This window comes from Neopsephotus bourkii, unplaced genomic scaffold, assembly GCF_033783945.1.
Source record: "Neopsephotus bourkii isolate Nb327-2 ecotype Australia unplaced genomic scaffold, CSIRO-AGI_Nbou_v1 NB_804, whole genome shotgun sequence".
NCBI lineage: Eukaryota > Metazoa > Chordata > Aves > Psittaciformes > Psittacidae > Neopsephotus > Neopsephotus bourkii.
In genome coordinates this window covers 770,380-842,052 of record NW_026901300.1, presented here as the reverse complement: position 1 = coordinate 842,052, position 71,673 = coordinate 770,380, and the positions used below count along the sequence as shown (strand labels likewise).

The window sequence follows — 71,673 nt, the reverse complement described above, 5'->3', positions numbered from 1 at the left end:
CTTGATGGGTAGGAAGGTAAAGTAGAAACCAGCATTTTGTGACTGTAGTTCTTCAAGATGGTTTAGTGATGGAGTTGGCAGTGATGGGTTAACAGCTGGACTCAGTGATTTTACAGGTCTTTTCCAATCTAAATGATTCTGTGATTTTAGGGAGCTTCAGTGGGCGGGCTAATAGCATAAATGTAAAACCTTGCTGCAGTCAGGCTAGCTGTGTTAGAAATGTCTTGGAACTTAACTAGAGATTAATGATGTTATGTGCTTGTCTCCAGATGGCTCACGAACAAGCATACTCTGAGAGACAAAATCTGAGATGTGCACTGAAGTTTCAGGGCCTCTGAATCCGGTATTCAGCAGATGCAAAAGATCATTCCCTTTGGGTAGTTGTAGCAGACAGTTGTTCTAGTGATATATTGTGTATTGAAAAGTTAATATAGTTGTGTGGAAATTGCCATAAAACCTCAAGAAGGAAAAGGAATGGGATTCTTCTATTCTTCTGGGGTGGGTGTGGGTTGCTGAGATCAACTCTGACATACTGGAAGACATTGACATGGAATAAATATGTAACATCTGTAAAGCCAGATGTCTTCTGCCAGCCCTTCCTAAGAGAATAGTATTTGAAGAAGAGGTGGTCAGTGGTCAGTTAGAGAGTAATCTCTTGAGGAGGTGAGATATGGTGTGTGTTAAAGTCCCTAACATCAGTGTTAACCCATGTGAGTGCTTACAGGCAAGTAAGAATAACTTACTGTAAGTAATAGCTCAAGTAAGAATAACTTACTGTAATAACTCACAGTGAGTGCTCAGGTGCACTCAGCTGGGACTGACTGAAGCAAATGCTTAACTCTTTTTGTGAGCTAGTGCAGAAGTGCATCAAGGTCTGTGTAAGACTGGGGCCTGAAGCGTTTGGATACTGTGCATGGCCTCCCTTAATCTCTCCAGTCATGTGTGCACATTGTCAGTGGCTTCCATTCAATATTAAGCACACAGAGCCTTTTCCAAGTAAAGAATATTACCCTGCAACCAAACAGAAGTTCTCCCATTAATCTAAGGTTTAGGATTCATGATGACAAATCTTATTAAGGGCCTATGTAAATTTTGACATTAATAATTCTCTAGGACTCTTGACTTAACTCTGGGAGCTCCCTGCAATGCCTGACCTCAGAATTGTGCTACAGTCTCTTTTTCAGTTGCTTTTACCACAGCAATTTGTCTTAACCTGTCAGAGCACATTGTCTCTGAGTAGATAGAAATTGTCACTAACGACAGTTTAGTTAGTTCTTTAGTTCATGACTGTAGAATGACAGCTTTCAATTGCCAGGGTTTTATTGAAAAGTTTGATAATGCTTTAAAATTCATGTTTTCTCTCTGATAGACTCCTTGTGATCTTTAAATATGGAGATGCTTTATTCTGTGTGATAAGATGCTACTGCTTTTCCTCACCAAATAGCTACATGCAGTGCTAGACAGAACAAGTAAGACTTCTTCAGCTTAATATTTGAGACTTTCCCCCCCTACCCCCCTTTTGAAAGTTTATATATATATATTTATTTTAAAGCTGCATGGATTTAATTGTAGGTGTTTGGAATACATAAAGTCTTTTCCAGTACTGCAGGAACTCTTCTGTTCCCAGTTTTCCTCATCTTCCTCTTTCCAAAAAATGACTTTATTGTAACATAGTGAGGAGACATGTCATCTTTTTCTGATGACATCTCAGCAGTGATTAAACAGAACACTGATCATCCTGGTGTGTTCTATCTTGCTGTTCCTTTGTGCTCTACATTGAAAATTCCCATCAAAGGTGTTCAGCATCCCTTAATTTCCCCTGTTTTCAGGATTGCTGATGTTCATGGGCTACTGAAATCTAACTGTGAAGGTCGTTTTATCTGAACATGAATTAATTTTAATTTCTAGGTTTTAATGAGGTGGTTAATTACTTATGACCATGTTGTATCATTGGTGACGTTTCAATTGTTAAGGTAATTACACAAGTATGCAAAGCTAAAGTATTACTCTTTCCAGGCCTGAAAATCTTGCTGTTGTAACACAGCTGTGACATAGAGCCTCATAATTCTGAAGGCTTCAGTTTCTATCAGTTAAATAACTATTAATTGTTTAGTGAAGTTGTGTGGTATTTCTAGATCAACTCTAGGAATGCAGAATGAATTGTGTGTTACATATAACCATATGTCTTTTCAGAGGGCAGACTAAACATTTATTGAATTTTTGTATCCACCCTCTGGACTTCTAATTTAGCTTAATTAAATTGTATTTCATTGGCTAAATGACATTGTGTAGGAAGTGTGACCTGAGATCCTAAATGCTCCCATTCCAGCTGTGGGGCTGCCTTCCCACCTGAAACCTCTTCTTCTGTTGTGCTGTTGATTGTTTTAAGACAATCCCCTGCCTATTTCTGCTAATCGGTGAATTAAAATTCACCTAAAGTAGGTGAATTATTCTGAATTGGCCTCCATCAGGTATTCGCTGGATTGTGTGATTATCAGTCCAGCTCAAGGCCAGGGGTGCTGACCTGGGGCAGTTATTTTCTGTTTTGTCTTTGTTGGGTTTATAGCAATTCCTTCAGAACTGGGACTGGAAATTTTTCCTTTTTGTAGCAAAATATGTTAAGAAACTATTTTGTGTAGGAAGATACGGAAATCTTTGTTTTTACAAGAAATTATTCCTTGGGAAAATTCCCAGCTGGGAGGTTCTCACAGGTTCACAGCTACCTCCTCTGTCTTGCCTGCTGAGACCCTTGGTTCTTGTGGTCAGTCTACACAGCGCTTGGAACAGTGGGGCTTTGAACACAGCTGGATCCTCTGTATATTCTGAAATGGGAGAAGTGATACATAATGCACTTTTCAAGCTCAAATATGAGAGAGTGAACTTGACTTAACAGCTGCCTGAACAAATGGGAATGCAGCTTGGTTGAGGTGAACCCATTCAGTGATGGAGCAGGTACAACATCTCGTAAATGTAACCAAGTGGCAAATGAGTTTGCATATTTTCAGTGACCTATCAGCACAGGGTCTGCAAGTGTGAGTTATTCCTGAGCAGTTTTGGGTAGTGAATACATTGCAGGATTTCACAAAATGTTCAGAGAGATGAAAGGTGAAATGCAGTGAATAAATTATTCATAACAAATTATTCACTAAGCTCTCTTCATCACCGAGATGAGACAGAATTATTGACTGGACATGGAAACAAAATTTCATTTCAGAGAGATGATATTAAAATACCGGTACGTTGGTGTAATTATGCTGTGACTGTAAAGGCTTTACTATTCTGCAGTAAAATATGCCTTGGGTACTGCTGCAAGATTGATATTCTCCAGGGCAAGTACACTGGATTTTTCCTTTAGCTACATAATGGAATTTAGGTACGCTATTGATCTCTTCCCATAGTGAGACAAATTTTTTGCTCTTTTACTTCCCTTATAATCTGCTGAAAGGCAAACACTGTGCTCAGCCTGATGGGATGAAGAGTGGGGAAGCTGGAAGTGGTGTATAGATACGGGGTTTAAGTGTTCCTCCTTGTGGCTGGCTGGCAGTCTGCAGTGTCTTAAATGCTCCTAGGGTGGGAGGAGGGTGCCTTCTCTTACCACTTCATGTTTTGTATGTCAGCAGATACACACACCTGAAGCAGGAGCCAGATGCTCACATATGAATGCTGACATGAATATCGGCTTCCCCAGTCACTGCAACCATGGATCTGAATGGATACTGTGAATGTGCATTTGTGTTTCTTCAGCCCAGGGGAAGCTTCCTTTAGTCAGCCCCTTAGGTTTTGAAAACATTCTCCTCTTTGCTTCTTGAGGTACATTAATATTAGCAGGTCCGCTGCAGCCTCTGTGTGGTTATTTATTACTGACATGACCCTAATTCTTCAAGTACCATATGGAATCGATGTATTATTGTGCTAGGAGCTGCATTGCTACAAATAGACATTGTGTTCCCTGCAGCAGCACTGTGTAGTACTTTCTGTCCATGGGCTCCTAATGTTGCAGTCTTCCTAAGCTACTGGTGAATTGAGGCATAAATTACTCTTCTTCTCTCATTCAGGCATTGTGTTTGTCTCTGTTGTGAACTCTTTGGTGTATGGACCATCTCTGTGTAATCAGACACTTCTACTGTGTAGAAGGTATGTTGTAAACAGTAAGCACATGGGGTCACTGAATGGCAGAACTGTGCTTCCTTTGAACTCATTGCCTGAGGGATGGAACATAAAATAAACGAGTTGCCTGATTTTAGCACAACAAATCTAGTGTTTTGGTCAGTCCAAACATTTCACCATTCCAGAAATCACTGCTCTTTCTACTTGTCCTGGGCTTGTTTTCAAACTCACATAGAAGAAATGCTGCTTATTCACTGCAGATGAGCACATATTGGTTTGTACTGGAAGGCCCAATTTGTTCCACCCCAGTTAAAGATGTTGGCCTAAAACCAGGAAAGGGTCACATGAAGACTGCACAGCAACACGTTTGGTGCTGCTGTAAGAGCTGTAGCTTTGGCTTTGGTTACTGAGTGGCTTTCACTTATTACTGATAGACAGTCTTCCAGCAAAAAGAGGCTTTTCAAAATGCTAATAGAAGCATTAGTGCTCCATCATCATCATCTTGCAGAAAACAATGTCTAGATCAATCTCTCTCGTTCTAAATCTTTAGAGAAACAAAATTTAAACTCATTTTGCCAAGGCCAAATGTCAATCATAAGAAAAAATCTATATGAAATTTTAATTGCAAGATGTTCAGTGCAAATTTAATGAGTGAAATAAGAGATCTGAGAATTCAAGCATGCTCAGCTCATGCATAATGTTGACTTAAATTGGCTCTCTAGAGGTGCAGGGAATTGCGTTTTTAGAATTTACACACTGATAGAGCAAATGTACTGGGCCCTGTAGGTTAAGGTCATAAATCAGAATCATTTAACTGCCTTTGAGTGATTGCTACAGACTATAATGATTGGGAGAACTGGCTTCAGCTACAAGTGATTACTCTGCTTGGATTATTGAAATGCTACTCAATATTCATAAATCAGTGATCATTAATCCCCCAAATAGTTCCTGTCAGCTTTCTAAATAAATTTCCTACTGGCTAATTGAGATTGAAGGAGACTTGCATGCCCTGGTTCAGAATTAGGACAAATGAGCTGGTTTGCCTACCTAGGATCAGAACCACATCTAGGGGGGAAATTGAACCATACTGAGTACATATGTGGCTGCTAAAATTGTCACATTTAAGCTGTTAACTTGAGAAGCCTTTCTTAGCACCTTTTACCCTCCTGAGTTCCAATGATTATAAAAAGACGTTGTGGCTTTTTTTTTGTGATGAAGTTATTCAACTGTCAATCAGTGGCATTCATCACAGTGCAGGGGGGGCAAGCACTGAGAGACAAAGACCTGCAGCCCTGGAACTGCACTGGTGTAAGCTGCTTATCGTGGGCTCCTCAGCCCTTGAAGGAAATTAAAATTCATAGCTTTGGTGTTGGGATATAATTGGAACATTTTAGCTCTGTAGAAGTTTTTATTAGCTGCACATATTAGCTTAGTTTAATTTTACTTACTGCTCTAAATGTTTATACTTGAATGTGAGGAACTTTTACGGATAGCTCTGGTCTATCTTACCTCCTGCTGCAGGAGAAGTGGGTTTATAGACTTCAGATAACCAAGCTTTTCTCAAAGTGGAGTTTTTAACTGTGGAAGATCAGATTTTAAGGTTGTTTCTGTGAATCCTGCAAAAGGACCATGTTTTTTTAACAGCTGAGGGGCACAGCATGCTCCCTGTGAGCACGATCATGTAAATGGCCCAGAGGTATCTGAAAACCGCCATCTAGGTGTCCCTGGCGCATTCCATATGGTTGGCAGTTTGGAATCCGTGGACCAGCTTCCACCAAATGCTGAGCAGCAGGGGGGTTAAACTTGTCAGGTTCTTACCACTGGGCACGGTGGAAAAGCCCCTCCTGCTCATGCACCCTACTAGGGAAGGTGGTAGTGTGAGCTCTGCTCTGTTGGCACTGGGGAAGCTACAAGGACCATACCCCACAGTGCTCACAGAACTCCTTGATTTTCACTTGTCCTGTTGAAGTGTCACTGTTCTGTTGTTAGAGAGCTTGTATGTTTTTTTTTCAAAATCATTAAATGCTGCCCCTTTCTCATCGTTTCTCTCTTTAGGAATAAAAAAAAAAGGCAGTATTTAGTTGAAGGGCAATGGACAAATTACAATGGCATTTATAGGTGCTGCTGCTGGCAGGGTCTACTGCATTGTCATGATGATGTACAATATCAAAAGTCACTGAGGAAAGGAGAGATGCTGGAGCCTTGTAATTATCTCAGAATATCTCTTGTTAATAGGATTTATGAGAAGATGAGCTTGAGTGGAAGGATTTATTTTTTATCTTTTTTTTTAATGCAAAACTTAAGGCAGAACTGATGTGTATCTAGATTCCTTTCCTATCAGGACTACCAGAGCTGTAAGTAATAAGCTAATTGTATCAAAAAGCCATACTGAATTTGACACAGGGGAATTATTTTCAGAACATGTATGGGAAGATTAAAGTGTACTTAAGAGTAAGTGTACTTCTGCTGCAGTGTGTCCTTTTATTGCTGTCAACACTGACTCAGATGTTAACTTAAGTCCTTTATCTCTAATTGCAGCTAGAAATGTCTTTGAAGATGCAGTGAAGCAGTTTGAGGAGAAAACCTCATCTTTTGTCTCTCCCTCATTGCTTGCTCCATCTCCAGCCCAAACCCTACCTAGCTGGCTGCTGTGTTAAATTGTTAATGACCAGTTATGCCTGGGTGGAGCACACACCCTCATCAACTACAGCAGCTACCCCCTGAAACAAGCTCTTCAGCGCAGGCAGTTATGGCTGCAGTTCCTGTGCTGTTAACACTTTTTTCCTGTTGCATGTAGTTCAAGATCCTAGAAACGTTCATCATTTATAGTGTGTTGTTACTTAATTGCTTTGCTCGGTGTTACAGTTTGGTTAGTGATAAATTGTAAATACTCTCTACTCTCTTGGGCTTCCTGAGTCAGGGAATGACAAGCATGTTCACATAGGTGGCTCCTTCAGGCTCATTTGGGAAGTGCTGCTCTGCTGGTAGGATTAGTGGCACAGCCTTGGAGTGGGGAAGCATCCCCTAGTGTACCTTGTGCTGGCAATGGATTTAACTTACTGCTGTTATGTAGCCCCTCCAGACATCAGCTCAGTTTTCCACTAGACACTGTCCGCATTTAGATGAAAAGGTTGCTCTTAACTTCAGTTTACAATTTAAATGCAAAGCATTTTTCGTGCTGCTTTGCCAGCACTTCCTTCTTGTGCTGTGAAAAGTGATTGTGAAATGATTAATAGCCAAACCTTATTATGTCTTGTTAATAGTGTAATCCCATTGTCATGTCACATCCTCTCATCTTGATCCAAATTTTGTCTGCTGATCTAATTAGGTTTTTCATTTGTTCCTGGCAAATTTCTGGCTCTTGGAGTCGTTGGGCTGGCTCTTGAGACTGCTGAGGTGGAATGATCCATATGGTTCCTAGTGGCTTTAAACAGAAACATCTGTCAGAAACAAGCAATTTGGTGGCTGAGTTTAGCATTCAGTAAAGTTGCATCTGACAGCACTGCTCTTGCTTCTGAGTGACTTCAGTCAGCGAGAACAGCTATTAGGGGCTGTGAGCTCAGCAGAGATCACCTGTCGCTAGCAGGGTCTCTAGAAGGCATCATGCTCTCTGGTAACCTGCACTTGAAAATTGAAAGTTCACACAGACAATGCTAACACATTTCCATTCCTCGGTCATGTTTCCCTCCCTTTGTTGGAGAGGAGACTTCAGGAACCATATCTTTATCTTGCTGTCTGAAGATCAGCTTTATCTTATTTTACAGTCATCAGGGACTGATGCTGAAGCGTAAAGCTAAGTGTTTAAATACTATCCTGAACAGTGACAATCTCCTGTAAATTAGAGTCTAATTTAACCTGTCTGGAAGGAGTGTATATGTAGTGTATATATGAAAACTACATTTGTGTGCACACATATATAAATAAAACCAACTGCCTCTTTCCTTTTATCATCATAGGTTGCTTTGTGCCAGACATCCTTAAGCAGTATAGTTTTGAAAGAGAAGTTCAAGCCAGTGACAGCATTCTTAAATCAAAGGGAGTGGCATTGAGGCAGTGAGACAGGGGTGATTGTCAGTGCGTTTCCTTCCTTGGGCCATATGTCCTCAGACAACAGCAGGAGTCACTAGGCAAGAGTCTTTAGCTTGTGGATTTGTCAGATCAAATTGTGGTCACAGGCCTGCTCATGAACCTGCAAGGAAATGCAGACACCGCAATTCCATTGTAATCCTGTTTGCTGCAGATGGGTCACACAACATCACAGTCATCTGCTAGGACAGCAGCTTTCCCGGGCTTGTGGTGGCTCCAGCACTGCTCATGAAGAGCTGTGCAGGCTTCTGCTGTGTGCTGCCATGCAAGGAAGACCAAAATGCTGCTCTCCTGAGGCTGAGACATGAACCAATGTACAGCCTGCTGAGGGCAGAGAAAGTAGCTGCGTGCCCACACATTGCCTTCACAGGGCAATTATCTGCCGGAGGGCATTTGGTGAGGCTGCCGGTGTGAGATTGACAACACTGCTGTCAAAATTCTGAGTTAAGCTTTGCTTATCTAAGTAGTCTGCTGCTGTGTGTTGGGGGAGTACTGTTGTGTTGTATCTCCCACTACATAAAGGCAGGGTAAATTAAAATTGGTTGTATGACAAGTCTAGTGTCTCCATGAAATGCTAGGGGTTCAGGAACCTGTCAGCTGCCATGGGGCTGCCGGCCCCTGTCTGTGCACAACCAGGCAGTGCATCTCCATGTGTGTGGCGGGTCAGGCCTCTACACTGTACCTGCTGCCAGGCTGGAAGTGCTGGTGTGGTTGCGGGGCCTTTCCTTTCCACCAGGGCTGGGAGCCTGAGCTGGGTGACCCATAGGTGGAGGTAGTACTGGTTGCTGCTGGTTTCCTATAGTAGCCCTATGCTGGGGCAGAGCTGTGCCTGTAGGACTCCAGCTGAGGGATTTCTCCACTTTCTGATGCTTCAGCTCGCTATCAGTTGATTCTTGTTGTTTGATTGGCCTGGAACACAAGTCCTCACAATCCTGCACTGATCCTGTATTTAAAACAAATGAAAGTACACAAATCCTTGGCTTGTTTTATCATGAAGTTAAGTCTTTTCTGCCTATGAGTGATGCTGCTTGGAGTGATGTATAAAGCACATCCAGTTTATTCTGATCCTCAATATCTGCTCGAGGTTCATGGGTAGTGGGTTGCTGTACTTAGCAAATATTTCCTGCAGAGCATGTGGATTTTGGAGATAACAGCAATGCGTGAAGCAAAAGCATGCAGTTAGTTGTCTTAGTTTTACTTTGCAGGGAAACTTAGGTGTAGCTTAGCTGTGATCCTTAAACATTCCTGCTCTAACTCACAAAGCTGGAACGTTATCATTGGAAAATGGGAACCACGTTTTGTTTTGGTTGTGTTCTGTCTCATGCAGTACTTGGATTAGTCTCTGCCAGGATAAAATCACTTTGAGTTGAGGTACCTTGAATTACAAAGAAACAATCTTGAGTGAAAATGATAAAATGTTTTAATGGAAGAATTGAATTGATCCAAATGTTTTTTGTGAGGATAAGGTTTTCAGTAAGAAGTTTACATGCTGTGGAGGTCATACAAATGTCCACCTTCCAGTTGTGTATCCAGTCACACAAAGATCCCAGGTTTGACTTAGATGATCTCTAGTTACCAAGAAGCTCAGTTACTCTTTGTCTTGTGTGTTTCAGCCCAGGCAGTGGTTTTTATATTGTTCTTGACTAATTAGGCATACTATGTCTAATCTTTTGTGGCTGTTATGAAAAAGGGGAGGAGAACTGATGGATAACACTTAGAGGTTCAATATCAGCTTCTCTTTAAAAGTTCAATTATTACTCATGGGAGACTGCCCAGGCACAAGAAGCAGATGTTATTTTAATGTGTAAATCGATAAAGCTGCCTTGGTTTTCCTGGTGTTATTCCGGTATTGATGTGATTTGTAAAAGTCCTTTTGAAAACAGCATCCTATCTATCTTGGGTGTTCAGTAGGAAGGATGGATCAATTTCCTTAGGAAGATTCTGAAAGAGTATAAAACAAACAGATATGATTAGTGATTCTGCAACCCAAGATTAATCTGAGTATTGATGGTTTCCAATGGGGGGTTTGTATGCTTGTGGAATCTTTGTAGCCAGCTGTGAGCTGTGCTTTGATTAAACACATCTGGCCCCAGTTGATTGAGAAAGGCCTGGGAAATCCTGAGTTCAGGATGGTCCACCCAGTATTCCTTCTGACTTGAGACTTCCCCGGCCATTGACTTTTTACTCAAACTTTACCTTATTTGGGGAGAGGGAATTAAATAATAGTAATATTAAAGAATCAGGTATTAAGGAATAGGGGAAAAACCCCTTAACCTCTTATAATTAATTTTTATCTTGATTATGCTTGATGGCATATTTGGCTGTGGGGCACCCTCAGAAACAAAAGGAGAAAGAGCATCTGTACAGACGACCTCCTGGGGTGAGTGTGTGGGGAGTAGCTGTTCCAGTACAACGGACTATAATGATTATATTTCTGAAATGATTGAGATAATAAATGTTGATACGTAAAAAGAAATGATTCTTTTTTTATTGGCCCATTGAGGCAGGCTATAATTTTTTTTGATGTTCAAGCTCTGATCAGAAATTGAAGTGACATATGGAATCCGAATAGAAATACAGCTCCATGGAATACTTTGTCAGTGGGAAAAAATTGCATATGATCAAGCTGCTGAATTTTTGGCATCGATTACAACAGCATCTTGTGAGCACTGGTGAGAGACATGCCCAGGTTTCAGCAGTGTTGTGCTCTGAATGAATGGAGAATCTCAGAAACTGCATTTCCCTTTTCTGTTCCAAGTACGTGTAGGGGTATTCTGCAGGGTTTGTATTAAATTGAATTGTAATCAGATACAGTTATTATTTAGCTGCCTGGAAAGGTAATTCCTAAGAATGAGAAATTAGGGTGAAATTAATTCTTCTGGAAACTTAGAGCTCTTCAGCCAACCAGATTCTTTGGGATGTTTCACATCTCAGTTCCAGTGCACATTTGAGAAGTACAGGTATCCAGCCTAGACAGAAGTGCCTAGAGCCAGGCTCCAGGAGATGCTGAGTTCTGATCTCCCCTGGCTGCAGCCTATGTTAAGGGGTGTTATACTTTTTTAGAGAGCACAAAGCCAAACCCCAAAGATCTCACAGCCTGCCTAGGTCTGTGCTTGATAAAATAAACCCCTGGGTAATCACACAGTTCTACCTTGAGTAGCATTTTTGATTGAAATTCTGCTGCATCCTGTGATATGCTCCATGCTGGCACGTTCCACAGCAGAGGATCAGTGTGCTGGATGGTGTTCAATGCCTGTGTGAGCACCTACACCCAGACTGACCTCTCAAGAATGTGCTAATCTAAATGAGCCCTCCAGGCCTTTCCTATTTGTAATACTTGCTGTAACTGCTTTTCTATTCTGGTTTAAACCAGGTTTTAAATTCTAGAGTCCTAGAGTGGTGATAATCCATGAGAGGCTGGGCTCAGGCTGAACACCCTCTGGTCAGGTTAAGGAAGTTTAATCACTGACCTTTGTTGTGCTCCAGCTGCAGCCCTATGGAAGTCTAATCCCGCTGCTTTGGAATACTTATTAACTGGATTAAATCTGTGTAGACACTTTACCTATCTTATTCAGAGTAAAGCTGCTATTCAGCTGACTGTAAGAAGGTTGTTGTTGCACACGTTGATACACAGGCTCAGGACAAGGGGTTGTAAATAGGAAGGAACAGACTGACATGTTACAGAGGAAAGTACAAGTAGTGTAGGGTAGGATGGTTATGTGAAATGGGAGTAGCAGTTGTCTGTATATCAGCATTTTTTTATCCATTTGATTGGAACCTGAAGAGATTCTTGCTGTGTCCCTCATGGTACGATTTCTGGGTGTCTCATCCTCTGTTACTGTGTGAGGTTCTTTTGAAGTAAATTCAGTCAGCATCACATCAATTAGAGCTCCATTTTGTTCCTCTGGTTGATGAGAGCCTCCTGCCCCTGTTTGTTCCTGCATCTATGGCACAGATTGCCATCATGTCAAACCAAGTCTGAGTTCTCACTGTCCTGGGTCAGAAAAAACCCAAACCCCTTATCTTGCAGTTCTTAATCTTGATGTTTTCTCCCCAGAAGCTGTAACATCCTGGTGCCCCTGGAGGGGTTTTATAAACAAGCAAGAGCACCTTATGCAAGAAAATGTTCTGCTGGGACTGGTCAGTTGAGTGTAAATTGAAATCATCTGAGATGGCTGACCATTAGCAAGTGAAAACCTGAGACTGCACCGTGAGTTCTGCATCCTTAGCTGCTATGTAGTTGTACTTCAGGATTCTTCATATGAGTCAGGGCCATGTATGCCACTTGAGCAACCTCAGCGTAGGCAGATGGTCCAGCTCAAAGGAGTTAGCAGAAAGAATCCATCAGATGGAGAAGCAGAGAGAAATGATGAAACGGAATTGGTTGATGTGGTAGTGGCTCCTCTTGGCACATCAGCAATCTCTTTGCCTGGAGTGGGCTCCCCAGGTGCCTGATCGTGCCTGCTAGTGAAGTTAATGCCAGTGAGAAGCAGGAGAACCCCAGAAATCAAGCAGAGCCCCAGAAAAAAAGCAAGCCTGTTGCCCCTTCAGAGCCGTTTCTCGATGTTAAGACCCCTTCTCTTTCAAGGTCACTTCAGTCCAGATGCTGCTGGTGTTTTATGGGGCACTGTTTTTCAAGGGGACTGATACTTTACAAAGCTGCTTTATATTTTTTCCTTCATAGTCTGTAAAGCTCTTGCCAGTCTCTCTCTTCTAAGTTTGAAGTGCCATGTGCTCTGTGCTATTCCAAGCTTTTCTTTTGGCAAGGAGAGAAAGGCAGGCCTGTTATGCTGTAATAATAGTTGCCCTCATTCACTGAGGATGCCATGTGTTGTGGTTTCCAGCCAAACATATTTCTGATTGTGTGATACCTAAATCTACTACCCAATATTTTCCATGCTTTAGGTTTCAATAAAAGCCATTCCAAGTTGTGTGTATTCCAAACAGAGTGTGTAATCTCTTTATTATGCCTGGTCTGGCTTGCTGGGCACATGAATAAACCTGGCTGTGTGTCATGATGACTGTTTGTATTGCCTGACAATAATTGGAACAGAGTTAAATAAAATCAGTGTTTTGTCTTTCCTTAGATTGGACTCATCAGCAGATGGGGAATGCTGCCATTCTTTCTTTATTTCTGGCAAGGACCTCCGTGGCTGACAGACTCCTGCTACGATGGAAAGGGATGGTTCAATGAGGTTTAGGGAAGAACTAATAATATGTAATTTACTTCTGTCACACTTGGAATATGGTTTGATTTGATCATTTTAAATGTATTTTTTTTTTAATCTTAAAGGAACCTGCTTTATTACCTACCTCCTGCTTTGACATCTGTGTAGCAAAATGTGAGCGTTTGGAATATGCAAACTAAAATCAAAGTGTAGAATTCCCTTTGAAGCTTAGTTTCTAGCTCTCCCCCCTCCCCACCTTTTAATATTCTGCCTGCCGTAATTTTATTTCTCTGAAATTTTCAGTGTAATTGAAAGAGTGTTGAAGGAACAAAGCAAATATTTACATTGCACAAATGCCACTTGATGTGATTAGTTAAAAGCAGTCTCTTTAAAATTTAATGTGTGTATTAAACACGTGCATGCACACACAGAGAAGCCAGTGGAATAAATTCTGAGTTTAGAGAACCTAGAAGCTTCCAGGCTCTGGAGCCACAGTATCTGGAAAAATATTTTGGGCAGTCTGATCCTTAGGTTTTAAAGGAGAAAACTCATCTCTAACTCACTTCAGGATAGCAAAGCTAAAAGGCATTTAGAGATCTCTAGCGCTGCCTTCTGACTTGATGTGTGTGGTCCTGTAAGGAACCTCCTCTTTAACCTTGGGCTTCTTTATCTAGTGTATTAGATGCTGCATAAAGCATATGTTGGATAATGGCCAATACATAGGCCTGGATAGGTTTGGGGTATTTTTTGTTGGAGTTAAATGAGAAAAAAACCTATTCTCAGCTCTGTGCTGCCTGTCCCTGCCTGGTGCACAGGGACTGCTGGGACAACCCCCTGCCTCAAAGCAGGAGGAGGGCAGAGCTGAAGCTCTGGCTGCCTTGTGCCTGATGCATGATACCTCAATGCAGTGCAAATGAGGCCAATATTCCTTGCTCAGGACTATGTCTAGAGTAACCACATAGCAATTTTTTCCTGTGCTGCTAATGTAGCAACTTACTGGATCTGTTTGTCTTACATGTTCATGGTCAGTCCAGCTTTCAGGTACTGCAGCTGCTGCCGAGCTTTAGCAGATGGATAGCAGTCACACATTTCCTTTCCTCATTTGCCTGAAGCTTAAGGAAATGTTGCTTTTATCTGTTCTTTTTTATGTCTGAGACAGAGATGAATGAGTAGGAGGGATGGGATAGAATATACAAGCTAACTCAGCCAAGTGATCTGAATTATAGGTCCTGGACACAGCAAAGAGATTGCTATTCAGGGACCAACTGATGTTGGCAGACTGTCTGAAGAGAGGGATGATGATTTTCATAGGAAGCTAAATTACTCTCTTTTATTTATTTATGCATTTTTTAATGAATTTGTTTAATGTTTTATGGCAAATTTAGACAAAGTAAACAAGCTGTTTGATTTTTCATCCTTTTGTTCTTTCCTTGATAACTTTACCAAGGATACTCTGATACGGAAACTCATATTTAACCATTCCCAGAGGAAATGAAATCACAGTAAATTGAACAAAGTCTTTCTAGAGTTGCTAGATCTCATGGTTTGTGCCAGACTTTCTCAGACCTTTGATGGACACAGTGACATGGCTTTTCTAGCTTTGGGCTTCTCAGACAACTTCTCCTTGGTCTCTGTGGTCCAAGAGGTGGTGAAGCTGCAGCACCTCACCCCTGTGCTCCAGGGAGGCTGAATAACACATCAGTGGTTGTTCCTCGCTGTGTTCTTATTTGACCCATAAAAAGCCTTGAATAGAAAAGAAGGGGGAGCAGGACAGCTGGGTAGCATGAGAAGAGAGCTGGATTCCTCCAAGTGTTCTATCCAGGGAGATGCTGAAATGTCAGAGAAAGAATTGGACTTGTGGCTTTAACCCTAGAAGTAATGTTTTAAAGTGTTCAAGGCCAGGTTGGATACAGCTTGGAGTAGCCTGGTCTAGTGGAAGGTGCCCCTGCCCATGGCAGGGGGTTGGAAGTGGATGAGCTTTAAGGTCCCCCCTATTCCATTATTTAGGATTCCTGAAAACCTGCATCCCCCTGCTCCATATGTGCCATAGACGCACATTCTGTTGCAGTTGTGATCCACCATCAAAACAGACATTTTTCATAAGCTTTCGTAACAGTATAATGTGCCTTCTGTGGAACTGAGGTGAGGGTCAAGTTTCACCAAACCTGATCTGTCAATTAGAGGAAATAACATTTAAGCCATATTATAAAGGCTGATTTCATGTTACTGATCCAGCACTGTAAATGCTGGATTAGAAGGATATCTTTACAAAATCATAGAGCACAGAGAAGGAGCCATGTAGTGTTTTTGTAACAGGTGCCTCTTTTTCCTGTGATCGTCTTTTAATGTGGCTTTCAAAATTGCTCAGCAGTACAGTATTATTTAGCTTTGCTTTAAATGTTAAAACACATTTCTCTTTTTTCAGCCTAAAGGAGACATTTATATGGAATTAATCCACAAAATCACAAGTAAAGGACCATTAAGTGAGCATAATTCTGGGGGGAAAGTGTGCTTTGAACATTGTTTCCATTATTCAGAATACATGAAGTTTCAGCCCAAATAGACATGAAAGAATATTGAGGAAACTTTGCAAATACGTGAAATTCTGACTTTTACTTTGCTTTTGCTAGCTGTGTCGTGGTTAAGGAAGAAAGGAAAATTGTTAAGAGGCTTTGCCATTGTAAGTGATATAACCATGACCCTATCTTAACTATAGGCATGTGCAAAAGTTCATCAGTAGCCAGTAAATCCACTGAACTTTTAAAATGATGTTCTTTGATACATCAAACTGAAAGGAAAAATGTGCTCTTGAAAGCAGAAGAAAACTTTGTGTATTTGCCCAGTATTAATGACATGAGGTTGTGTTTCTGCTTCAAGATGAAATGATGTGATTGTGTCTAATGGAAAATAGTTTCTTATCACTGCAGGATTGTTAGATTTTACAAATCCCATGCTGCTTCCCATTGATTTTGAAGGTAAGATAATTATAGAGATGTGGAAGTGTAGCCTTACACCTCATGGAGCCCATCATTCAATAACTGTTTCCAATGGGCTTTCTGGCCAACTTTTGAACGTTTTCCTCTCTGCTGGTGTTGCTGGGATTTGCTTTGTTCTAAACAAACCTGCTTACCCTGAGCACTGGGCAGCAGGCTCATTCCATACCATTTGCTGAAGATAATTATGTTCTTTCCAACCCTAATCATTCTATGATTCTGTGTTTTCCTTTATTAGGTGGGACTGCAGCAGTGCTCTACAATCAGATAAGGGCCTTTAGAAAAGGGCAATGTTTGAACCTTGGACACTTGTTCTTCTTCATGAACATGTAAGTGTGGGTCTGCTTTTGTGAATATTCAACCTTAAATCTTTGCAGACTGGCTGTCCATAAACTACAGCAAATCACCCTTTCCTCTGGGGTACAGTGTTCTAGCACATTTTGCCACTGATTTTATAGAGAGGGGAAGTTAATATTTTCTCTTTCCCTCACCTTTTTATAAAGCAGGTGTTTGTGCTTTCTTGCACAACTGTTGGTTTTTAGTAGCTGTCTATTTTTTTCAACTGTGATAGCTTATGAGAAAAAATGGGGAGGGGAATTATTATTGATTTCAATTCCTGCCACTGTTTTGTATTGACAGAGCAGACAAATACAGTAAAAAAGGTGGAGGTGGTAAATCAGAGATGGCTTTTGTAATTGCCTGCTCATATCAGAAGGATTCTTGGCCTGACCTAATGCATTCTTAATCTTTCTTTACAATATGTGAATGTTGCTTACTTAAATGGATTTCAGTTGAAGTAGAATTCTCTAATTAGACATCAACACTAGAGAAATGGAGCATTATCTCCAGTTATTGAATTTTCAGGCAGCCTGTATTAGCAGTCATGCTTCTACCAGTTGGTCTTTAAACATGGAAATAATGCATCCAGAGATTATTGTTCAGAACTATTTTCAATAGTCTAATAGCTTTTTAATTTTTTTAAACAGCTTATATTCATCAGCTGGAGCACAGGATAATCAGATTGACTCCATCAACTCGCTTATTTTGTCCCTCTTAGCTGATGACGGGCTGTATTCAGATATTAAACCGATGGGGAAGCTGTGATTTTATTATTATTTTGGGGATAATCTTATAAGCAGTACCCCATGCAGTCAGTGAGTCAAGGTTGTGGGATTCTCTGGCAAGTAAGACAAGAGTCTTACAGGCTTTACATAAATGTGCAGAGTGGTTTGAGTGATTCTTGGTTACTTTGCTCTGTTGTGCTCTTGTAGACTCATCTATGTAGAGATGATACTGAGCAGCGTATGAGTTCTTGGTGCTTTACCTACACCTTGGTACGGTCTCTGCAGATGCTTTGGGAACAAGACAAAAGGGAGCTTATTTCTTCAGAGACGTCACTTGTAGTCACCAAACCCAGCTGTGATAGGGACAAAGGAGTAAGCATGGGCTCTCCGGTTATCTAGCACTTCTCCTGTTGTGAGACCAGGAGAATGTGCTTCATGGAGGGGTGAATGGAGGAAGCTAGTAACCTCCCCAGACACCTTTTCTTTGGTGCAGCATCCCACAACTCCCTCTGACCTACGTTCCCTATGTAGACAAGCTCTAAATGTTAGCATCTGTCCACTGCAGACAAAATTTTCCACTAGTATTTATATGTTTCTGCCCTTGTTTGGAAGTGCAACATTTTAAGTAACATAATGCCTGGGTGTTGTTGGGAAAAAAGTGTTTGTGGAGTGGTTTAGGACATGCAGAGGCTATGGGGAGTTGGAGCACTGTGTACAAGGCCTAAGGATTATGCACAGACATGCTCAAAGAAAGAAACAGGGACTTCTCATCAAAGCCAACTGCCTCCTTTCAGTTCAGTGCCTGTTGCTTTATGTAATCTTATTGCCTGTCAGCAGCTAAGAGAACTGTTTGTATTTTAGTTGTCCATGTGCCAGCATGGCATCTTGTTGCATATTTTTCTGAAACAGAGGTTTGGGTCATTCTGTAAGTTATATGATAAAGTTACCTTGATATTTCCTTGGTTACAGCTACAGCAGGTAGTAGTGCTTCAACAGCTCAGGGCTATTTTTTCCTCTGCCAAATCTGAACTTTATGGGACAAAATTTGAACCGGAGGCTCGGGCATCATAAATGCAAGGCTCATAAAGAAGATCTACAAGAAAGGTTTCCACCTCTGTCTTCTGTATTTGTAGTTTCTTCAAACAAACACGGGTGGCAGTTCAAGCTAGGTATCTGTTCACATTTGCAGCATCAAACAGCAAGCTGTCTTACAAGTTTCCCATAGGATCTCACAAACCCAGGCAGATGAGTTGATCATAAGCATTGATTCTTTTTAACTAGTGCCTAGGTAAGATTTTTCAGCTGGCAGATCTGGGCCACAGAACTAGAAAAAAACATTTCAGCAACTTCAGCTATGAGATAAGGTGCCGCAAGTCTGTGCGTGTTCCACTTCTGAATGGTATTCTGAGTCTCAGCACTTCTGGAGTCCTGTTGTTGGTGATATCACAGAGTGAAAGATATTAGCAAATGAGGCAGTGTTCAATAAATATTGATTCTTTGCAAGCCCTAATGTATGAAATTAGAAGAGTTAACACAAGCAAGGATGACTGTGCTGAAAGATAGTCGATGTGCATGTTAGCATTCAAACTTGGATGTCCTTTGCTCTTTGAATACACCTGAGATAAATCCTTCCCCTATGGTCTTGTAGTACTCTGTGTTTAGATGAAGTACACTCAGCTCTGGAGGTATAAAACTTACTCTTTCCTCCTGAGTTTTGGGTTTGTGTCATCCTTTCTGGGTCAGCTTTTACAGTAAAGCATAGTAGAACCATAGGTAGACTAAGGGTAACATGTTTTGTCTCCACCCAGGTGTTCAGTATCAGCATAGGAGTACTGGCGTGAGCCAGGGGTGTTGTATGAAAGGCTCTGTTTGGATCCCTGGAGCAGCACTGGTCCAACGACTGGTGCTGACTGATGCAGGTGAGACTCAGTGTTGTTTCTGTCCTACTACTACGCTGGCTCAGAAGCTGGTTTGTTTTTTGCTGGCTGTGGGATCTCCCCAAGGCTCTGTGCTGTGCAGTGAGAGGCATGTGCTGGCACTGAGCTTGCAGCATTGCTATGCTTGTGTGAAATTGTTGATTATAAGTATCTTCAAGATGCTGACATGACAGGAGACAGATGTATTCCAATCAGCTAATTTTTCCGTGAAATTGATTTTCCATGGAAAAAAAACTCAATTTCATTGAAGTGCAGTGAATAAAGTTAGTAATTTCAGTGCATCTTTTTCTTTTCTAGAAGAGTGGTTGACTAAATATACTTTGTTTTTCATACAGAAATCCCAGATGCCTGAAATGAGTTTGCATGTGAACAAAGTTTGCTTCAGTCCACCTTTTGCATCTGGTTCTGATTTGCTCTTAAGAGATGCTATAATTGCTGGGGATGTTCTCATCCATGGGAATGCATAACTACAGTCTGGGCCAGTTCAAGCTTAGGTACGGTCAAAGGTTTGAGGGAGGACAGTCAGGGAATAAAAGAATAACAAAGAAGCTCTGTTTTTCCAGGTTCTGAAATAAGGATGATAAAACCCTTACCTCCTTTGGTTTTAATTTTGGCTTGAATAGAAGAAGCTTGCAGCTGTCATATAACAGATGCATTTTGCCATCAGTCTTCAAGGCACTGCTGATTGCTCTGACATTGGCATGCCTGTTAACACAGTCCAGAGAACCTGGCACATGCTTTTGTATTTGGATGCACAGTGACCAGCAGACTTGCTACAGAACGGTTAGTTCCTATTCTAGTAAGTGTTCAACCCTTTCAAAATGAGTCAGGACCAACCAGAGCTTTGACTTTCATTTGCACACACAGTTTGCTCCCTTCTGAATCAAGAACTATAGCAGCAAGGACCCCTCTTTCTATTCCAGACAACAGGTACCAATAACTTTTTGAGAAAGATGAATCCTGTTTTCCAGATGTTTAAATTACAAGTTACTTGTTCTAAATGGTGTGAAAACGTGAAGCATTAAAATTTCCAGCAGAATGGGAATGCTGAAGGTTACTTCTGCAAATACATAGATTATTTTAATAAATAACCAGACTTCACCCAATTCCCGGATGCTGAAAACCCATAAGGCTGGGAGTCCTGGAGTCAGGCTTGCCTACTGCCAAAAGGCTTTGAAGGAGCTGGAGACTTGAGAAGCAGTGGGGTCGCTGTAAATTCAAGGCAGTTTGCCTGATGATTTACCAAGTTGACAGGGAGCCTTGCAAACTTGGCTTGTGAACTTGCTAGTCAGTGAGCTTGGGGCTCAGGGTTTCTTTATCCCCAGGTTTCCATCAGCCTGCTGGGATGATTGCAGCACAGCTATGAGGAAATGAAGTAATTTTCCAATGGAAACCTGCCTGGGTTTCATCAGAATTTTAGCCAAATTAATCAACTAAGATGTTTTGATTAACTTGATTTTTTTCTTTTTCCAAGTGGAAAATACTCCACTGGAAAGCTTCTGAACAGCCACAAGGACCTGGGCCTCTTGTTACAGCTCAGTGGTGGTTGCTGGTTCTTTCAGTGTATTTGCTTGAGATGATCTGGATAATGCAGACATCATGACTCTGTCCTCAGTCACAAGAGGAAAACCTTTTACAAAAATCCATCATGTAGTTCATGAAATGAACTGTTACTGCAAATCAGAAGAAACATGCTGTGAACTGCTTTACTGTCTCATAAATGTGAGTGATTTATTTAGCGTGGACTTTTTGTTCTAAATATAAGGAGATTACAAAAATGTGTACAGATTCGTGTGTTCAGTGGAACTTCTGTACAGTGAAGGTTAGTCAACTATTCTTGCCTTAGGATGAGTCCTGGTACCCCATTAATGGACAGGAAAATGATACAAAAAAACATTTGTTCTTCATGTTGTGCTTCTCATATATATCCTTCAATTCCTGCTCACTGGTACAGAAGCACTAACTGATGTACTCCCTGTGCAACTTAAATGCTGGTCACCAGTTGTGCTCCTCTTGAGAAGAGAAAGATTCCTGGGAGAGATCTGGGGAAGAGGGAGCTCCAGATATGAACAGTGGCTACTTGCCTCACAGGGGCTTACCACATCTATGGTGTGCTGGCACAGGAAGAGTAATCGAGGTCCTTGGGCTCATGCTGAGGCAGATTCTTTGGTGGAAGCTGCTGGGAATGGAGTCTGAAATGGCTTTGAGTCAGCAGCAGCAGCTGCAGAAAATGTGGCCTGGGGATAAGATGGAAAGCCAAAGCATGCAGGTGTGCAGAGTTGAAAGAATTCTGCCCTGCAAAACGCAAGTTAACTATTCAAGCAGTGCTGTACAAATGAGACCAGGTTCCAGCTCCGTCTAGACTCTAGAGAGACCTCTCATACAATGAAATGCTGTAAAAGTTTTTGTAATGGAAACAGAGCTGCGTTGCTGAGTATCAACTGTGCTCAGATGTGTTCAGTCAGGAGTGTTTTTCCATGTCTTCAGGGGTAGTTATTCTTCATTCCAATGTAGAAAGCCAGCCCTGCAGAGGCTTAAGTGCAAAAGCTTTGTACCAGGGCAGTAAGACCTGAAATTGGAAGGTTTTCACTAATTTTGGCACATGTTTCAGGAGATTTGATTGTTGTATCACTTGAAGGAATGGTACAATGTGAAAGTGAATGTCCCAGACCAACACTTCACAAAGCTTGCTTTTGAATGATCGTTGAATTTCACATGCAAGGTGTGTGTCAGGTCCTGGTTTAGTCTTCAGGCACCATTTAGTGGTGATGGGTGCATGAGGAGGATAACACATGCACTTCCCATGTCAGTCTAGTCACTGATTAATGATGGCTGTTGAGTGATAATAGCAAACCTCACTGCTACTGCTTGGGTTCAGATCCTCAGTGTTGAGGTGTGTCACTTCACTTGCTTGTGTTTATAAGGCTTTTGTGTCTAGGAATCCATGTGAGTTGGGCTCCAGTGAGTGTATCTTTTGCTCTCTACCCTGTGCCACATGCAAGGAATCATCCTTCAGTGGTTTTGATCTGCTCCTGAGAATATTCCTGGGTAGTGAATAAGCTTGCCAGTAGGCCTCAAAAGAATTGCTGCAGCTGGGGTGAGTTATTACATCTTTGTTGACTTGTAACCTGAAATCTATATCCCACCAAGTCTTGCTGTGGAGCCATCATCTCTTTACCTTGGGATTATTGATTGTGTTAAAATGCTCACTTTGTACTCCACACAGCGAGGGTGCTGATTACTTTTATTCATGTTGCCACTTGGAAAGGTTACTTATGTGGGGTCATTTCCAACATCTGTGCCAATCTGGAAAGCAGGATGTTTTATCTTTATTGGAAATCTTTATACAAAGTAAGTTTCTTACTGCAGTAAAATACTTACGCAAGCAGACATCTTGCCCTCTTTATTTACTTCATTAATTTTGGTGCATCATCTTCAAATTAAGAAAGCATCCAGCCTAAATGGGTTTCATACTTTGTTAGTTATGCAAAGACTTGTGTTCCTAATAAAAGAGATCACCCTTTCTAGGTTTGTGTCAGAATGTTTTTTAGTCATAGTAAATGTGCTTGCAGCATTGTGTTGTCACACAGGAGTAGATACAATTTTATGTATACAAAACACATACACTTCCATGCTTGTTCCTTTAAATTTGCCTTTTCAGTCTTGAAATCATGGAACCAAGTTCCTTTACCATGCTGATTGTTCCCCTTTCTGGACTATTAGTAAAACACAGACTTTACTATACTATTAAATCACCAGGATTTTGATTTCTGCATTGCAGTAACAGACCTAGGAATATCACTTTGCAGAAAGCTTTGGCATTCATACTCAAAGTCATCTTCCTTTCCACCAAGCTGTTTCATCAAACAAAACTTACTAGGATTTCCTTCAGCCACTTTCCATAGGGGCCAGTTTGGCACATGATTCTTGCCCCCTGTCACAATAGCCTGTGGGGCAACCTTGGGTTGGGAAATGCTCATGTAAATCAAGTATTGTAAAGTTAGGCCCTTACAGATCTTGCAGAGGTTTCTACAGACACACACAGTTGCTTTGCCCAGGCATAACTGTCATCTCTTGTCTTCAGTGGCAAGGCCAAGTATGTTTCAAAACCCTGCTTTCAGTTCTGGACACAGAACATTAGGACCAAGGAGCTTGCTCCAGCTTGAAACCATTTGTGCTGTTTGCATCCTTATTTTCCATTGAAAATTAATTTCTTAAACAACTGGATCGTGAGTACCAGACAGTGTTTTCTTTTAAATTCATAATGGTGGAAAGCCAGAAGACAGGGGCATGAACCCGGAGCAGATCAGAGTCTAGAATTTCTACTTCATTTTCATACTATGCATAACAAAATCCATGAAGTGAGTCTCGGGAGTGAGGTTCAAGGGCCTCTTGATTAAGAATTAAATTACAGGTATGATTTACTAAATTTGTGCTTGGGGAAAGAAGGGTTTTGATGATGATGTGATTGGTAAACTATGCATTTCCTCAGCAACATATTAACATTAATGGGAATAACATAACCATCCATGCAAGATACTTCACAAATCTTGGGAAATATGTTCTCTTGAAAACCAAAAATCTCTGTCCATAACTCCTTTACTGAAGCAAACCCAAGGGGGAGTATAAAGCTGGCCCCACTCTGGCTGAAGTTTCTTCTGCTGTTAAAGATGATGCAGTCAGAGGAGCTCCCCCATCAGCTCCTTTATCTGAGTTTTCCACATAGTTTTCAGATGATTGTTTTAAAACATTGAAATGTGGAACCATTTGAAAGCATTTTTCCCCATGATATGTATTTTTTATTAGGCTAATTTAAAACTGTTAATTTTATTTCAAAATTGCGTGAAATTATACTTGTTATATCTTCACCTTTGTTGTGAAGTTTGGCCTAGTAGTATCTTTGCCATGTTTTGGGCTTCAGGATGCTTTCGTGTGCAAGCAACAGGGTTTGGAAAGAGAAATAATACAGTTACTGCTAACTCACATGAATGCAGAGATGCTAGAGCCATGGGTGTGCAAGTCCCTGTGCTACAGAGGCTTGGTTCAAGAGCTTGTTTGCGTGAATCTAGCTTACACTGTTTGGTCAGCATGGGTATGGCAGCATACTGCTCCATGTGATGCAAAGTAGCGTGTGGGACATCAAGCAGTCCCCATCGTGCCAGCTCTGTAAATCTACGGTACATATGACCAACCTGCAGTGCAAAGTCTGTGCTCACCCATTGCTGTTTGGCTGTCTTAAGACAGGCAAGTTAGCCTAAATAATGGGCTAATATCTTTTCCATGGGTGCAGATATTTAGGAATGCAGTATATGTGAGTAGGAGGAAGGAGATAGAAATGGTCAGGGTCAAGTTTTTGGGCAATCTGAGATCACATCAGTTACTCTAATCCAGGAGCAGCTTTTTGCTTGCAGCTCCAAGGGGTGCTGCAGCTGCCAGGATTTGCGAGGGTGGGTAGCAGTTGATCCCACTCCATCCATCTGTTGTATTTCATTGGATTGAAAATTGCCCTATTCTTCTAAAACCTTCCATTGGCAGTCATTGCAAGTTTGGAGCTTTTGACCAAGAGCAGCGGAGCTCTGAAAGCAGAACATTGTTTATAGTGGAAAAAGGGCTTGATTTACCTTCCATTTATGCCCAGCCCACTCACCTTCAGCCCCAAGATTCATTAAGGAGAGAGCTCTCAGTCATACCACAATAGCAGAGAAACGTGAATGTCTGCTTTATTCTAACATTCAGCAAAGCACATAATTGAAATAAACAAACTAGCGTTAACCATAATGTCTTGCTGGTGTCGTTTTCAAAGCCATGAAGGGATTTTGGGGTCTCTAAGATCTAATCTGTTTGGATTTCAGTAAAGCATTTAGCTACAGAGCCATGTGGGAAATTACTAGTTAAGCTGGAAATTGGTACAGGGAACAAGCTAGAAAACAGCCCCATTTTGTGATGTCAAGGGAGATATTAGGCTGGGGGGAGATGAAGCTAAAATGCCCCCCAAACAACATGTGACTAACTGTAATCACAACAGGAATGAGTTAGAGGTTGCTAACGTGACTTACTGATGGTGCCATGTTATGGAGCTTTGTCAAATAGGGGCAGAAAGACAGAACATCACACTGGAAGCCAGGGGGCTGTCTTAGGGACTGAAATAGTAGACTGTGAAATAGATTGTTATAAAATACAAGTGAGTGATTTGGGGCTAGTAGGAAGTATTTCATTTATACAGGTCTCTTGTAATTTGGAAGTGTCTGAAGAGGACACTCAGGGCAGTTTTACACTGTACCCAGCAAATTGATAGTACAACCATGGTGGTGTTTATATGGATGTTGTATGACTGTGAGTGAGACTGTGCTCAGGTCTGGTCACCTGTATTCAAGAAAACTGAATTAGTACAGGCACAGCTACAGGGAGTACTACAAGGAGGCAATGGCAGTGCAGGTGTGTGCTTTTAACATCATTTGCATTGTTCAGGAACTTTCTGTGAGATAAGAATTGTCCATTTCAGTGGTTGACACATCCCTGTGACACACGAGTGCACTCTTCCTCCTGTTGTGTTAATAGATTGCAGTGTGCCTGGCGTTGCGTAGGCTTTCGGAAACGGGGTATGTCTGTGATGGACAACTGCAAGGAGGTCTGTTTTTTTTCCATGTGTAAATATTTTAATTTCATGGCTTAAAGTTAGTTACAAATGTGTTGCTACAGGTACTCATTACATTTCACGTTTAAGCCATGGCTATAAGGAAATTTCTTCTTAAATCTGCTCCACAGCATTTGATACTGAGACACAGCAGCTACAGGGAACAGCAACTAAAGAGTTCTAATTAAGACTCAGAGTGCTTTCAATAAACTCGTGTTGCAATGAACAAATTAACTGACAAGGGTAAAAGACAGTATTGCCCTCGAGGGAATGTGCTGACACAGAGGTAACTCTAAGTAGTTCAGCAGTCTTTTGATTTGGAGGAAACTATGAAATACGAGTTCAGCAACGTTTGTGTCTGATGCGTCAGAAGGAAGAGCACAAAGGTGTCACATTAGGAAACAAAAAGGTTTCCAGCTAAGGAAAGTGCATGCAGAAAAACGAGTAGAAAGCAGTTGTTCTTGTGACTGCCTGCCACAGTGGAGGTACATATGGAGAGTGGTGGCGCATGAGGACAGCGCTGTTTGAAGCCCGTACACAAGACCATGCCTTGCACATTGCTGGGTACAGAATTCATTGAGGGGAAGCTTCAGGCACATTCACTTTTACTACTTGCTTTCAAATACAAACCATTTATTTTCATGTGAAGGTGCCATCATAAAGAGGAGCAGCACTTACTGTTCTGTGCACACCTACTGCAGTACAGGAGATGTTAAACTTGGGCAGAGCAGGAGTTTGAGCTGTGCATATGGTGACAGAAGAAGCAAAAGGCATTGTTTCTTTCTAGTGCTTTGGGTTGGCGGTTTTTTGGTTTATCTGTTGAAAGCGGTAACATTTGCATGGTGTCAGAGGGCACATGCTTGCAGTTTTGATTTCTGACTCAATTTAGTACAGGAATGTCGTTTGAGACCTCAGAAATTCTCATGGATTGGGAGGTGTTTTCCATGGTGTTAGGCAAAGTAGTACATGGATCTTTTGGTGTATCTGGGTGCTAAGAGTGTTGATGTGTCCTCTCAGTAAAACCCTGAAATGAAAGATTTCAGAAGCGTTGAACTTGTTGAGATGAAAACGGTGGGTAGGAAGACAGTGACAAAGGCTTTTGTCAACACAAGTAACAGCTCTTTGCTCCCTTCTGGTGGCTGGCTTGTTTGTGTAACGTGAGTGAAGTCCTTCATTTAGAATGCCCTTTAGCTGCAGCAATAGGTTTGGATCTGTGAGTTCCTGAGTTTCATCTTCACAGTTTACGGTTGGTAACACTGGATTATTAATCATAGAATCCCAGGATGGTTTGAGTTGGAAGGGACCTTAAAGCTCATCCAGTTCCAAACCCCTGCCATGGGCAGGGACACTTTCCACTAGAGCAGCTTGCTCCAAGCCCCTTCCAACCTGGCCTTGAACATTGCCAGGGATGGGGCAGCCACAGCTTCTCTGGACCACCTGTGCCAGCGCCTCAGCACCCTCACAGGGAAGAACTTCTTAATATATTAAGGCTGTTTATGATAGACTTGCCAGGTTTCAAGCTACAGGCCAGCAGCTCTAACAGCAACAGTGCAAGTCTGAGGAACACTGGTGGGGAGTTAACTGCTTGCCCAGCTTGAGGCTCTTCTATCTTTGTGAGTGAGAAGAAACTTGATTTGCAGGGTCCATTCAGCATCATTCATGAATACCAAATCCTAAAACAGGCAAGGAAGGCGGGGAGGGAGAGAGAAAGAAATAAAAGGGCAGGCAGCTCGCATTGTTCCTGTGCCACTTCTGTTTTATTTTCTTTGTTTCCAGAGCCCATAACTGGAGGTCATTTTGGGATTAATTGGAGCTAATATCTTTACTTCAAAGCAGCACAAGATCAAGCCAAACGTACATGCATAGCAATTAAATATTTGGCAAGGTAATACGGATTGGCTTCTACAGCAGCAGCTCTATCCCTGTGCTGTTTCACTTGTTCAGGTCTTTGATGTGCTTCAGAGCACAACTAGCTGGGCCTGTGTTTTAAACAAAGGAGCATTTTAGCACTGTATTCTGCAGAGACTGGCTGTTGGGCTATAGTTAATATATAAACTGTAAAACTGGAAGATTATGAATCGGTAGTATGACTGGCTACTGATAATTCTGTAGGTAATGAAGAAATTGCAGGGGGCAAATGAAAAGATTTCTCTTTTATATTGTATAGTATCAATATTCCTTTAGTGCTAACAAAGATGAGGCCAATTTAGTATAAATCTTCAAAGCAACATGTGTGAATTTATCTGTCCAGTGCTCATTATAGTTAATGGGAATCATGTGGCTGAACTTTGCAAGTGCTTTGAAAGTGCTTCTTTTATGGTTACATTATAGTCCCTGATGTTAGCTGTTTTCTGGTATTTTTATATTGCTCCATTTGTTTTCTTGACATTAAAAAGCCAAACCAGCAAATTAATTAAAAACTGCATCACCCCCTCCAGTGTTAAACAGAAAAGTAATCATTTTCTGAAGTAAATAAAATACTACTTACATGTAAATCCACTTGAAATACACCATACGTCTCTGCTGGTTTAAATCTCTGTAGTATCGGGTATGCTGCTGGTTGCGCACTAAGGTGAGCTTAACTGGGAAATCAGAATGGTGATCCAGGTATGCGTGTTTGAAGTTTGGGCTCACTGTCCCCTCTCACCATGGGTGTACATGAGCTGCCTTGTCCCCCTGTGCCACTGAGGGAAAGAGGTAGAGAAATTTGGAGTGAAGCTGAGCCCTAGAAGGGAGGAATGGAAGAAAGGTAATTTTAAGGTTTGGTTTTGTTTCTCATGATCCTACTCTGATTTGATTGGTAATAAATTAAGCTAATTTCCCCAGCTTGAGTCTGTCTTGCCCCAGTCCTTATCTTGACCCATGAGCCTTTTGTTCTATTTTCTTTCCCCTGTCCAGCTGCGGAGGGGAATGACAGAGCAGCTTTGGGGGATACCTTGTCAACCCACCATGTACTTAAAAACTTCTGATTTTGCAGTTGTTTACTGTGAGTGATGCTGCAGATGAGGGGTTTCTTTTCCATAGCTTGGTTTCTGAACCTTTGGATGCAGGTGGTTTGAGAGAAATGCCGATTTTGTCAGGACTGGCAAACTGAGAAACTTCAGTAAAAGACAGTGTTCAGTCCTCTTTGTTTCAGGCCTCAGAGAAGCCAAAATCCAGCATCAGATGGTGGCTTCAGGCCACTTCAGTTGGTGATGCCTTTTGCAGGCACTCTATCAGTGTTATTCACAGGGACAAGGCATGGGTTTTGGCTACGTTTTGTTCTTCCTCAGTGTGAAGCAAGCTTGCAGGCCATGATTTAGCACTGAGCCTTACAAGGGAGCTGAAATAGGAGAACAGTTTCCCCCTCTGTATGAGAACCTAGAAGATTCATGTAGGTGCTTATCACCCACTGCTGCAGAAGAAACAATGCTATTGAGGTTCTCCAGAGAGGCAGGAAAGGAGCAGAGCTAGTCCCCAGGCTTTTATTTTCATTTCATCCTTACAATTCCTTCTAGGAAACCAGCTTTTGACCAGTGGGAGATGGGAAAGATGCAAATATCCCCCTACTGTGGCAGCAGCAGAAAGCTTTGGGGGGTTTGCTGAGTCTGGTGAGAGGGTGCTTGTTCAGATCTTTCACTGTGGAGGGAAAGAAAACATTCAGAAGCACTGAATGTGAAGACTGTGAGCAGGTATGTGGAGAAAGAACAATGGCTGGCACTGAGCTTTGCTGCAGGAACCCAGCTTTGTTGTATCAGCTTTCCACTTGCCGTTGCTGTTGCCAGAGGGAAGGAGATGAGAGAAATGGGCTAGAACAGCAGAAAATCTGATTTATTAGAAAAAAATACAATCCTGGGGAATTGCCAGTATTAAATGTACTTAGCACTTGTGCTTGAAGGTAAAAATACAGCATATGAGGGAGAAGTAGGGACTTTGCAGGGAAAAGGCAAACTAAATACCAGTGTTGCAGTTGCCAGCTTCTGTGTTTCACGTGCAATTACAAAATGTAGTAGCAGCCCCTGTGTATTGTGCATGATTGCATATCATGATTAAACACTGGGGTCTCAACTGGCAACAGCAAGTTGCCTTAGTAAACTATTTTGTGCAGCCTCAACAGTAGTAAGCGTCTTACTAGGTGGAGTGAGAAACAGATCCCTTTGGAAAGTCATTGGATCTCTCTTCCCTTGGCAAAAACTACAACAAAATTTTTGTCCAGCCTGTCAGATATGTTGTACAGGTTTTGCTGCCAGTGTGGTGGTCTGATCCAAAGCCTGTACTAAACCTAATACAGTGGGTTTTAGATTACCGTGATGAGTAATCAGATTAGTGAGGAGGCGTCTAAATATGTAGAAGAACCCTGCTGCTGAACAGAGAACTGGCCTGAAGGGTGAGTGTACAGCTGAACAGGAGCTTCTGGAGGTCAGTAAAGAGGCTTCATAGAACCATCAGATCCAAATGATAATGTGATAGTATCAATGATTTCTAGTACTGGACTACTAAAACTGGGCCATCTTTCCAATATTAATGGGGGAAATAGTTTCTTTAACTTAAAATTAATTTGTCTTTGGCACAACCAGTAATATAAATTATTCTTGGGTCCCACTGTGCATGAATGTAATCACAAGTCAATTTATGTACAGAAGCAATTAATAAAGACAATGGTTAAGTTAGATCTGAGTGCAGGTGTTTGTATCATATAACAGCATACCACCTATAGGAGAGGAAGAGTTTATGTAACATTCCTGCTCTGTGTTTCTGTGTTGTGGTTGGTAGAAGGAGACTGGGAGCCAGTTTGTGAACTGACACAGAGCTGAAGTGACCGTTCAGTTTGTGAAGGACTGTGTCTGAGCCCCAGGAGGACTCTGATAGGACTGATAGAGCCTCCAGAGACTAAAAAGAAGACTGAAGAGTTGTTTATATATTCTCAAGGTAACCTTTGGTTTGGAGGTAACCAGTGAGGTGTTTTCAACTAAACAAAAAGGTTTCTATATCGTTATGATTTTTTTATTTCCCAGATGGCAGTTCCACTCTTATAATTTATTCTAAAATATTCTTGTTGGAAATATCCAGTACATTTTTGCTGTGTGCTGTACTCTGGGGGGTAGAATGTTAAGCATTTGTAAAGAGTACATATGTGTAGCCAGAACCAAGTCAAAGCAAGACTCCCTCATAGCTCTCAGGGTCTGTGTGGCAAACAGAGCCATATGGAAGGAGAGCTGGTATGTGATTCCCCTTCTGCCCCTCCTGAAATTCAGCTGAATTGATTTCTTCTCTTTTTTAAATTTCATGTGGTTCCTGCTAGACGTCTTTGCACTTTTATTAGAGCCAATGAAATGGCTGATACAATCCTTTCACCTCTGTGGTCTTTGTGCCAGCGTGTACTGATCTTTCCAGCTTGCTTTTCCTGACTTGTTGCTGTGGGAAGTACATGGGCAAAATGTGTTTTGTGACCCTGTGAGCTCTGTCCTATCACAGATATTGAGGAACTGCTAATGCAAACCAGAATTCAAATTCTCGCACTGATTCACTGTCTGTATATGTCACCAGACTCGAAAAACTTCAGGAGAATTCAAATCAGCTCCAACATTGAGGCAAGAACATTGTACTAGCAGACATTACATGCTATTTCTTTAAAGCTAAAGGTAAATGATTATTTTCTGTGGAAACCTCCTCTCTCATACCTTACTGGAAATAATGCCTTCGTTTTGAAATGAAGTTTGTCATAAGTGTTGTGGGTGAAAATTATGTTGTGACTTCATCTTCAAGCAAGCTAAACAAAAGACATCAAGGCTGAAAAGCATTGCTATGGTTACTTTAGTTAAAGGCAATTGTTAATGAAGGAGAGAAAATTTGAACTGAGAGGCAGTAATTGCAAAAGCATAGAAGTTAGACTCTATTTTTCATCACAACTTGATGTTAACTTACTTCATGTTATGTTCATTAAATACCCATTTTAAGGATGCCATCTTAGCACAGAGAATATAGGTAGGAGAAATCCAACTTAAGAAGTAGCTTAGGACTGCATTGCTGTTTTGAATTCCTGGGCAAAGTGGGCTGGATGGAGTCCAGTTAAACTTTAGAGTGGGAGGTTTTCTCCCTTCCTTAGTACTTTGAGAAGAGATAATTGGTTTTAAAATGGTTGCAATGTGCCTTTTAAATCACATATGTTCTGATTTTGCTTCCTTGTTCTTTATCATGGCGCATTACATATTCGCATGGGACTGGAACCTTAGAAGCAAGGAATTTGAGCTTGAGCTGCTAGCATGATTTAAAACCCAAGCTTCAATATTTTAATTTAAGTCAGCTAACATAGAGCTTCCAGTCCCAGGGTGTAGAGTGTTGGCTTCGTAAAAATCATAAATATGCCCTCAGTCTGCAGTCGAGAGAATGCCATGCACTGGTAACATGGTTTGTGAAGACAGGGACTGTCTTTGCCTGCACAAAGACCCCAGCTCAAATCTTCATAGAGTGTTCTCTAGTTACTTCCTTTCTGGGGTACTGTTTTTGAGTTCAGAGGAATTAGACCAAAGCTGACTGATGGCCTCCATTTATGCAAAAAGGGCTTATTTGCTTTGAAAATATGGGTTAACTGAGTATCAGCTTTCCTATTAGCCTACTTTAGCACTTAAAAGAGATGTTTTTCAATTGAAATAAAAAGTATTACATACCAAAGGTTACAGAAACATGTTCTTCAGAAATTAAGTTAAATGAGAAATGACATTTCCTCTTCTAATATTGATGTTGTAGCTGAGAGTTAAACTATAAAAGGAGTCAATTAAATTCTCTGCAGCTTTGCTGCAAAATCCAAATTTAAACCACACAGTAAAGCAATCGTATTAACGCTGGCAGTTTGAGTTAGTTCTGTGAATTAGTTCAGTGCAGAGCACACAGCTCTGTACTGAGCTGACCTGGCCTCTGTGTTCAGGTGTGCTCCCCTCCCCTGTATGCTGCTGCTCTGATGCTGCCACCAGTGCTGAGCTGAGGCTCCTGCCTCCAGGTGTTTCTTTTTTTTCCACGATGTTTGTTTTATGTAATGTTTGTCTCCAGCAGCTTGACTTCCCTTGTGTTTATGTTTAGTGCAGTTCTGATCCTTGTTCTAGCAGTTTTCTAAATCACACTATGAGTGAGCTCAAAGGGACTATTTAAGAACACTGCTAAGATGGTTTCTGCTCTCTGTGCTGCTTTGAAAACCAGCTGTGCAGTGAAGAGTAGAGCTGTTCCTGACCAGAATGCATTAAATGCAAACATTGAACATGTCTGTGCTAGCTATCTGACCTGTAATCTACCCTGATGGGGTTTTGCCCTGGGGCCACCAGCCACTATTCTTAAGTGTTGTAATTGCAGTGTGCCTAGGATTGCTAGCCTGCTATTTCTAGCCCAGCCTATAGAAGCAGAGGATTTGGTTCCAGTGAAACAAATATTTACTGAAGCTGAAAGTTAATCTGATCCTATTTGTAGCTGGCGTTCATATAAATCATTTGGACAACTTCGTGCAAGGACTGCTCTTTATTCCATATTTATCCACTGCCTAGCGAAGCATAATCCTGATCCATACCTACTATCTCCTGATGTTATTGCATGACAGTGTTTAATCCTAATGATGGACTTTATGCTTTTCCAAAGTGTACAAGGCAGATCAAGCACCTAGAGCTGTTACTATGAATATGTGTGCTGGCAGAGTTGTATCAACCAACAGTCAGAGCTGCTCACCTAGCAAAATGCAAGTACTTGTTAAACTTCTGCTGTGGGGAACAATAGACAGCCAACTAAAGCAAATGCAGGGAAAAGAAACAGTAATTTACGCTTTAGTGGAGATGTATAATACAGGTGTATACAAACTTAATTAGGGTTTCCAAATAATAGGTTTAAGAGAATCTGTTTTCTTGCATAGCATCTAAAAATGCTAATGCAGCTATATAAATTCAGCCTTTCACAGTACAAAGGGTGTTATAAATAAAAGCATATTTAACCGTAAAATGTTGTGCAACAATGAGTGAATAGGTTGATTTCCATTTTGTGTCTAAGGAAAACAAAGAAATACACCTCTTGATTCTGGGTTTGTTTCTGTCACAATGTGAGATACAAACACGGATGTTACGTGTAGTTCTCTTGTGGAGCCTCACTTCATGAGCCACTCCACAAAAGCTTCTTTTGATTTCAGGAGGACCAAGGCTGCTAGGAGGTGTTGACAGATATGTGGCAATGCTGCCTGGGCCCTGCTGAGTGCAGGTAAAATCACAGCCAGTTCCCACACTGTTAAAGCGACCTCCAGCCCTCCAGCAAGATCTGGTTTTCTGCCTCTGATTTGTTGCCCATGACTGTCTAAGTGGGCAGCTTCTCCTCACATCACCTTTGCCACTCTGTGCTCCAACCTGGAAGTCCCTGGTTCTGGCACATGTTGCTGCTGCTGTGTTATGCAAAAGGAGTGAGTGAAGGGATTCTTTGAGACTCTGAGGCAGTAGCATCCTGGATTGGAAGTGGAGGTGAGGGTGGCAGAGAGGAGGGTTATGGTGTTTGCACATGGGTCAGGGGCCAGAGCCGATGCCCACGTTTTGGAAAGGTCCATCGTCTCATTTTGTTTCCAATCTCTTGTTTTCACATGTCTGAAATGGGATAGTGATGGGATGCTTACCTCACTCAGAAAACACTTCCAGTTTCATAGATCTGAAGTCTTTTATAGGGCTGTTCTATTATATTTTTTTCTGGGAAATCACAACTCAACCATGAAATTCCACTTTTTTCTATTTCTAGCTTAAATTTCTTGTACTTTGCTCAAGAGGAATTCCCTTTGCTTCCTCATGTAAGATAAACATTTAAAGTCACTTTGTCGTTTTGAATTTGAGTTAAATCTTGCCCGTAGTAGTGTCATTACAGCTGTGATTTAGAGTTGGGTTTGAAAAATGTAAGAATGGCAAGTCTTGCATTTAATTTAGCTCTCAAACAGACAAATAGAGATGATAGCCACATTGTCCAAGAAGGATGAGCTAATGGATTATTTTAAAGAAAATAATGTCAATAAATTCTGGGGTTTTATAATTACTTGGAGAATACCATACACAGTGGATCTGATACAACAACAGAGAGAATTTATTTTCCTCTCCCATTCTCTCTCTTTGCTTCTTAACTTACCTGAGGATGTTCTGTGACACAGCCAGCCATAATGGTACCAGACATTATAGTCTATTGTGTTAATAAGCCGTGAATTCAAGCATCCCCCAGCAAGCTCTTACTGTGATGGATTGTGTCAGTGATGTGTGCTAAAGGGTCCCTGAGCAGGCCTTGACAGGATAGACCAGAGCACTTGGGAAGGTCTGTTGTCAATGAACTGCTGATGATACGGAGGTATCTAGAAGAGGGGTGCAGGGAGGCTCTAAACAGTGGCTTAAGCTCTGTCAGATGTTAGGACTGCCTGTTACATATGGAAAACTGGCAGGAAAAGCACATGGTGCCTGGATATGAACCAAGCAGTAGGGCATGAAGAACTTCAGAGTAGGTTGAGGGTGCTCATCAGATTGCTGGGGAATGAGGACTGGGAGACCAAAATACTTAGAATCCTCTCGACAAAGAAAAGCAGAAGTCTCAACATTAAAAATAGATGCTTTTTATCTTGAATATGATACAAATCTCTTGTGATATGGTATTTTTTTATTATACTTTAGCAGCTCCAAGCAGCCTTGGATTAGGGCCTGTATCACAACAGTAATACACAGGAGGCTATGTTTTGTCTTGCTATGACACCAGCTACTATTGTTTTTGATCTGCAGCCTCTGAAGAGGGATGCTGCATCTTCTACGGAAGGTGTTATGAGTGCAGATTAGTTAGACAAGTGCTGGAGTGAATGCATAAGTAGTGATTTTGCATAATGAGGTATGTGAAATCCCAGTGGAGGTTGTTAAAACAGATAGGCAGCCTGTGGTAAACAACAAGGAAGGTAGGCTTTGAAAACAGATGGCTTTGAAAACCTGGCAAATGACTGCTCCATACTTAAAAATCAGTTTTGTTAGTGGAAAATATCTTATTTAAAAAAAAAAAAAAAAAAACAGAAAAAGAAAAACTGAAAAAGCTTAGCCTGCAGATTTCCATAAGCCTGAATGTGTTAATAAAGTTCTGTGGGTAACCACGTATCATCTGTCTTCCCTGCTATACGTGTGTCTGAACGATGGAGGCAGTGAACTGAATGTCTTGAAATGCTTTGTGGTGATCCACTGGGCTTCAGTGTGCAGCTCCTTCTACCTGGCAGATGTGCTGGTCTTCATTAGCACTGTGACTTGCTCTAGGTATGAGCTTTTCATTGGGAAATAAATCTTGAATCAAAGCATTAATTCATCTTGAAAGATAAGAGCCTGGGAGTGAAATAGGAATGTAGAGGAATATTCCTGCTAGTTGGAAAGGACACAGAGAAGCCCTTTGCCAGGTGAGATACTACCATAATAAGCTTCTTAGAAGATGAGACTCTGGTTTTGAGCTTCAATGTACTTGTTTTCTATTTCTTGTATGCCTTCGGTGTAAGCAGTGGAAGGTACGAGGCTGGGACCAGCTTCTGCTTCCTTGGTCTGTTGGAAGTCAGGTCAGGCTGGAAGGTGCTAGTGAGCACACAGCCCTCTCTGGTGTAACCTGCTGAGGGCTCACACTCAGTATTCCCCTTCAGAATAGCTGCAACAGAGATGTGTACAGCATTAACTCCAGCTCTTGAAGTGCTGACACTGAAGCACACAGTTACAGTGACTGTTGAAGACCTTCCCTCATGGCCTGAACTGAGGATCTGAGCAGAATATTGCTCTTCATTCCTTTCCAGTGAAACCTCTCAAAGCTTTCCTGCGGAGGTGCAAGATATTCCACAGCCTGTGGGTAAATTAACTTTTCTTAATCAGTGTCTCCCTTAAACAAGGCCATAGATGCACAGGGCTCTGTGGAATCAACCAAGAGGTGGAGCAAGTCATTGGATTCCTTTTCTGGAAAGGATCACAAGTGCAAACAGGATTCTTCAGTCCCCATCTTCTGCTGGAAAAAGGCAAGTTTCTATGAATTGGGAATAAGAAATGGGTCATCCTGTGTCCTGGGAAAAATCAGGAACACAGGGATGTTTCACCCACTTGTGCTTGCACACTGATGCTTTCTTGGCTGAGCTAGTTTGTGCGGTCAGCTGCAGCAGCAGAGTTCCAGCTCTGGTGATGGGAGTTCATGCTCTTAAATCCTGGGAATCCTGGGGAGGAGGACAGCTGCTGTGCTCTGCTGTGCTGCTTCCCAAGTCGTTGGAAACATGCTGAACCTGGGACTGCACCTGGGAGCTTGGCACAAAGCATTCTTAGTGCATGTTTGGCACACAGCTTGTGCTAATGCCCAAAGAGTGAGAGCCAGGCGGGAAGTGTCCCTGTCCCCATTGTGCTGTGGTTTGCAAGGCCAGCGCTGGGAACCCACTGATTCTGAAGCTGGATTTGTAGGCAAGAGAAGGTAGTGGACTTCTTACAGTAATACCTTTTTGATTCGTTTCAATATGTCCTATTTTAACATTTCTAAAATGACCAAGTGGGCTTATTTGCTGTTACTTGACATTGTTATCAACATTCAAAGCTGGAAATGTTGCTTTTGGTTGAAATAAAAATGAAATTATTGACCTGGTCATTTTTTACCTCGAGGTGGTTTTGATTCCCTGACTTTGTCTTTATTTTGACTTTTGGCTGTGTCTGTAGATGGAGGCCACTGAGTGAGCAGCATCTGGAAGGTCTGACAGGACAGGAAACTAGTTGTGTTTTCTGCTTGGAGAGAAATCTTTGCTACACAGAGATTGGTCAGAGCTGAGTCTCTGCTGCTTCTGCAGAGATAAGTTCTATGTTTTCTCTCTCATTGGATGTTTGTACCCATCACTGAGGCATCTTCAGAGCTCTGAACTATGCTCAGCCTCTTGTTTAAAAGCTCATTTTCCCAGCTACCTGCTTTTCATAAAATGTTGACAATATTACTCTCAGATGTATTTTTTAAAAAAGCCAATGTACTGAGAACTTTCAAATTTTGATTATTTTTGTACCTAAAAAATAGTTGAACTATTAAAAAAAAATAAATCACCTTGTCTCAAGATCTATTATAACAAGATTGTCACAAATGTCTGTCTGAGCTGTAGAAGTTACCATAGAACAAATGAGAAGGGATCGTGCTGTCCTGGCATTAACAGGGCAAGGAAAAGCCAGACATCCCTGTGCTAAAATATTTACCTGATTTCTCATTTGGGTTTTCAGCTGCAGGGAACCAGGATGTTTTTGTCCATGACACTGCGCCAGCACCATGCTAATGAAATCCAAGGCAGCATTTTTCAGTTCCAGATCCCTGTTAGGAATGTTTATTACACATGAGGGCAGTAGCACACCATAAAGACGCTGAGTGTGTTCCTGCTGGCTGGGTTGATCTATGGGTGTGCAATATACAATGGGATATTTAGTATTCGTTAGCTGGCTGTATGTTTGACAGAGATTGGCGAGAAGTATTAACTTACATCCAAGTTTGTCTCCACTAATAAGTGATGAGCAAAAGGAAGTTTTATTTGCTCTCTTGAAACGAGCTGTAAATCTTCATCTGTCAAAGTTTTTGATTCCAGTGTTGACACGTGGCCACTTTCATCTGTTTAAATGGGGCAGGTGTCATCAGAAGCCAGAAGTGAAAAGACTGCTCTTCAGAACATGAAGCCATTCTTCTTGTGCCTTGGAATCAGGACTTGTATCAAATGGCCCTATTTCATCTAAGCTATTTTTTAAGCTCTTCTGAATATATTTGCTGTGATAATTTTAGTGGAAAAGTTGCTCTACTTTTTTTAAGGAATAACCAAGTGCTTAAGTGCTTTGCTGGATCCAGGCCAGAGCCAGCATCTTGCACAATAGAGACCATGACAAGTCATTGCATCCCAATATCTCAGTTTTCTTCACAAACTCCAGTAAACAAAGTCTCCTGATAGCCTGTGAGTACTGAGGCAGCAGCAACGTCCCAGCTTTCCAGATGGCAAAGAGAGTGGTTAAATGACTTGCTCAAGGGAGTTGGGAGATGAGTGAGGCTGGGCAGATGTAGGAGGCGGACTCTGGGGATGGTTTTGTTGGCTGGGTTTATTACGTGTTTGTTATATTTGTGCTGCTGCCTGGGTGGTGTGACTGGGGTGTAATTGCCTGAGTCTGTGTTCTGGGAGGTGCTTTCTAAGAGTATAACTGGAGCAATCAGAGTGACAGTGGAGGGCTCTGGTTGCTCTGGCATGGAGTCATTTGAATGACACTGAATTGCTCCTGGAGTGAGGGGTAGGGCTGCTGGGATGACAAGTTGCTGATGGTAGTGCCAGTGCTTTGGTGCACACTGTCACCCTGGGTCACCCTTGACTTTCTGTGTGTGAAAGGAAATGATGGGGAAAGATAAAAGCACAAAATGACCAAACAGAAATGCTGAGTAACATCTCTTTTTTTTTATGCTTGTGCTTACAATTTACGTTAGTATTGGTGACTCCAGTCAGGAACTCACCTAAAGCAATTATCTGGGGACTTCCTAATAATATTCCATCATAACCCAGGGTATTATTTTAAGGTAATCCATTCTGTGTATTAATCATTGGTTGTTATTGACTTAGTGACACATTGCTGTTGGTGAAATGAACTGTGATATAATTAGGAGCAAATAATACCCAGGCATGCTGTGCTAATTATTTTTATGTGAACCCAATTCATTGCTAATATAAATAGCGATATTAATCACAGCAAGTATCAATATTTATGCAGCATGCTTCCATTTAAGTGCAGCTATAGAGCTATAGACAACAGTGCTCATATGCACATTGAAAAAGGAGGCACATGTGGGGTTAGTCCTTCTAATCACACTACTGTATGTCCATTACGTGACACAAGGTGACTTGTGCTGTGGTTATAGCAAAGAACTGTAAGATAGTACTCCAGGCTGCTTCTCTGCAGAAGCCCCAGGTCTGCAATATAACAAACTGAACTGCATGTAAAAGTTGGTGTTTATATCTGTTTTTTCTTCCTCCCATTCAGACCACACAGGCTGTTAACACCTCTTGGCCTGTGACTCTAACACTGGAAGAGTGCTGGACACAGCAGATGTCTTGAGAAGATCTGGTGTAGGAACGAGAAGCCTGTTCTGCTCCATTTCCATGGAAATCTCCCTGAAGATGAAGCTAATTTGGGTGAGCTAGGGTCATCTTTCTGTCTCTCAACTTCCTTGTCTTTAAAAGATAGCGGTCATACAAGTAGGTGAGTGTGGCAAGTGGAGAACTTGACTCTCCTAGCTGTAGAATAAGGCCAGCAGAGTCTGTTTGGATGCCAGTGTCTGCGCATGTGCTTTGCTTCTTCCAGTGGCTCTTGCTGGGGTGGCACCATTCCTATTATTGCATGCTTTTCCCAGGATATTGCTTCTAATGAGTGTAGTGGGTTGTTTGTGGCTCAGCTTTATGCTGACTGTACACCTGCTCTGAAAGGAAGCTGTGTTGGACTGTGCAAGTACACATTGTGATCGGCACTGGCTGTACACACCACGGCAGTGCTGGCACTCAGAGCCGAGTCCCAGGGCTGGGAAAACCAGGACTGAAGATTGGCACCGGATCCTGACCCTGGGCAGGGATATGCAGTGCATGCTGCAGAGGTGCACTCAATAAATTAGACCATGATGTATGGCATAGTACATCACATTCTTGAAGGCAAGGCATATATACTCACCAGATAATGTGGAGCATGTGAAGTATTGAATATATCAAAGAAAGATTAATCTTTGTCTGGAAGTAACCCTGCACATTTTCTGTCTAGCTGAGCCAGTGCTGTATAATTTAAAATGTGGAGGGACTGCGTGTGCTTCTCTAGTTGGGCATGGGAGGAATAGGCTTGTATGGGCTTGTGCTAGAGAGTAGTAGGGTACACATCTGTATTAAATAATATGAAAAGATTTTGTTCATTTCTTTTCGCAGAAGAAAATGTTCTCTTCACATCTAAGGCTGCCCTAGAGAAACTCAGAAGGAACAGTGTGTCCTGTCCCAAAAAGGCTACAGACAAGTGAGTTCTAGTCTTTCCTGTCTAACTGAAGGAAGCAGTGGCCGCAGTGCTGAGTCATTAATGCACTCCTCAACGCATCAGCTGAAAAATGAAGGGATAGGAACTGACAGAGGAACTGCAGGTACCTACTACAAAATGGCTGTTGTTGGATGAAAGTGTGTGTCTGAAAGGTTAGCTGGAAACTCCCCATCTCGGTTCTGTTGGTGTTTAAGGACTGATATTTTGTTATAGTTAAAATTTCTACAACAATTTTCACCTCAACAATTTGCATCTGCCATAGTAACATGAAAATGTAAAATCTTGGTATGATGTATGAAATGATGATTAATTTACAGCATTTATCTTGGTTTACTAATCATTCTGGTTTTAGCTGATAATTTTATTTGTAATCTCCACAGTTAAATTGCCATAAAATATCATAGTTATAAAGACATTAATGAGCAGTTGAAAGGATATGACACACTGTGATTTAGGAATTAATGCACACATAAAAAAGGCAAATTCAGGAGAAAGCTGCTAATACATGTACGTTGTGGGAAAAACAAAGCAGGGGAAAAAAAGCTGCAAACCAGAAGATAAGCACATGAGCTTTGCAGCTGTATCACTAAATGGCAGTTTAAAGATATGGTAAAACCATCTCTGAACAAAGAGTAACAAAGGGCAGAGAAATTTAACAAAATAGCCTAGTGCTGAGTGTGAGTGGTACCAGCTGGAAAACATCCCCAGTCAGTGCCTGATTAAGCTCTGGCTTGCCATTTCTCACAAGGACAGCTAAAGAATGTCCCCCGTTTAATGAAACTCAGACATATCACTTCCACTGTGGAAGCACTGGGGAGCTCCACAAAAGGATCAGGACCTGCATTCCCAGGGAATGCAAAATGTGAGCAGGATGCTCTTCGCTGGCAGTACTGGGTAACCCCTACTTACAAGACATCCAAGGGTAGGACAAGACCTTCGAAGACTGAAGCAGTCTCCAAATACACAGTCTGCTGCCTTCTTGGGTTTCTGATCCTGACTACATACTTCAGGGAAGCATGGCCATGGGCTTCCACTGGTGGATTTGGGCTGGTACCTTGGAGAGCCTCATGGTGTACACTGGGCTCACTGCTGGCTGGTCCCTCAGTGCCAGGTTGGGAGTGGTGGGAGCTCTGTGTTGCTTTGTTTTTCTCAAGTTGAAGGCAGCAGTTGAAATCTAGGCTGGGCATGTCCATGTCGCCTCTGTCTGAAGTATGGGAGTACTGGCACTATCAGCCAGCTCCTTCACCTGCATCTCTCTCTGGGTAACATCATCACCAACCACATGTGACAGGAAGGAACACACAGTATCTACAGTCTGCAAGCAATGCAGAATTAAAGCTTTCTTAAGAACAACAACCAGAAGCTTAAGGAAGGGGGTAGATAGAGGTGGGTGAAGTAATCAAGAAAATTATATGGACTTTGGTACATTTAACATGCACTTACCTTTGTAGTAGACTTCATGTATTTGTTTAATTTGGCTATTCTATCTCTTGTAATGATTGGTCATGCTGGACTGCATAGATATGATTATCCTTTTTAGATCCCTGTAATTGCATGAAGAAGAAATGTAGAGTTATGTTTTCCTTCACTATTAACTGTGTAGCTCTGCAGAGGTGCACAGGGAGAGATCCATTTCCTTATGGCTTGAGACACACAAATTACAGGAAATTATGGAAGTTCCTCCCCCCTTTTCTGTGCAGACAACCCTTTGTTGTGTGTTTGTTCTTCATAGAAAACAGTTAGTCATTAATCATATGCAATCCAATAGGGAACCTTATGATCAAGGAATGAGGAGTTCAACTATGCTTCCTTTGAAGCATGTTTTTCCAAGGCACATATTATCCCATGGCAAAAGTAATTCTTAGCAATAAGGAGAAGAGTTGGAAGTGGTAGAAATAGAGTAGCAGTAACTCTTTGGTTACTTAGAACTGTCTTGAGGAATTGCAATTTATACCTACAAAAGAATGGGAAGAGTTTGAAGAATGGTGTGGTGGGATAGAGCCCGTATCTTAACGGGTTGCTGTGTTTAACAGGGTCCTGGCTTCAAACAAACTCATTTCCCTTTCCAAGACTGCTCATGGAAATGCACATCTGTTGGTCCCTGCTCTCACCCTGCTTTCATTCAAACACCCATTCTAAAGAATAATGAACATTTAAGACCTAGCAGAGATTTTATTAGCTCAGTCCCCCCAGCACAATTTCATTTTGTATCTTAAATTCCCCAATTCTCTTATTTTCTGTTCTAGCGTTACCTTGACAATACTTAAACTGCCATTCATAAAGGATTTATAATTTAGCTGATTTAACCCTTGGATTTTAATGTAGAATATTGAGTACATTTTAAATTAATCCCTCATAATGAGAGTAGCTGGTCACTTTTTCTGACCTGTTAATTTTCTGCAAGCATGTTACCTATGGTAGTACCTGGCCAGGGGGTTTCTCTGCCATTAACTCTTGAGTTGGTTATAGATAACTGCAAGATAAGTAACCCTTGGGTTTCACCAGCTTTTTCTTCAGCCTTCTGCAGGTTTCCTTCTGTCTGAGTGGGAAAGAAGCTGTATAAAATACTACATTTTTTTTACCTACCCACATCAAACTGAGCGTGAGCAATCCTCCTGCCCCCAGCTCTTCACTCAGCATCTCCAAACATGCATGTTCATTCTCTCCACATCAAGCAGATTCTCAGAAAGGGAGTGACAGGGTTGCAGGATTACAGTACAGTCTAGGATCATGGAGTGGGGAGTGCACAGCAAGGAGTGTGCAGCACTGAACAGGAGAGGCAATGACATTGTTTTTTAATATGGGTGAGTGTTTTTCTGGAACACAAAAAGGTGCCAGTAGCTGCTGGGCAGCTGTTTCATTTGGTTGTAATGTTCTCTCCATTGATGCTGTGTCCCAGTAATCAATAAAACTTGATTGAGGATAACAGTGAGAAGCAGCAGCCTGCAACCTCATTAAATGTGGAAATCCAGGCCAGGGTGTGAGGACTGGAGTTAAAGAATCATGACTCAAAGGACAAATATGTAGCTACAGGATAGAAGAAACTGAAGCTGACATAGCCTGGTTTTTTTTTTTTTGTCTCATTACTTTGTCCCACAAGAAGGAAGCTGCCACTTCCATGAGCTGGACATGGAATTACAGCTGGAGAGGAAGATGAACCCTACATGAATAAGTGTCTTGTTAAAGATGTGTTTTTATTCCAGACCAAACCTCAAGGGTTGGTTCAGAATGATTGAGAAAGCAAAATAGTGAAAGGGAAAAGTAGTTCTGGGGCAGAATGAATCCTCTTCCTGAGCCTGAATGAGACATTTTGGTTTTTGTCTTGGATAGTTTTAAATATTGTACCCATGATTTAAAATGTTTGCCATTTGGGAATGAAAAGCCATTCCAAATTTTAAAACGTGGAAATATGTTTTCCTTTCTCTGGATATCTTTCCAAGCAGAAGCGTGGTAGAATAGGCACACAAATGGAAGTGTCTGTGTTTGGATTTGGCATCTTCCACTCCAGGAAGGTCTGAGCACCACCAGCTCTATTTGAAGGTCTGAGCTGGAAAGAAACCTGCATCTTGTTTTTTGGAACAGGTGAGAGTTCTGCCCTTCAGGTGACAGAATTGGGAAGTTCAGGCTTCCCAACTGCATGTTTCCAAAAATTGTGTTAGTGACTTGAAAATAATGAGTGATTGCTTTAGTGCAGCTGTGGATTCTTCTGATCTGCCTTCTGGTTGGTTTCTGGATTGGTGGCACATTCATAGGTATGTTTCCATCTTTTCTGTACCACCACAAAGGTGTCATAATTCATTACATAGGAGCGTCACAGCAAAGCACAGGGAGCTCTGGCTTTCAACAGGAAAACAACACTGGAAGTCTGTAAGATAAGGAAATTTCTCCAGGATTGTTTGGTGCTTGTTGGGAGCACGGGTATCTGGTGAGCAAAGAGCTGGTGTGCCTCATGCTGCTGCAGGTCCTTATGCTGAAATAGGGGAGACTGTAGGGACATCTCTGGAGGATCTGGTGTCACCAGGTGGGTGTGATGGGGTTTGATGAGTGCAGGACTTTGGGATGCTCTGCATGTGGGTAGGGCTGTCTGCTGTGCTTTATCCCACATAGTTGGGAAAGCCCTGAACTCTGCTCACATTCTCAGTGGTACCTCTTCTCTCTTCTGGCTCTTCAGCTGCAGCATATGGGAGCTCAGCCATTGCACAAGCATTCTCTCATGCTTTCTATGGTGTTAGTAAAATAGGTAGATTCTGGCTCTCAAATCCGTCATGGCATTAAGGCAGTGTTCTAATCATCACATTTTAGAAAGCAAAATGAAATGTTAAAGTAGAGGTGGATGATAACTTACATGTTGGTCACTTACTGTGTTGATGCAAATTTGGCATCATACTTGTACTTGCCCAGTTAATAGATGCTATGTTTGAAATTGCTTCTCTTTCTCCGCAAATGGGAAGTTAAATGCAATCCACTCTCTAGAAGCTGGTTTTAATTTTGACCATCCTGTGACATGCTCCAGTAATGAAACCTATACCTCGATTTAAAGGTCCTTTGTGTAATTTATAGACCCTATTTTCTTCCCTCATAAATTCCCACCCTGCTTTCTAGGGATGCAAAGTGTACATGAGCCACTCTCCCGAGAGACTTCCATGCTGTGCAATATAATAACTGTGAGATAATAACTCAGCCTGGTATTGCTGAGTGCACACGCCTTCCAGCACCGTGCAGCACTGGGCCCTCAGCTTGACCCCAGTATGAGCCAACAAGGGGTTATTTTTCTTCCAGGCAGCACAATTTTTGGTGTGTAGTTTTTTCCAAAGCAGTGACTGGGGGGAGGATTTTCCTGTTGCTCTGTTAATGTGCAAGTTTCTGCCACAAACGGGTCTTTGAAGTGTCTTTAGGATGCTGTAGGACAACCACAGTTCTCACTTAAAAGTATCTTTTACATGACTAAATATTTCAGATGTGTGTGTTTGCATTCATATCAGAACGTGAGCACGAGGCTGCAACTGCTAACACACAAAGTCAACTTGGTCAAGCTATACCAGGGTTGCAATTTCTCTTCAGTCCTGTGGTTGGGGACCTTTTAGATGAAATTCATTAGCTCATGGTAGTTTCAAGATGTAACATAAGCCTCCAAAGGGATCTTAAGCTTTTCTTTTTTATTAAAATGAAATCTTCCCTTGGCATTTCTCTCGGCACTTCTCCAGTCACAAATAAAAGGGGACACTGCTGAAGGATATTCTGCTGCACGCCTAAATGCCAGCAATCCAATTAAAGGAATCTTTAACCTTTTGTAAATAAAGCCATGGCTTGTGCTGCCTTTTGGCTGAAGGAAAAAAAATTAACTAATTTATTAGTAAGCTCCTTACCCGCGACTGATGCATGTATTCACTGTACAGTGTACAGCGTTATAAGGCCAGAATGCTGTTAGAATTATTGTGTCCCAGAAGGTCAAGGGCCTGCAGATTCAGACACTGCTTTCAAGACAGCTCTAAGTAATGTCCTCTCCAAAGCTCCCTCAGTCTCTAGTCACAAATGTCCTGATCCAGACTGTAAGATTTGACTTTTATATTTCTTATTCTCTGGAATATGGTCTTAAGTTAAAATGAGGATCATTTTCCAGTTGCAGACAGTGCACATGGATTTCAATTGGAATGTGTTCAAACACTGCTGTACATTTTTCTAAGCCTTGCTCTAAAAGCATTTTCAAACTAAGCAAGTAATTCTCAATCTGGCTGCCAATTTTGGATTACCTCTAGAAATGTAGACCAGGTAGAAGGCTGTGCTCTAATTTATTGCCTCTTTTGCTGCTCCTCCCAAACTTGATCTGTTGGGATGTTCTGTCCAGGAAGGTTTGGCAGGTTCATCAGAGCAATCCTTGCTCAGTCAGTCCTGGTGGCAAACCTGACAAAGGCTTGTAATGGACATGGAGGGGAGTGGGAAAGTTAGATGTTTTCCTGCTTTTCAGCATCTAACTCTGTAGGGCTTTAAGCAGAGATCTCTGTGATGGCAGGGAAACCCCTGTAGTGGTTTGGGTGGTGAAGCTGTTCTAAGACAAGTTACCAAGTAGAGGCTGTATCTTTCACTTGAGTGCTGATATGCATAAGACATGTAAGATGACCTGAATTATGAAACAGAAGTAGCATGCTTCAAAAATACCTACACCTGGGGAGCAAGCACATGGTGCATGTTTCAAATCCGCTACTTCTCTTTCAGATTTGAAAATAGGAGCCAATGGGCCTAAAAGCTTGGGTAAGTTTTCCAGGAGTAAGAATTGGTTTAGTCTAGGCTATGACCTCTGTGTTTGAATGCTGGCTTCACTTCTCTGGATATATTTCCTGCTTCCCTATCACGACATCCCTGAGGGAGGCTGCCCTGGCAGCTCTGTGTACCTGTGATGCAGCAGGAGGCATTCCTATGGGAGCAAGCAGCACAGGCCGTGGATAGCAGTACTGTGCTTGCTACAGGAGGGAGACAGGCAAGAGCTCTGAGCCAGAAGGTGAGTCTCAGCAGGGCAGGACAAACAGATAGCACTTGCATACCCAGTGCCAGCTGCCTCAGCCCTCAGGGAGCGGGACAGATGCTGCAATTACCACTTCTCACAGCCCTTACTTTGGTCTGCACATTTCATTTGATCCAAACACTTTGCAAGCAAAGGCTGGAAAATATGTCTATTCATTGCACAGAAAGGGAAGTCCTTTCCTTGGTTCATGTATGTGTATTTGCTGTATGGAAAAAGGTTAAATGGTAACAACAAGGACTGGGCAGGAGCCCAGCACTTCCTAAGTATGTATGATCACCGTAAGACTAAGTTCATTACTGAGTTTGTTCAGTTTGTTCGTGACTTGCCCCTGTGAAGTGTGTTGTGGCTCTGTGGAGGAAAAAGGGTTGTATTAGAGGTAGGAATTGCACATATGGAATTCTGACTGTTTTGTTCCACTTGAAAATCACAGACCAAAAGCAGGCCACATCTCACCAAGACTTAGCAGTGAGGTGCCCTGGAGAACAACACTATAGCTGTCAGTGCAGCAAAGCCTTAAAAAGGCCTGAGACGGGGGAATGGTTTGCTCCTTCATGTGACCTCTCGTTCACAACTGGCTTTGCTTTTGTTTCCCTGTAAGTAATCATTAGCAATAGAACTGAAGGAACCAAGATGTCAGTGGAATGGGGTTGCCCACTGGGAGGCAGTGGCTTTGCTTTCCTTTTGCAAACTTCAAATGGGGCTTGATGTGGACAACCCATGAAGTTAAACTCAGGGCTGCAGCCCTGGCAGAGGGGTTGGACAAGATGATCTTCAGAGGTCCCTTCCAACCCTAAGGATTCTGTGCTGCTGTTTGTATCGCTGCTGCTTGCAGTAAGGCAAGATGGGGTTTTCATGTTGCTTGCAAGGCAGATATATTTTATTTTTCCTTGTAAGCTATGGAAAAACCTAAAGCTTCTTAAAAGAAATTTTTTAAAGCAATTCAGCTTTTTGAAACTGCATAATTGAAGAGCTCTGAAATAATTGGCTTATTATAGTGCACCCGTAAAAATGAATTTGCATCTCATTTATGAACTATTAGATTCCTTATTACATGAGACTGATTGTTCTTAATGTGACTTGCATGTAATTTAGCATTCTTTACTCAAACACTTTGTAGCTAAACACTGGGGGAGGGAAGTTCATTCCAAAATCATGGCACTAGAACTTGGAGCACTCACACCTGGATCTTGCTCAGTGTGCTCTCATTATGGTGTTTGTCTCTATTCTCATCCCAGTTCTACACTGGGGGCCAGAAGTCCAAGATTACCCAACCCATTTTTTCCTTAACTGTTCCCCACTGTTAAGACCTGCTTATACCCCAGTCTTCTGTAAAACTGAAGATAAACATGAGCTGTAAGTACCCAAGACTGAGCTGTGTGGCGCTGTCAATAGGCTGGAGGGGCAGGGCTGGGATACAGAGGGACCTATAGAGGCTGGAGAGGTGGGTCCATGTGAACCTCATGAAGCTGAGCAAGGTCCTGCCCCTGGGTCCAAGTGATCCCAAGCACAAGCACAGGCTGGGGAAGAGTGGATGGAGAAGTCCTGAGGAGGAGGACACTGTGGGTATTGTGTAATGAGAAGCTCCCCAAGACTGAGCTGTGTGTGCTTGAGCCCAGAAAGCCCCTTGGGTGGAAGCCTATGGGTGTCTGCAGTGAAGTTATGCCAGTGGTTAAGCCCTTGTCTGGGGATGAGTGGGGGGATTGCTGAGCCAATGCTTTCCAGCTGCTGGGCTGGGAATTCAACATGTTGAAAATAGCCACCTGTAACGGTACAGAAAGCTGTTCCCTTGCAGCAGAAACTGGGCACTAACACAGTGAGGAATCATGCCCTCCCCTGTGTGCTTCAGTCAGCATTTCCTATGGGTTAATTACAGAGCCCAGTCTTGATGTCTGTGACACCAAGGTAACAGAACACAGGGTCACCTTGTGAAGGGAGGAGGATTCTGGGGGGGGTGATTGTAGAAATCATGTCACAGGGTTGAAGGGCAGGTGACAAGCAGCCCCTTGCATGAAATACTGCAGAATTACTGAGCTGTCATTTCACAATACTTTATTTACTGTAGCTAGCAAATGGCAAAAGAAGCGACATCCCCCAGTGGATACAGAGAAGGCTGATGTTAATGCCTCTTTGGCCAAAGCTGGTTGACATTGATGCGGACTTCAGCAGCAGCAAGTGCAGCAAGTCCTGGGGTCTCAGGTTTGAATATCAGTGGTTCCAAAAATAGGTGGATGCTCCTGGGTGCGTTTTCTCAGAAAGCTTGAAGAAAATCGAGTTGTTAATTGGCCTTTTCTGATTAGCTGATGGAGCATGTGGTTTAATCCAGTGCATTAATTGCACTGGGGGTAGCAGGGAAAGGGGGCACTGGGTGAGGAAAGGTGAAGGAATTCCAGGCCTTAAGCTCCTTCAAAATAAAGTACATACAATGCTTTTGACTGTGGAGGAGTAACTGGCAATGTTGACAGCAGTTACATTAGAACAGCACTGGAATACTTTGTATTTCATTTGCCTTTCCTCTTGACTGTAAAACCTCTGAATTTCCATTCAGCAGTACAGTAAATACAGAGGAAACATGGGATACAGCAACAGCCAGGGAAGCAGAAATTTCCCCTTATCCCTCCCTTACACTCCTTTATAGCAGATCAAATTTGGGTTCAGATATGTAGATATTCTGCATCTTTAAGAACTACCATTTTATGTAGGGAGATTAGAGCAGATCTGAAATGTGTCAGGAGGGATCCCGAGTGTTTCTAGGCTGTCACATGCTGTCTGGGGAGCACTTACTCCTGGTCAGATCAAGCCTTGTGCTGGGGCTGAGGCTGGTGCAGCAGAGGCAGGGCTCAGCATCCCAGGGGAGGAAGGAGGGCCCCTAACATCTCTCTTCCACTTCATCCTTTTGGTGCTCCCACACTTTGTTACTGTTTTGTTAGGGGTGATTTTACACCTCAGAACCTGTGGAGGGGTGTAAGAAGCATTCAGAGTTCAGGGGTTCAGAACAATCGATCTGTTGGCCTTTCCAGGGCGGCTGTGCTGCTGCCATGGCCTTTGCGTGTGCTATGGAGAGAACTGGGTGTGCTCAGAGTTGTGCTCAGGCAGCAGGAGCTGCAGAGTGCTGGAGCATGGAAGGGTAGAGCTGGCTCCTGTGTTCTTTCAGGCGAAGGTGGAAGCGCCTTTTCAAAGCAGCTAGTTGTTCTGTAAATGGCTGTTTCTGATTCCCCAGACAAACAGGCTTCCAGTCTGTTTCCATCTCAGAAGGTGGATTCTAGGCACAACTGAAAAGATTCCTTTCAGCTTTCACTACTTGGCAATCAAAAGCACGTTTCGTCCTGGATCAAACATTTTAATTCTCTGCTTTGGCTTAAACTCAGGGTTGTGAGCAAAGAAAAGGTCTGTATGGAGTCAAGGCTGTAAGATCCGTTCCCTCTCTCCCTCTCCTCTTTGTTAATATGAGTATTTTATGAAGAAAGCTTCACATCTCCCACCACAGTTAAAGGTTACATGGCTGGAGTTTCTTTGTGGAGAAAACCATTGCTGTTGTGCCTGACCATCCTGAGCTGCGAATGCCTGGGGTTTGCCGCTCTGCCTCGGACACAAGGACATGGTGAGGCCTCTTCTCTCTCACAAAACTGACTTGACATGGAGGGAGGGAAGAGGTGGGAAGGTGTTTGTCCTATTACAGCAGAGTGCATAGAAATTGTGAAGCTTTGCTGGAGTCGTGCAGGAAGTCTGCAGCGCACCAGGAGCGGAATCTCCTGGAGCAGCACTTGATGCTGTTTGTTTTCTAAAGCATGTATTTAAAGGACACACCATGATTACTAATAACGTAAATTAAAAGGGCAAAAGGTGGAGAGAGACAGCAGAGAGAAATTCTTACACCTGTCACCGTGTTCATTACTCACAGCGTGTGTGTTTTCTCCGTGCCACAGATCACCACGCAGACATAATGGTAATTATCTGGGCAGGAGGTGGGGTTTGCATGCTACAGGAAGACACTGCCATGGCTTGCTAATTTGATTTTAATATCTGTGCCATGCTATTGTTTGGCCTAGAAATTAGATTGCTTTTTACTAATATAATTGGCTAATTAAAACATCTTCTGTAGGAGATGGGGAAGATACCTACAGTCCTTAAGTGACTTGGGACATAATAAAGTAAACATGAGCCGGTTTCTCATCCAACAAGAGCTCATTTAGTGCACAAAGAAAGGAGTACCTATGTAGTAATTTTCTTAATAGGTTTCTGAGATGATTCAGGGTCCAGTCCTCCACCTTTGGAGTGGAGACAAAAACACTGGAACACAGAAGACCCAGCCCTGCAAGACTACCTGTGGTGATACTGAACAGGTAGGTCATTATCACCAAGTCCATCTACCTGCAGTATTCTCTCCAGTTAGTCATTGTAAGTTCCATACTGGGGGCTGGTTATGAAGATGTAAAGCAACAGAAAAGAGTAAAGTTGCACCAAAACATACCCTTTCTGCCCAAGCAGCTAAACCATACGTGGTTTTGCAACATGACCATACACTCTTGGTATTTCCATCCTTCACTCCTATCTGGTCCAAGTTGCTGGAAGGGAACAGATTACTGGCTTGCCTTGGATCCCAGCTGCAGCAGCCACAGCCTCTTTACCCCAGGATGCTTATTGGATTCCACCTCTAGTACATTACCCTTCAGACAGGACTTGGGGAAAAGTCCTATCCTAGACAATCTGTCTGGGAGCCTGGAAAGAGTTTGAGAGACTTATGCTAATCATAGTTAATTTGTATGTGCAAATGATTCTAACTAAATGTAGGCTTCCCTTAGTATCTTCAATTAAAAACTCTGGATATACTCCAAAGTTACAAATTCCTTCACTAAGCCAGTAGGGAATGATAATGAATTATTGCTAATATAGCCATAAAGCTTTTATTTGCATAAGTAATATGAAGCTAATGTGTGGATAAAATTAAACTTTAAAATGAAATATTATTAAAACAAAACTGTTAATGAATTTGGACACATTACTGAGCAGGTACATTTGGCAGCTGGTTAGAACAGATAACTCTAATAGAAGTCTCATTGAATCAAAATCAATATTGAACATTACATAAGACACTGAAGGTAGTTGAGCAAGTTATATGTGCTCATCTGCTCACTCCTGGTGTGCTTCATCATTGTTTCCTTTCACAGTTAGCACTAAAACAGAAGAAGGTGCCATAATGCAGGAGGGAGAACTAAATCTATGAATAGGACTATTTCATTCCATTTTTTACTGGTATAATTAGATTGGCTTGAGAGAAGATGCTCTGAACTCTCCTGGGTATGGAAGAAAACCTGAAGATTGGAAGTCACATTAAAGGGGATGATGGACACACGTGCTGCTCACACAACAGTGTTACTGGTGTTGTTACATTAATATTGTTATTACCAAGGCTGGACTTCCTGCTTCTTGAAATGTTTCACAAATCAATTTTTGCTCTTTTTCATATTGCAGAAGTCTCTCCTCAGTCCCCTGCTGATACCTCAGGCTACAACAGTCCAGGGAAAGTACTCCAGCCTAAAATGATCTAAAAACCAGAATAATATTAGATGAAGGAATTTCCTCTAAAGTAGTAGTTTCTGCCTCTCTAAGTACGCTGTAGAAAGACACAGGGTGCAGTGTTTTGATCAGTTTGTTCTTTCTTCCACTGTCACATGTAAAGCAGATTGAAGCAGCATCTCTCTCTGTTGGCATAAGGGATTGCATGCGTTTTGTGGTGGCCTCCTGACAAAAAATGCAGAGTAATTGCTGTGCTCCCAGCTCTTAGATGTGTACAGCGCTTGCCTCCATTTCAGTCATGTATGAGCCGTGCTGCCTTTTACACACTACTCATTTACACAGGCTTAGCTTTACTCCTGATTTAGATCCAGCTGCTCCAGCACAGATTTAGCTACAGTTACATTGCTGGGCTTTTGTGCTGCTCTTTTGTAAAGCTCATGGAACTGTGCACAGCCACCCCTGGCTGTTATTGCAGGAGACCCCAAACCTCCCCATGCCTGGAGCTGCACACAAACCACCCTGTGGGTGCTCATGTCTTCTGCCAGTGGCCCAAGATGGAGTCATGGACTGCCTGGACTGTCAGAGGAAGGAGCATTTTCATGGCTAAAGGGTTCATGCTCATGAAAGGAATGAATTTTCCCTTTTGTGCAGGAGGATTCTGTACTTCACCTTTTTGCAGAGGCCAAAACTGACACCTGGAAAGATAAAAGATGTCAGCTCTCTGCTGGTGTTTCATCCCAAGTGGAAAGACCTGTGCTGACTTCAGCTCCCAAAGAATTTGTCCATATCTGTGTTCTTTCAGAGTAAGTGTTTCAGAAATAGCCTCGTGAAGTTGCGTTTCTGTGGGGCTTGTGTACCTGACCTACATACCCAGCTTTGAAACTCCCAGTGCTCAGGAGCAAGGCTGAATTCAGTGTTACTTTGTGGTGCAAAAAATACATTAGGTTTTCCTTTATTTTTTCGTCTATATACTATATGAATAAATTTGGTGAAAAACATCGGGAGATGCTTTCCCCAGTGTTTCATTTCAATTTCTTTGCTGTTTCTTATACAGGATGAAATGAATTCCCTTTCTGTACTAAGAACAGACTCTGAAGTTAAACCCAAGCTGGATGTGGATGCTGTGGTAAGTCAGAATGGCTAGCTTGTCATTTACAGCTTGATTCGTACATGTGGGATAACTACTGCTGTGGAATACTGGTGGATTGGAATTGCTGGTGGATTAAACCTTGGAAATGGGGCTGGATAATGGAAATAGCAACTTGGTGCACGTCGGTCACAGCTGCAGCACTGGCTGGGGCCTGTTCACACACAAGAGCTCAGTATGAGAGGGTGAGCACAGGAGAAACAATCTGTTATGGGTGATACTAGTTGTGAGTGTGGACTTTGTTCACACTGGCCATGTGCCTCAGTCAACCTGGGAAATGTTACTGAGCCCCGCAGGGGCAGCACAAGGAGGTGGAACAGAAATGACAGTTGACCCTTTTTGTGCCATGTTCTCAAGAGCCAGGCTCAGTATCTGGGTGGAAGCGCACCTGTTGAACAGCTTTGTTCAAAAGGAAGCTCAGGAGGATTGGACAAAGCGGTGGTAAGAAGTTAAATCACCAATTCAGATGTGAATTTACTGTTCAGATGTGAGTTTACTCAGTTCTTCACTCGCTGCCGTGGCTCTGCTTTAAAAACATTCAAATGCTGAAATATATGTCACCATTTTGAAATGCTAAGAAGACAAGGCCAATGTTTCATCAATTTATGTTTGTCCCAAATGGCCTTTATATCCAAGAGTGTGCTTGAAACTCTGGATTATAGGCATAAAAAGATGAATAGAATTGTAATGATTTGCTGTAAAAGAAGACTAAGATTTGGGGAGGATGATGAAAGCCAGCTATAGCTGAAGCAGTTTTCTTCTGTGTTCTTCAAAGGAGTACAGTGGCAAAATCAAAAGAGATGGCAAGGATATGTTTTATATTACTATACATAAGCAAACAGATGGTTTACTTTTTCTCCTGTTTTAAATATGTAGCTGCTACAGTCTTGTTATATTTCTTGGCCTGGTTTCAGATCTCAATTTAGTTTGCAAAATGGAGTTGATTGAATAACAGGTATATCACAATTTCAAATCAATTAGAAATATCACTCGCCAGAGGAGCTGATGGTGCACTTAAATGTCAATACTAAAACCATGTAAACCATAAATTACTTTGGACTATGTAACATTATTACATTTCTCTGTAACAGGGACAGTTCTGCTGGTAACAGTTGGCAGGAGCTGCTGAGGATGGGGCAGGCTCATTTGTGACCAGATGTAAAGTAGCTCTTGGGGCCCTTTGGGGGAGTTTCTTTGTCTCTTGGTACCTGTGTGAGTGATTCCCTCCTGTGCGCTGCTTCTAAACTTGAACTTTTCCCTCCTCTCTCTCCTGCTCAGCACTTGCTACTAGAAGGGGTAGGGTCCTTGCTTTTGGCTTCAGTCAGCTGTGCATCCTCTGTGCTTCCTTATACTTCCTCTTTTCTTGATACTTGTTATTATTAACTCAGTATGTTATTTACTCTTCTGCATCAAGAAGGACGAGATACAGATGGGTGAGTGCTTTATGTTGCTCACTGTAACCAAGTGCTCTGCCCAGAACAGTTTCTTGTAACCTGGTTTGCCTCTCATAATCATGTATTTCATAGAAGTTCTCCTGAGGGGATGAAGCTATACCTGAGAGAAGGGATTGAATCAGGTAATATGTGTGGGCTTTAAACCCCCACAGTGTTACTAGAATCCTGCCTATAGAACACTGTTGATTCTAGTCTAATCTGTTACTAGTTCAAAACGTGATTATTTCCTTAATCTGCAGTACCTCACCCCATGGACCCCCACCACAAGGCACTTGCTCAGACCTGCTCTGTCTGATGACAGCGCTTCCGTGGCGAGCTCTCACAGAAGTGAATTGACCTCAAATGTCTGCCCAAGGTGCTGCCATTTCCACGAGGCCATGAGTGTGCTTTGGGAATATGTTGTGTCTTCCTAATGAATCATGATTTTCAGCACAGTGCATTGATAACAGTGCAAGAAAGGATGTAATGCAACAACAGGAGCATGTGCAGCTCTTGTGCTGTGTGACAGGACAGGGTTTATGGATGTTTGAGGACCTTTCCTTTATGGACAGCCTGGCAGCTGCCTGGGAGGGTTGGAGTCAGTGGAGTTGCGGGGGGGGTTTCTTGTTGTTCTGGTTTTATTTGCTTCTGTTGGCACTGATCTCTGGAAGACAGTAAAAATATTTATTCAGCATAGGCAGGGTGACAGATCTCTCTTGTATGAAGAACTATTTGATGAGCTGTTATTTTGAGTGCCTTTCCTATTCATTGAACTAATTAGCTCTACAAATCTTGCTGTCAGCCAGTCATAGCCTCTTATTTATTTGCCCATGTGCAGGATTTCTACTTTGCTACATATACACAGATCTATAAAACCAAATGCACCAAAAATTGTCTCTTAGCTGGATATAAATGGAAACAAAATACTCTTGGAATTATTACATGTGCCATTAATTTTTATTTGAACTGTCTTATAAAGATGCCAAGTGGCTTTCATTGGTTTTCACTGTTCCACTTGTGTAAATGTAGGAAAGTTGTTGATTTTTTTTCTTTTAATGCTGTTTTACTGGCTGCAGGGGAAAAGGATGGAAATGACTGTGTCTAGGTTAGGGGAGAGCAGAGATTTTAATGGGTACCTGGAATCTCTTGCTGTCACCGATTTCTACATCTCTTTAAAGCTATTGTTTGGTTTGAACCTCCCCTTGTGCTTTCTCTCCTTCTGCAAGCTTTGCAGTTTTGGCAGCCTTTTTAACATCACAGTGAGCGGAGTTAAGTATTTGGTACGCTTAAAGCACTTCAAGCTCATGAACACACAGCCTGCAAGGCTGGTGTTCAGTTGCAGTGAGCCAGGTTGTTTCTGGCAGTGATGGTACAGAGCATGTTCTCATGGAAGATATCTAGGAAATGTACTTTGTGGGAATGCAAAATCTGAGTGATGTGATTCCTGGCACAAGTGTCTCTTGTGATGTGACTGCTGTGGCATTTCTGGTTTGGGACTGTATCACAGTGGCTCTTAGAGACATAGCACCATTTGTCAGCAGCCAGTGCTGCTGTCATACTACTGTGAAGTGGGGCCTAGCAAGCATGTGCTCACCCTGTAAAATACAGCCAGATGTTTTACAGCTGCACAGTTGCCTACACAAGTTGCCAGTAATCCCTGCAAGTTGTGCAAGGCAAAGGCCAACTGGAATTGCACTGCCTGTTGGGAAGGGATTTTCCATTTTGTAACCTGATGTCTTCAAAGTCATCACAGCCAAGATTCCTCTTCAACATCTGCAGCAATCTGCGCTCCTGAGCATGGAGACCACAGAGACTTTTCCAGCTGCAGAGCTGTGCTGTCAGTCGTCAGGGTTGTAGTGGCCACATGATGTTCACTTCCCTAAAGTTAGGGGGATATTTTTTTACGTCTTGGTTTCTGCTCATGTTCCCCTACCCCTCAGTACAAAAGCCTTAAGTACACCTCATTTTAGAAGCTCCCTCATCCCTGGCAGTGTTCAAGGCCAGGTTGGAAGGGGCTTGGAGCAAGCTGCTCTAGTGGAAGGTGTCCCTGGCCAAGGCAGGGGATTGGAACTGGATGAGCTTTAAGGTCCCTTCCAACCCAAACCAGGCTGTGATTCTGTGAATCTATGTAATGGAATTGTGTAGGATCTACACCAAGCACACACTGAACTGCTGTGAAAGCAACCATTTATTTTTTTTGTCCTTTCCACCAGAGAAAGCCCCGTTCAAATGCAGCACAAACAGAGCGTGTGCAGCCCAAAGGCAGTGAGTGGTGACAGCACAGCTGTAAAATGGAAACCTGCTCAATAGAACTGTGCTGATTACATTGAGGGCTCTCACTTGACTATCAGAAATGTGTGTCCAATTTTGATGTGAGAGCTTTAAAAGGGATGTTGGCAAATTGGAAACTATTTAGGAAAGGGTTACAGGAAAGATTTGAAAATCAGGCTGTATAAAGAGAGACTTAGATTCTTAATCTCTTTATCTTGTTTGAGAAGAAGAATAAAAGAGTGCTTGAGGAGATCTGTGAGGATAACGACTCTTGAATCTGCAGTCAGGAAGCACTAGGGTGATGTTGGCAGCTGTGGCCAGTCGTGGTTGAGCTATGCAGCCCTGACTGCAAGCGCAATCACTTGAGCAGTGTCAAAGTGCTGGGTGTTATCTGCTGCTTGAAGCCTGTGGTCCTGACTGAGTCCTTGAAGCTGTAGGTCTGATGAAGCTGTGAAACAAGGGCTCTGGTTCATGTCAGACAAGTGAGATGATTACAGCAGAGCAATGGCAAATCCAGTGTAGCTGATCTTCAGATGAAATTTGGTAAGTTTGGGAATGTAGCTGGGCAGTGTGACCACCTCTGTGGAAGACACTCAGTCATCAGGGTGATGGGATGAAGCAAGAATTAGTAAGCTGAAAACTGTGAGGAAGACTTCAGGCCTGTTTTTTGGTCTATTCTCTTTTGATTCCCTTGATGCATTATTAAATGTTGAGGTGATGTAGAGATTAAAATAAATCTGATCCCTTGTATGAAGTATGTAATACCTCTCTTTGGGGAGGAAGAAGTATATGGATGATGGAAATAGTGTTAAGCCAGCAGTATTGAGTTAAATATGTATTGAGTTAAAATGCTTCATGTCAAGTTCTACCCAAGAGCTCTAATGAAGTGAGGCTACATTGTGGAAACTCCGCAGCATGTGTACATGTATTTTAGAGAGAAGGGTAGTGGAACAGGAACATGGTTTGAACCATTGGGAATGAGAAGCTCCAGGTTTCATATTTCAGTGTTTGGCAGGTACCAAACAATTTTATCCTGGACAAAGCCTTCTCTCTGTGAGTTTCTGTTACCATAATGCATCCCTTGCGTTCTGTCTCCTTCTCTTAAACTTCCTTCTCATCAACCACATCTCATCCCATGTCACTCCTCTGCTCCAAAATTCTGTAACTTCTCTAGACTTGCAGGTACACACAAGAGTCTTCAGCTGTTTGCCAGTTGTGGCTGAAACCAGACAGACCTGGCTTCTACTGAAATCAACTGCAACAGGACTTCAGGTTTGCTAGCCTTGAGGTCAGAGACAGAACTGGGTTGTAACTTGGGCATGTACTGGATTATTGACAGCAGTTGTGAAAGGATGCATCTGTTGGTACTGACTGACTCACTATTGGGAAGTCTGCTCTCTGGTGCACAGCTCCTCTTGGCCATCATGAGAGCACAGTATGTTAGTTTGATTTGCTTTCTCTAAGCATCTAGGCCACCCTGTTGTTCCACCGGAAGCTTTCCTTGAAAGAGAACATGGTTATGGTACCAAGCTCATCACAACTTCTGGAGAGAAGAATAATAAACAGCCCGTTGAAGTAAAAGGAAGGATTTTGCTTGAGCTATGTGGGCTTTCGATCAGAGAGGCTAATCAGAAAGGCATTCAGATGCATGCCTAAGGAACAGAAATTGGCTTTAAAGGGAAATACATGCTACATTAGAATAAATTACAAGGTAATGTGATTGGGTAAAGGGGGGTGTAGAACAGTTAAGCTGGAGTGGGCCGTTAATCCCTGGTGCCTGTTCATTTATTTTAATAGTGAGTTCACAAAACCAACAATAAAGCAGACTATAAAAGATGTAACTTCTAAAAATTATGCTTTAAACTCACAGAATTTCTCTGCACCCAGTTAAAGGGAAGCATGACATTATGCTAAAAATTATGCATTATGCTTGCAGACTGCTCCTTGGGGTGGCAGATCTCAGTGGTTTTCAGATGTGTTTGATTCGAAGTCATGCTTGTACCTCAAATTATAGGAAATTGAGTATTCAATTATGAGAGCTTTAAATCTTAATTCAACTTAGAGCATGTGTAATATATTCTTTAGTCTATAGAGTTAACAATATACTCTATATTTCAGTACAGTTTTGAGACATTTCTCTGCTAGTAAGCACTTATGTCTTGGCAGGACTAGAAGTGCTTTTCCGTATCAGCAACAGTGCATGAATGCTGAAATCTCACTAGAGGATTGTGCTGTGTGTCAAGAGATTCTGACTCAGGCAAATGCATAACTGGTGATTGTATTTAGATAGTTACTATAGTAAAATTAAGAACTAGTCATCTTGGATGCAGAATTTAAGTCTTTGACACAGAATTTTTCACATCCCAGAACGTTTGAGTAGAAGTTTGTACTGGAAGTTACTACAGAACAAAGTCCCCCCATGACACTTACAGCACTCCTGTGACCTCTGGTTCTGTTTTTACAGCCCATAGTCAGGATTAGGGAAGAATTTACTGGTTTTAAGATGTAGTTTCTGAAATGGTTTAGCTTCATGCAGGTGCCTGTGACAGGAGAGAGGTGAGGTACTTGGGTGCAGAAGCACTATCTTACCGTGTTACTGAGGGCATCTGGACTTAGCCGTGGACTTCAAAAACCTCAAGAACTGTTAGAGGGATCAGGGAGGAGTATTTGCCTGGAAACCACACAAATTCTGTTCCATTTGTAACAGGGTATTCACCTTTCTGTTGGATTCTTACACTAATTTACAGCATCTTTGCATTGCCTCCCAGACTGGAGATCCTACTCTTTCACTGGCATGTGGGTGAGTGTTTGAAAGCTGATGGCTTTTCTTTGCAGACAGACTGTCAGAGATGTGCAAGTGTACCTGGTGTGGGATGTAAATACAGCCACATATTGAAGCAATGTTTTACTGTGTTTATCAGAAAAACTTACACTGAGGAAAAGCAAGGCCATTTTTTATGTTGATATTCATCATTTAGCAGCTATAATCAAATTTGGGGAAGCAACCAATGTTCTCAGTTAAACATCAGTGTAAATCTCCCTGGAACTTCACTGCTGTGCTGGTTAACTCTGCGGGAGGAGGTGGGCAGAACCTCAGGGAGGGCCACACTGAAAACTGTATTTAACAGGAGAGGGTAAGGAAAGCCTAGGAAAGTTTTTAGTAATCTTGGCTTGAAGGGTAATTTTCTTGTCAAGTGTATAATTAATGCACCATACATTACAGTAGCCTATTGTTATTCTCAAATGCCTGGATACATTTCAAACTGAATGGCTGTTTAACAAAACACTTGGCAGATTTATTACCCTAAGGTGATTCTGTCAGTCAGCATTTTCACGTGGTTAGCCTGAAGGGAGGCAGAATCAATTCTGGTGTCTATTCTGTGGGATGCTGAGCTGTGAGAAGTAAACCACACACACACATGCACAGCCCCCTTGAAAATCAGGGCTTGTATTGGACCTTCATCTGGTAGCAGTGAAACGGGAATTACCCTTGCAAGCTCCTTGGTTTTTTGCTTCCATGGTCAAAGCATTGTTTGCTGCTTCCAGTATCTAGGAAGGGGAATTCTCTGGCCATTTTCAGATAATGTCCTGAATGCTGTGTTTGTCTTTTCATTACAGAACACTCAGGAGCTTCAGAAGCTCAGCAGTAACCATGTGTGTAATGGGAATCCTTAAAGAAAGAGACGTCACATTGAATTTGCTGTTGCCAGTTCTGCAAAAGAGCTCATGGTGTGACTGAATCTTGGAGGGGTGTGTTAGGCCTCGAACTTTATCCCCGTAAAACAGTGGCTTAAGTTTCTTGTGACGCATCATTTAGATTTTGAGGGTATGGTTTTTATTTGTCAGGAGGAGGAGGTCCAGGTGCAGGGGGCAGATGTGTGTAGCCAGGTATGAGGATACAGAAAACATGGGGTAGGTGAGAAACAAAAAAAGTCTGCTGCAAGTTTGAAGCAGCAAAACATTACATCACCATACTGTCCCATCTTCATTGCTGAGCATCATTTTCCACTCCTTAAATACTCTGTGTGATATTATTGGATTTTTAAACTTTAACTTAAAATGAAAAAGGAATACATTCAGTCCATCCAGTTTCAACTCCCTGTTCCCTTCTGTCATACCTGTGCTTTTGCTACTCTGCTTTCTCATTTATTTATATTTTGTTTTAGTTTTTGAGATCTATGAATTGTCAGAGCTGTTACTGCTCTGCTGTGACTTCTTTCCTGTTTCACAACAGGTTTCTTTGCTAGAGGCTGAAAAGTCAGCAAAGAGTAAAGGTAGGAGTGGACAGGGGGGAATTTTAGTCTCACACCTGATCTTCTATGAACAGGTTTAAGGAGAGGGAATTACACTTAAAATACATCAACAAGTAATTCCTTCCTCAAGAATTCAAATAATTTAAAAATGCTTGGTTTTCATTTAGAGCTTCAAGAAAAAAACAAGAGAAGAGAGGTGTTCCTGGTGGGGCCCAGCCTAGAGAGGAAGAAGAGCATTTGAAATTAAAAGATTCCAGAGCTAAAACTTCACTGAGCTTAAAGAAAATCAATTCCCGCAAGTTGGGCATCAAGGTACCCACCTGCTGAACTGCTGTAAGATCAAATTCCTTCAGCAGAGGCCCCAGGGTGCATTAAGCGGGCCAGGTTTGTCACTGGGAGATGGTTCCATGTCAGTCACTGTCACCCCTAACCCCAGCTGGTGGCAATCCATCTGTGCTTGTCAGCCACGATGGTGGTTATGGGCACTCGTGCGTTAAGCTGGCACTTAGTCCACTGTGAGCCTGAGAGTAGTGCTAGACCTTCCCACAGGGAGAGGCCTCTCAAATGAGACTCATCTAGATAGCTTTAATTAAAGAGCAACACATACATATGCATAGGAAGCAGTAGCTGGTGGGCAGCTTCCATGGGAGTTGGAGGTAGGGTAGGAAGGGGGCTGGGAGCTTTATCTTCCCCATCTCCCCTCTGGTATCAGGGGGACCCTCTTTAGTTCCCTCCCTTAGAGCTCAAGGCAATGCCCACCCCCAGGCAGCATTCCCAGGGCACTGCTGCTGTGACACTGTGAGCAGATAACGTAAGCTGGTTTACAGCAATGGATGATAGAGAGGTTTGGGGATCAATGGAAGTTCCAAGTGTTATCTTTGTCTAATAGCTCAGACCTTGCCGTGCTGTTGTTGGTGTTAACAAAGGGTCCCTGGGAAATAATTATAATAACTCCCCAGAAAACAATGATTCACTTTCAAGTTGCACTGAGCAGTTGTGTTCTTGTGTTCCCCTGTTGAACTTGCACCAAGACAAAACAGCCACCAGCACTGCCTGGGAAGTGGTGGGGTTGATCTGTTACAGGCAGGCTGCCTAGTTAGGCAGTTGCTAATGTGACCAGGCAGCTTTTTTGCTGTGGTTTCAAAGCAGCTCTGGGTGCCGGTGCACTGCACAGAACTGTTAGAACTGGTTTTCTCCCAGTGCTCACATGGGCATGCTCAGTGCTGTGGATTTGACATTGCACAACATGCAGTGCACTGATGAGTCTAAAGCTAATCATGTAGAGGCAGCAACACCACAGAGCTGCTGCTGCACTGGAACAAGGTACAGGATACCAGGAAGGGCTCCACTTGTTGAGTCCCGACCCACTGCATCAGCCCCATGTTACCCACACTGTGCAGCAGTGTGAAGAGGGGGCAGTGTGCAGAGCAAAGTATAGGATCAGCTCAGAAATGCATGAAGAATTAGAATGAAAGCATCAGCACTGGTTACGGCATCACATCTGATTTAAACATGTCAGATTGTGTTTTTAGAAAGAGATCCTGAATGTCACTGGAGGACGTTTATTCCCTTCCACCTTGTCTGTGTGCACTGTATTAACCCCCAGCCTTCTGCTGGCACATGACCCTATGGCTGTGTGCTGGGCACAGCAAGAATGCTTTACAGTCCTGAGCTGGAACATTGACAGCTGAGCTGGTGAGTCAGAAATGGTTTTGATTTTGTTTGTGTTTAAGAAAGCATTCATTTTCAGTGACCCTGAGTAACATGAAGTTCTTTTTCCCCACCTGATCTTTGGTGAAACCAAACCATCTCAGGAGACACAGTGCTCACACTCTGTTTCACCTTTTTATGGTGCCTATTTCAATTTCTGGGAAAACTAAGAATACAGAATGTATAGAATTCCCCCTCTGGTGGTTAATTTCAATCTAGACCTCTTCTGTTGTACTTTTTCCTGAAGGGAAAGGTTTCCTGGAGACATCTCAGAAAGACAACAAAGGTATGGTTGTGTTTTCCAGTCTTCTTTTAAAACAAATGGATGTCTTGATCTCAATCTGTTCAGCTTTCCTCATGAGAAGTGACTCCACTTTGTGTTTGTTCCATTGGCATTGCGTATATGGATGTGTATTAAGCCAGTTTTCCAAATTGAACAAAACTTGCACAGAGAACTAAGATGGCAAATTTATTTTCCCATTGCAGTATATGTGAATGGGAACTAGAAAGAACTTCCATTGCTTTCAATAAGCAGGATAAATCCTTTTACTTGTACTTATATGCTTCCACTTGCTCTGTACCTCAAGGCATCCAAGAGCTATCCTAAAGTATAAAATGATGCTTAGAAGTTAGGAAGTAAAATATCAGCCCCGCATTTGCTCTCTGATTATTCCCATGCAGGTGCTGGAATTAAGTCTTCCCTGTCCTTAAGAAGATCTCTCATTCCACAAACGCTGTCTTTGCTGTAGCATTGTGGGGTTATTTTCATAATTCATAATTATCTTGGTTCTTAAAAATTTAGACATACATTTAAAAGCATGATCCAATCTTGCCTGATTGCCACCACATTGTGTCTGAAGTAATTACCATTCATTTGGCTTTTGAGGCTGCTGAATGAATTTTCCACATGAGATTCCTTAATTTGTACATATTTTATTGCTATAAAATAGGTATTGGCAAGCTGCCTAAACTGTAGTGAAGGCCTTTAATTCCTATCCCTATGTTATGAAACAAATTAGGTGCAAGTGAGGAGGCAGGAGATAGACTCCTTAAACCATGTTTTGTTGACATTGCAGAATTGTCCTTACCCAGGTGCAAATGCACAGGTAAATCCAGGTAGCTTAGTTCTGCACTGAAGAGCCCAAAATGGTTACTTTTCATACAAGAAAGATAACATGCCTTTGTGGTATAAAAGCTCTCTCTTTCTATCCCTGAGCTATTATCCCCATGAGAAAATGTACTCTGCTTGAAGAGGCTATTAGTGCCTTTGTGCTGGCTTTCTGCATACAAAGGGAAACATCCAAGAATATTAATCCTCGCTATCCTGTCCATCCATCCTCTTACAGCTGAATAGTCTGCCTTGCTAGCTGGAGTTTAGAGGCATGGAGATGCCTGACTGTATAAAACAGCCGTGATTAGGTGGGGATGAAACCAGGGGACAGGGACACAGGGAAAGATCTGTGGGGCTTCCTTGAATATGGGGCACCTTCCTCCCACCATTAAACTGAGCCTGTGTTCTCTGGGTATCATAGTCTACTGGTAGATGTAGATACATCAGAATGCTGTAAGCAGAGAGCAAGATACAGAACTGCTCTTGAAGCATGTCAGGTTTTATAGCTGTGTTTTGCTAAACAGTATTGTAACAGAATTTTAGGATAAAAATTTAATGTTAGTAGAGAAAAAGGGAAGAAACTTTATTGGTTTTGTTGCTCATTTGCATTAAATAGTTGCAGGAAAGTTGATGGATTTCCCTGTTTCCCTATCGGGACACTTCATGTATGACCTTTAAGGAAGAAACCAACAAAATAACAGTTCTTGGCATATGCCTTTGTATAAGCATAACTGGAACATAATTCTGCCCAGCCCAAACTAAGCAAACCATCCCTGGTGATTGCATCTCCTGTTTATCATAATCACAAGGCTCTCATAAATTAAGCAGCAGGCCTGGGGAGGTTTGGATCTCACTAATGAGCAGCCCTTGTTGACACTCAGCTGTTCGGTGGGAAATCCAGCCTTGCCTCATCCTAATGGGGAAGCACAGGAGCCCCCCCAGAGCTTGTTACAAACCTGGCTAATTGTGTTCAGCTGTGCAGGAGCACCAGCACTTCCACAGGGAGAACTTTAAGGATTGGGGTAAATGTGGATTGTGCCTGGTGGTTATGTTGGGGTGTGTGGTCAGGAAGTTGGTTTTAACCACCTTGGCTTACTTTAGGATGGACAGGCTACTCTGAAGCCACACTGGAGACAATACAGTAAAGGCTTGTTGAACTTGAGGACCAGATTTGCAACTTCAAACATACAAAATACATTCAGAATAAGAAATGAGCCTGACCGGACATCATAGGGAATAGCACACCTTCCTTCCCTCTAGCCCTAGCTACTCAGCAGAACCCAGCTGCTGAAGAAACTTACATCTTAGTCATACTAAACCTCTACCTGCTTGAAGCTCTCATTTTCACTATGCAGGGTTTCTTTTGGCCTGGGAAGAACATCATGGATGCACTTGGCATCCTGTGGCCCTCTTAGTGCTGAATCGGTTGAGCTGTTTATGAAGGGATCTAAATTTAACACCAGAACTTCATGGACTGTTGTTCAGAGAGGACTTAAGGACACAGTTTCTTCCAGGGTTGATGTTCAGTGCTAGCTATTTCTGTATCAATTCCAAGAAACACTGGTTTCTCTGCTTGCAAGCATCAGTCTTTTTATGCATGCAAACTGCAGATCCCAGCACCCTGAAAACACCAGGAGGGAACACGTCCTGTGTCTCACATGAGATTTTGCTTGTGTTTCCCAGTTAATGGCAGGCAGAATTCAGAATGCTGCCTCTGTTATTGGTTCCAGCCCCAGACTGAGTGTGGCAGTGGCTGGTTCCTGTGCTGCTGCACTGTGCCGTGCTGTACATGAGCAGTGCACTGAGACATGCACCTTCTTGTGCCTATGTACCAGAATAAATCAAAGACAAGGTTGTTCCGTTTACAAGGGAACACCACATTGGATTGTCAAGCTAGTCATAGTACTCTCAGGACCTTCATTCTCTGTGATCTCTTCATCTGGGAGTATTCGCAATCCCTTTGATGGTTCAGGTCTCCATTACAGAGATGGAGAATCCCAGAGAGTACAAATGCTCTGTTTTATTATGGTGATACATAACTTAATTTTGAGGCAGATCACAGATTTCTGTCTGACATTTCTACCTTTCAACTGTTGTAAGTTTTTCAGCAAACAGTGAAGGAAAGGGAAAAAGACAAAACCACCATGTTAAATGTTAATGTGCTTTGCTTCTCCCTCTGGAGGGAGAGCTCCAAAAATGTATAACAGGTTTAAATCTTGTTTCAATACATTTTTTGTGTGAAAATATATGAAGTGTAGTCTGAAAGGACAGAAGAAAATTCTCATTTGTCCTTTAGGCAAAGCTTTTTAAGTGTTCATACATAAAATATGATTGAGAATACCAGTGGCATTTCAAGTAGAGACAAAAAACAAGGTGAAAAATGGTCTGGATTATCCTAAAAGCAGAAGTTTCATTCTAAGGTTCTTTGTGAAAACCTTATCCATAAAATAAGGCACGACACGCATGAACTGCTGAATGCAAGCTTACTCAGTTGAAGAGAGAGTTCCATTAGGGCGCTGCTGGCTATGAAATGTGTCTCTATCCATGGTGTAAATGGGACAGTGCTGGCTATGAAATGTGTCTCTATCCATGGTGTAAACAGGACTGTGGTCTGCTTTGTTGGTGGTGTGTGTCTTCTGAAAGAGACGAATATACAGATTTACTCATCAGGTGAGCTTCCACGTTAACTGTAAATTCTTAGGAACAACCTTTGCAGTTTGGTTTCACCATGTCAAAATAAAGCACCAGCCTGGGTTCCCACTGTAGTGAACTGAAAAGTAAATGTAGGATTTTCTGTCCTCCTACATGGAAGAGAGAAGATCCTTCCTGTTTCTAGAAGCAGCAACACTTCATCATAGGGGGCTATAGTTAAGAAAACAGCACAGGTAAACTTTGGAATGTGCATTTACAAAGAGAAAAATACTATTTGTGTTCCAGGTCCTTCCTGCCTCTGTGGATGTGGGTTTGCTCTTAGAGGCACCTCTTGCTATTCCATTGCTGCTCTCTAGAGTTGGCCAGTTATGAAACTACAAAGTGCAGAAGTGAGTAATACTTTGATTTGTGCCTTATCCTGGGTGGAAAAGCAAAGAGTCTGATTGTGTCTCATGCTGTCTACATGCAGGGGCTTGCATTGCAGCTCATGGTGTCTCTAACCTAGCTCTGGCTGCATTGCTTCCAATTGGCTGCAGGAGAAGCTGAAGGGAAAGTGCAGACAGGTTGATTTATCAAAGAAGCTCAAAAAATGTTTCTTTCTGTTCTGTTGTTTTCCCCTGCCTGATCTGAGCCCCTGAAGCTGCTGACACAGGCAGGAGATGCATGTGAGCAAAGGGGATGAAAGTACTGAAATCCTTTCACATAAGGCAGAAAAATCTTGGCTTTGAGTCTGTGCCTCTTCTCCCTGCACAAATCTGCATGGTCCCTCCTGGGCTCAAACCTGGCCTGGGGCAGTGGTTGGTTAGCAGTGTGAAGATGGCTTGTGTGTGCAGTCTTCAACACCAATACTGGCACAGTCTGTTTGTAGCTAGCAAGCCTTATTTTGTTTGAGAAGCCAGTCAAATGCCTTTGCAGGCACTGGAGGGATCTGCAAGAGCACCTGTAGCTAGCTAACAAACCAGCTTTGCAGAGGTCTCCACTCAGCAGTACAGGTCACAGGCCACTGACAGGTTGGATGAAGTAACCATTTGCTGGATAAAGAGCCCCTTGTCTAGAAGTGTGCCCTGACTTTACATTCCTACCTGGGTAACACCCCGTGTGCCCAGGTTCCTTATTTAAATGTTATTTTGAACAACTTCTATCCTCTTGTCATTTCTGCTCTGTAGCAGTAGCTGCTTATTTTGATGTTTTATCTTCTTATTATTTGCAATCCAAACTGACCTTTTTACTACATAACCGCTTGAAAAAGACATGTCCTGCTCACATGAGGGATGCCTCCAGAGAAGGGCAGTCCTGCATTATTTCCTCTTTTCTCACAGAAAGCCTTCATATTGGAAAACTGGGGAATATTACTTTCTGGCCCTGCACACTCTCCGGGGTAGAAAGGTCCTGAAACACAACTTATTGTAAAACACACAGTGGTTACAGAGCTAGCACAGTCAATGATACTCCTTTTATTACCACTCAGATGAGAACACAAAATGACATTGGAAAGCAGTGAACTCACCAGAAGGGCAGAGAAAGCCATTAAATTCAACACGCATCATATTTCATAATCAGAATCCTGCAGTCAGAGCTGACACCACTGAATGAGTTTGTTGCAGTCATGATAATATAAAACCTGCTGCATCTGCTTCCCTTGGCACTTTTCTTTGTAGACTCTTGCAGTGTATGGGCTATTAATCATCAGTAGCCAGGGACACTGCAGACCGATGCACTTTGTATTGCATAAATTGAAAATGCATCACTATTAGAGAGAAAACTGCCTTCTGTACATCTCTATTTAGATAAGCAGTTTCCTAAAGGGCTGCCATGCTATTATGGCTAACCACTTAATTGGAGCCCTTTCCACAGGCTGGTGATTGGGGAGGGGGTGGTTAACACAATCCCTTTTGGAGCATGTATGAAAACAAGGCAGGGAGCGCATTCCCTTTCTGACCTAGGAAGCCTGACAGGGCTGGAGCTGGAGGAAAGCAAACAAAGGCAAATATATTGTATCGTTTAACCTCAGTAAATTAACTTCATAAAGGAGAGGGCTGAGGGTCCCTGTGTGTGGGAGAAGGATGTTGTGTAACCTGCACGGGAGTGGATTCTCCGTAGCTGACTGGAGCAATGGATCAGCAGAGAAGGGATGTTGCCTTTCCTTCCATTAGCTCTGCTCACAGAAGAAGGTAAGCTAAGGTTTAGGAGGATAAAAAAGTTTCAGTGGCAACATGAGAAAAGGCAATTGCAAATTCAGCACTCAAAATTGCTCTTTGTAAAGAGAACCCACTTTATTCTACTGTCATTTGTCCAAGTTTTATATGTAAAGAGGAAAGTTCAGCAACTAATGCAGATGAGAGATCAGAAGTAATTTGGCAATGGAAGTACAGCTTTTAAATTGCATGTGTTCAACTCTCAATTGCTACATGGTTTAACTATTTTCTCTTGAAGGATTGGTGTTTGGGACTTCATTGATCTTTGGTCATAGCTGCCCACACTTCATTCTCATGCCACTTACCGTACTCTATGAATCTCATTGCCTTGGGTGTGCAGTCAGTGATGTGTCAGAAGGACAGGAGTCTGAGTTGAAATTATGTGAATTTGTGTTGAAGCCCATATCTCCTGATACTTGCTGGCTCAAACACAGGTTTATTGGCTAAAGTGCTTGAGCCAGAGCCAGATCAGAACTGAGTTTAAGTTGGGACCCATACATGTACCTTCTTTTGTCACATACCTGTGATCCTCAGCCTCTCCCAGCTGCTGCCTAGCCTGGGGGTGTTTATGGTTTCCCTACTTCACTTGACTTCTTTGGACAGAGTCCTCTAGAAAGTCCAGCCACAACCCAAAATATTTCTGTCTTGATGGATCCAAACAGCTCAGAAGATCTCCTGTCACCCAGGTACAATGACAAAGTAAACTGAACTGGGGAGGTGCTTCCTGAGCATGTCCCTCAGTGAGGTTATTTAGGCAGAGCTGGAGGGTATGGAGAGCACAGATTATTAGACAAAAAGATGTCAGGGTCTTGACTACAGGATGGAGAAAGGAGGGTCAGGTTCTAACCCACAATCACAGGCTTCTGTTTGCACATTAACAGTAAGCCCCAGGAGTGGTACCTGCACCTGGATTGGGTTGGGCTCTCTGATCTAGCTGATTGCCATTGACTTGCTTCTGTAAGGCGTTAATGCCAAAGCTCTGATGAAGAAGTGACAGAGATATGAGGGGCCCCTTCATGTGGAAAGAAAAGTGGGCATGGCCAAATCATTCACAGAACAGCACACAGTAAATGTCATCCTCAAAATTTTAAGTCCTTCCAGTTTGTGCCTTTGACTGCAGGCTATAATCCTGTTAGAGGTTAAGATGGTCTAAATCCAGACTGCTCTTGTTCTGCCTTCCCCTTTGGTCTGCTCCTGCGTGCTTTGGTGCTAGTCTGCATGGCTGAGGTTAAAACAGGTTTTGATACATATTTGCATTACCTTTAAGAACTCAAAGGGTGTTTGTGTTTGTGATCCTGGTGCCCAAAGGGGAACCGGGAATAAGGAATAAGCAGAATTGAGTTTTAAACTTTGATCACAGGGTCAGTAGCTGGATGGAGAGGTCACTTAATACAGGAGTTACGAATGAGAACAGGGTTGACTATGAGGGACAATGGTTTGCCTCTGTGGGGAAAACATTAAAGACTGAATTTGGATGAAATCTGGTATGGGATGTGCTCTGTTAGGAGCCCCACTCAGATGTTGGCTAGCTGTCTTCATCTTGCAGCCTAACAAGAATATAATTCCATTTTAGGTAACCTGGTGGTGAGTTATAACCTATGTGGTAAAGCAGTCAAGTAACTCATGAAGAACATGTTAACAAGAAGTATGTTCTGTTTTAAAGCAACTTTTGGTTTTCTCTGATTGAATCATGGAAGAATAAAATCTACATTATCTGAGTTGTGGACCAAGGCAGTGCAGGTGGCTTGATTCTGGGACTGATGCTTGTGTCTAATACCTGAGCATTAATGCTACTGGTAACCACTCCCCTGCTCCCCCAAAATGGATGTAGGGAAATTCTGCATGCTCTCTGCTG

At 42.3% G+C, this 71,673-nt stretch overlaps 4 long non-coding RNA genes across 5 annotated transcripts; all 4 read left to right on the top strand.

Moving 5' to 3' along the window:
- The first annotated feature begins 11,821 nt into the window (after nucleotides 1–11,821).
- LOC133213384 (uncharacterized) lies at nucleotides 11,822–28,184 on the top strand. The gene is made up of 3 exons (XR_009725803.1): nucleotides 11,822–11,899; nucleotides 13,281–13,441; nucleotides 27,766–28,184. It is a non-coding gene; the product is annotated as an uncharacterized LOC133213384 (long non-coding RNA).
- A 2,508-nt stretch (nucleotides 28,185–30,692) lies between these two features.
- LOC133213383 (uncharacterized) lies at nucleotides 30,693–43,435 on the top strand. The gene is made up of 3 exons (XR_009725801.1): nucleotides 30,693–31,610; nucleotides 39,984–40,135; nucleotides 40,910–43,435. It is a non-coding gene; the product is annotated as an uncharacterized LOC133213383 (long non-coding RNA).
- A 4,398-nt stretch (nucleotides 43,436–47,833) lies between these two features.
- Nucleotides 47,834–54,649, top strand: LOC133213305 (uncharacterized). 2 transcript variants are annotated; one of them, XR_009725772.1, is made up of 5 exons: nucleotides 47,834–49,394; nucleotides 51,765–51,872; nucleotides 53,002–53,849; nucleotides 54,101–54,172; nucleotides 54,551–54,649. It is a non-coding gene; the product is annotated as an uncharacterized LOC133213305 (long non-coding RNA). The 2 variants fall into 2 exon arrangements; XR_009725771.1 differs by lacking the exon at nucleotides 47,834–49,394 and having other exon boundaries at nucleotides 51,296–51,872.
- Nucleotides 54,650–61,734: 7,085 nt separating this feature from the next.
- LOC133213382 (uncharacterized) lies at nucleotides 61,735–62,710 on the top strand. Its single transcript, XR_009725800.1, has 3 exons — nucleotides 61,735–61,813; nucleotides 62,132–62,171; nucleotides 62,318–62,710. It is a non-coding gene; the product is annotated as an uncharacterized LOC133213382 (long non-coding RNA).
- The last annotated feature ends 8,963 nt before the right edge of the window (nucleotides 62,711–71,673 follow it).